This window comes from Aedes aegypti, chromosome 1 (assembly GCF_002204515.2).
Source record: "Aedes aegypti strain LVP_AGWG chromosome 1, AaegL5.0 Primary Assembly, whole genome shotgun sequence".
NCBI classification, from domain to species: domain Eukaryota; kingdom Metazoa; phylum Arthropoda; class Insecta; order Diptera; family Culicidae; genus Aedes; species Aedes aegypti.
The window spans coordinates 267965872-268033537 of NC_035107.1; the positions used below are offsets into that span (position 1 = coordinate 267965872).

Below are 67666 nucleotides of genomic sequence, written 5' to 3' on the forward strand. Positions count from 1 at the left end.
CTTGCTGCCCAGAGCATTGAAAAGGCAAATAGGCAGCTATGAAAGTATATTTTCCAAACTGTGTTTCAACAGAAACACCTAAAGTTTCAAAAACTTTAGTTTCAAATGATGAAAACAGTTGATGTTTTATACGCCTATGAATGATGATTGCAACTCCCCCACATGCCCCATCAAGTCGATCATTACGATAAACAAAAAAGTTAGGATCTCTTTTGAGTTTAGATCCAGGTTTTAAATACGTTTCGGTAATAACTGCTATATGCACGTTATTAATCGTAAGAAAATTGAACAGCTCGTCCTCTTTACCATTCAGAGAACGAGCATTCCAATTTAAAATATTTAAATTATTATTTGGATCCATTAGAAAAACGTAATCCAATAACAATTTGATTTGTAAATTTTACACCTACTTGGACTGCTTCAGTCATAGTGGTGGCTTTGAACATTGCATCAATCATTAGATTCAATTGTTCAGTTAGAAAATTAAAATCAGAGGCATTCATGTCATGTGATTTCCCATTGGAATTTCCGGTAGACGAAGAAGCGGAGTTACCTGTGGCGGTAGGGTTTTTTTTCCATTTGATTTGAAACAAGTAGAATGGGTACTCATGGAACGAATAGGGGAAGAGTTCAAATTACCTGCTACGATATCGGCAAAGGATTTACCGTGGGTAGATACATTCGAAATTGAAAGATTCGAACGGCTACCCGACGTATTAAAATTAGTTCGTGAATGAGCATGATTATGATCTTCCTGATGGGTATGATTCATGATCAAGCGATCGTTAACTGAAAAATGAGCATTGTTCGATACTCTACCAGGCAAATTCCGGAAACGAACGTTATCGTAACGGATACTATCTTTCATCTGCTTGGCACGAGCCTCAATGACCCTTTTGTGTGAAGGACAATTCCAAAAATTTGACTTATGGTTAGCCCCGCAATTACAGCATATGAATTTGGTGGTATCTTCCTTCACTGGACAGACGTCTTTGGCGTGAGAAGAACCTCCGCAAATCATGCATTTAGCATCCATGCGACAATTTTTTGTACCATGACCCCACTTTTGGCACCGACGGCACTGAGTGGGGTTCTGGTAATTTCCTCCCAGGTTTCTGGAAATGTTCCCATGTCACACGGACATCAAACAAAAGTTTTGCTTTTTCTAAAGCTTTAATATTATTTAGTTCTTTTTTGTTAAAGTGAACTAAATAAAATTCTTGAGAAAGCCCTTTCCGAACAATGCCAGATTGGGTTCTCTTTTTCATAATGATTACTTGGACTGGGGAAAATCCAAGTATATCATTTATTCCATTTTTGATCTCTTCAGGTGATTTATAGTCACTTGAGAGACCTTTCAAGACAACTTTGAACAAACGTTCAGTTTTGTCGTCATAAGTAAAAAATTTGTGCTTCTTCTCTTCAAGATGTTTGAGAAGAAGTTCACGATCTTTAAGAGTTTCCGGCAAAACGCGACAGTCTCCTTTCTTTGCGATTTGGAAGGAAACCTTGATTCCCCTAATGGAGTTCAAGATCTCCTGCCTAAATCCCGCAAATTCGGAACAACTGACCACGATAGGCGGCACTCTTTGCTTCCTCACTTGAATCAAAGAGCCTGGGCTAGAGGCTGCTTCGATTTGGTGTTCGGAAAATTTGTCTAGAGCATCGAACTGATTGCTCATTTCGATACAATTATTCATTTCACCCTTGGAAGAAACTTCGCATTCCGGTGAAGCGTCCTTTCTTCCATTCTTGCCACGTGTAGTGACAGTTTTAAAACCCACTTTTTTGGAAGGAAGTAGTTAATTCAGAGATTCACCCTTCTTTTTGTTTGTTGTTGATACCATGTTTAGTTAATAAACGAAAGAAGACGTGACCTTCGAGAGGTTTTTTCCCTAGACGGTGTCCAAGAAGGATTACCACCACTAGCTTTCGCCAACGGGTCCAACGAAAAATCGAAGGCACGGGTCCAAACAAGGATCGTAAAGGGATCAATAGTAGAAAAAATAGTACTGAAAAGTACTGTTTTAGTAGCACTGAAAAGTACCGTTTTTAATTTTAGCACTGAAAAGTACTGTTTTTGTAGCACTGAGAAGTACTGTTTTATTGCTTTAGGTAGTTTTTAAGAAAACTTCCAAGAGCAGAGAGAATTCGTGTACGCACAGCACGAAGGTACGATGCGCACTGAACGTAAGCAGTTAAATCATCCTATACCGAGGTGAGGAAGAGGACATTCAGTGTGCGTGACTCCTTGTACGGTGCAAAATGTTTCACTACTACAAGCGAGCGAGCTCCCATAAGAGGCCATGTAAATTAGTGACGTAGTTATTTTTGTTTACGTGTTTTCTCTTTACTAATACATACCCTTTGCTTCTTCTTCCACACCTTAGTATATATTATCATTGCCTACACTGAAACAAGCGTTGCAGTAATGAGAACCATGAACGTGTTTTTAAATTTACTATTCCAACCACGATTGAGCTAGCACGAACGCTTTTTATTTGCGTTTTGTTCCCTCTCAATCCAACCGCGTCGATAGCCGAGCGGCTAGCCAGATCCTCGGTTCGATTGTGGTCTGCTGCAAGTTTTTAACCATGATATAGTAATTTTTACTATACAAATGGTGTTATGGTAAGATTGAATGCACAAAATATTCTAAATAAATGCGAATTTAATCTGCACAAATCAAGTGGCGTTGTGTATTTATTTTAACCCTCTGATATAGTATTTTCAACCGCAACGCTGTTCTCAGTGTATTAAGGGAGTTCTTATATTCATATATGGGGAGAATTATAAAGCAATGCATTGGCGTTGCTTGGATTTTTTTCTGGAGGGGGCAAATGCAAATGCTTGGTTTACCAAACACTCAAATGTTTGGTTTACCAAACACTCAACAAATGGACTATCGATAAACATAGGAACCCCTTATGAAAATTCGCCACAAGAAATCGGATTGAAATTCATAAATTTTGCCTTATGAAACCAGAATTTGAAAACGAAAAATGTTTTCGTGGCAACCTGGAATCGAACCAAGAACCTTGCGATCGATAGGCCCGAGCGTACGCCACGCGCCTATCGACGCTTTGATGTGGAGTGATGCTAAAACGATACATAACGCGTTCGTATTGCAATAATCGTTCCACCTTCCATAAGGCAACATGTATGAAATTCGATAGTTCAGTTCGCTGCGTGAAGTAATGTCACTCGCAATAATCATGATTTTCACAAATTTCGTAGTTTGCATAAATTTGCGTTGGTTTTATCTGTTTGTGATTTTGTCTGTGCAGAGATATCTGCATATCATTTATATTTGTAAATTTTCTTTGTCTAATCCAGTGAAAAATACTTCATGAATTCTTCCAAAAAACTCACGAGGAATATCCCTTTGCAATTCTTGAACGAACTTTTCAGGTATTGGGGACTGTTTCCGCACTTTTCTGGTGCAATCTCTAAGAACGTCTTTACCAGTTTCAGGAACTCAGTGCTGAGACTTCCAAGGAATATCATTCCCGGGATTAGTAATTACTAAATAACAGTTTTTTGCTGGATTTTTTAGGCTTTCTTATCTGATCATAAAAATTTTCGAGGAAACTGTATCAAATTGCTCAAAAGAATCTCTTGAAGACTTCCGAACTTGGAACCTACTTGAAGGTTCGCACTTATTACACATAAATTTGAATTTTCAGTTGAAAATATCATCCGGTTGTTCATTAATAATCCGTTGAAGATTTTCCGGATTTATTGAGGATTTCTGCAAGAAATAGTACAAGAAATACTAATAAAATTGTCTTCAATATCACCAAAAATGGATTCTTTCCACAAATTATTCAGAGTGCACTAACAGTTTTTCCAACTTGGCCTTTGAGGTTCTTCCTCCAGATTCCTTCAATTAATCTTTCAGAAATTCTTAAATGCTTTTTGTAAATAATTCCTGTATAATCCGGCGATTTGAAGTAGAGTTTGCAGAAAAAAGAGAATTTGTGACGCAATTTACGATGTATTTTAATAATATTTTTAAAGGACTTGTGATGAACTTCGCGAAAAAAATTTTATTATGTATTCGGTAGAAATCAAGACCAACATTTATTTATAATTATTGTTTTCTCGGGCCCCGTGCGTCGCAGCTAATATGTGAATAGTGCGCTGTGTTCATAAAAATCGTAAGAATGCAGCGCCACACTAAAAAACTGATTTCAAAATCGCGCGAGTTGAGGCGCGTCGCGAGTCTCACTGGCGCGATCCGGTTTGGTGGCGGTGCGACAATAATAACTTTTTTGGAAAACTATATGAATGAATTTGACAGAATCAATGGTTTTTAGAAAAAATGCTAAGGCAAATTTTGAACTTTTTAAAAGTAGAGTCATTTTTAGTGAAATCCGAGAACACATTTCGGGATCAACTTCTAAGAAATTTATTGCAAAAGGTATACTGAAAACCGAAATTCTTGAGACTGTAGAACATTTTGTAGGTGAAACGTAGTTTAGAGTTTAAACAAAATGTTGATTCATACAAAATTATTGAAAAATGAAACTAAATAAAAAGTTGGTGGAATAAAAAACTACACACTTATATTAAATTACTGGGGTGGGTAAAATTTTACTGGGTTTACTGGGAACTACCGAAAAAGCCAGTAAAATGAAAACTGTCGCCACGCGTAATCAAAAAGCAAATTTCACCATGTTTTATTTTTTATCGATATATGATATAAAAAGAAAGCTCTCTGCAAAATATCAGTAAAAAATCTCTGTTTTTTCGATGTCTGACATTTTTTATCCGGAGTGAAAAAAAAATCGCTACTCCGGATAATCGAGTCCGACCTGTAAAAGATTAGACGATATCGCATCGAAGAACGATCACGGAGAAATATTTTTACCTAATTTTTGAGTTTACTTTACCCAAAATTAAGTATATCGATTATAGTTTCAACCCAAAATCTCTCGGTTTTCTCTTTCTCCCACACGAATGTTGTCAAAAATAGAGAGAGCTGCATCTACTCAATGGGGGTACTTTGTCCCAATAAGCCAAATTTGGGTAAATGCATCTTTTCTTATGTTTGGGTCGAAAGAACTCAATTTTGCGTTAAATCAACCCAAAATTGAGTATATTTTTCTAATGGAATTAAAGCCAAACTACCTAGTGGGGACCTTGGAAATTTAGCCAAAATTGAGTTATTGGGCTCAACTACGGAATTGCGTTGAAACAACCGAAAATTGAGTTGAATTCCGTCTCCGTGATGACTCGGGCACTCATTCACTCACCAGAACTCAATTCCAGCGTTTTCGAGCGGTTGTTGTCCAACCGGCTTCCGAGTTCGCATCAGTGCTTTGTTTGCTCGCAAAGTGTTTTGTTCAATCAGTGTTCTATCCAAACCGCGTTTTATCGTTATTTTTTGGTGAATAAACAGTGAACGAATAATTCCGAGATGAGTTTCCACCAGGGTCGTGGCGGTAATCGGCGCGGTGGCAATTTCCACAAGGGTGGAGCCAGTGGCGGTCGTCACGGTGGTGGTGGCGGAAGACGCGGCGGTGGAAAAGATTCGGATGTACCGGTCGACGAGAACAATCCGGTTGTGCAGTGCTTCCGGGAGTACGCCCGGGAACTGGACGCCAAGCACGATCGGTACGAGCGCATCGTCAAGTGCAGCCGGGACATCACCATCGAGAGCAAGCGGATCATCTTCCTGCTGCACACGGTCGATTCCAAGTGGGTGTTTCTTTGTTTTCTGTGTTTATATTGTACGTGGGATATGTGTCGAATTGGTCAAAACATTTGCTTGTTTCACGGTAGGGATGTCCAGTTTGTCAGGAATCCTGGGGGCTGAAAATCTCTTGGATATTTGGGATATATGTGGATAATTTTTTTTATTCTTATAAATTTTTTCGATAGTTTGTAAAAATTTACGGAATTTTCCTAAGTGAAACTCCCAAAAAAAATATTTGAAGGCCTTTTGGAAATTATCTCGAGAGGCACAACTGACAGTTTCCTGGATTCATTCTTACAAGAATCTTTCCAAGACGTTGGAAAGAAACCGGTTAGGGAATTATTGTAGATATTATTTCAATTATTGCTAAACGAATGCTTGAAAGAATATTTTAAAAATATCTACAACTCTTGAAGATATTTTTTTCAAATTCAAAAGAAGTCATTTGTCACATAATGTGGTGCTAACTATTTCTCCAGTTTTGTGTCTTTGAAAACGTGAGTAGGGACGCAAGTCGGCCTCTGTGACGACCATCTTTGGATTCCGAGATAATTCACCTTAAGGAGACCTTCAATAAATTCCTGAACTAATCAAATTAGTATTTTTTACGGAATTTGAACAAAGAAGAAGAAATCCACTCCTAGTGAAACTCATGGAACAATTCAAAAAGTAATACTTGATGGAATCCAAGTGATTCTTCCTTAAGCCTGATTCGCTGCTGACAAGTAATTTCTTGGCCTATCTAGATGCATGGGAAATTCATGTAATGAATCGATCAAGGAAGCGTTTCTGCAAGGAGTCTGCGAGCAAATTCTTTAGCGATTCCTGTTCAGCAACAAATCAGGGGGCATTCACAAATTACGTAACGCTCTAGGGGGAGGGGGGGGAGTAGGCTCAAGCGTTACGGCTCATACAAAAATTTAAAAAAATTCATACAAAAAGCGTTACGGAGGGGGGGGGGGGAGTTGGTCAAATTTCAAATTTTAGCGTTACGTAATAAATGGACGCCGCCTCAGGCTGTAAAGCGAAGTATGCACTTCAACAGAAAAGTAATCGCCTATCTCGATGCGTGGGAAATTTCTTTCAGGAAATGCTCAAGAAAAGCATTTTTCCTTGATCGCAGTACGCAGTTGAATAGAAATGTCAATTCAAATGGAGCTCACTGAGGGAAATTTCTTGACCATTTCTTGGGAAGAAATTTTTATTTTTCTTGAGCAGAACAGCATACCTAGCTTAAGAGAGAGAATTTATGTAAGGAGTTGAGGTTCTGGTTTAGTTTTCAGAGGCAATGTTAAAAAGTCTTGGAGTAACTCTACAAAAACATTCTAGAGAAATGCCAATAGAATACATAGCTTAGAACATGCCTGCTCAACCTTTTTGTATTTTTTTCGACATAACATAAATTGTCGGTAAAAATATCGAGAAAATATGTAAAAAATCTCTGTAAATTCCACGACAAAAATTTACTAGAAAACTTTGAAGAATACCTAGAGGATTTCCTAACAGGGTACCAAAACATTTGTTAAAATTAATTAATTAATGATACGATAGAACGTATTTTTGCTACTACTTTGACAAATTTTCCCACTTAAATAACAGCTTTACCCCATTTAAACTTTAACTTAAAGACAATTTACACCGTCTTCACCCATAGGCTGCACAGAGTGAACATAACTAACATTAGACAACGGACACACGGAACGACCAATGGACCAGTGAAGAATTTTTCGTTTGACGAATAGTTTTCTCCGACTGGGGCGGGAATCGAACCCACACTCCGTAGCACAATACGCCTAAACGACTGACGCTGGTAACCGCACGGCTACGAAGCCCACCCATTTAAAAATGGGTCCACGATGGCTTAGTCGACGCAGACGCCACAGGGTTACTTACTGCCTTCTTAACACTGGGAACAACCCCTATCTGATATCTGAGTTTAAACTAGACGAAAAACATTCAAAAATTGAGAAATTATTTGTTTCTGGTCTAAATTTAGGCGTTTGGAACAGAGCATTAGGGCCCTATTGCCCGAAAAGTTCAGAAGAGAATGCCCGGTAAAATAAAATACTGGAGGTGTCATTGTACCATTACTCGACGAGGAGAGCGCTTCGAAGTAGGACAAATCTACAAGTACAACCATTTTTCGTACCCGGAGAGCAAGCCTCAAGCGTTAAGTCGACTACAGATTACCTATCGATAAGAAGATAGATTCTGATCCCGATTCAAACGCTTAAGTGTAGGACAGAAATACATGTTTACTCAATTATTAAATGATTTTCATTTTTTACAAAAGATAGCATGATGATATGTTCAGCAAAAATACGGGTTTATTCATGACAAAAAATGTCAAAAGTCGTGCAAAAAAGTTATGATGAAAAATATGATTTTTAGGGGCCATTCACATACAACGGCATATATCTAAAAAAGTATAAGGGATAGAAAAATCATGTCTTCGACAAAGTTGTTTCAAATTGCGAATTCTACAACTTTGCCGAAGACACCATATGTTTATCTAAATGTTTTGAAAAAATAATTTTTCTATCTCACTGCTAGGTGGATTCATCACAATCACAATTTTTCATCAGAAGATGCGCTTTAATATACCAAGAAACTTATATCGCTAAAATCAACGGTTTGGGCGCTATTCAAAAAGCGCATGAAATCGACGAAATAAAACATAATGTAGAGGTTTCTGATGAGGATGAGGCGTTGGTTCTAGGAGCGTATGGAAAAATTGTAATAGTGATTTTAGAGAAGTTTCCACCGAACCTAGGCCTCGACCATATGTTCAATGGTGTACGAGGCGTGTACATAGAAGTTGAAAAAGACGTTCCTCCAACGGTGAACGTTCTTCATTGGAAACGGAAGATATTCTATGAGGAGCTGAAAAATAAATGGAGATATGTGAAGCGGAGAGAAAAAGTCGGCAAGAGAAATATAATCAGGATCTGTCTCAGCATCATCGAACACTTCCGGTTTAAAATCAACTGCAATCTCCACCCAAGAAGAATGATCAAAAACAATAATTTTTAATTATCATAAATTTATTTTATTTGTATGATCATTTTGATTTCGGCTCCGTAATACCTTAGGGCGCTTGAGCCTTTAAATAACCGAATAAGTAAAAAAAGCAATGGACATTTACAGTCAGTATATGCTATGCTTCGCGTTTCACGAACAATAGACCTGGATACAATTGATCCTGAGTGCATCGCTCGCCTTCACGGGAGCAAGCATCACAATCAAATGACACATCACTACTACGAGTAGACCTTTGCTTCTTCACGATCGTCTTAGGAGAGATATATTGTGAGTGATGGGATCGCACATATAGAAGATTTCAACATGTTTGTCTCGGCAAAGATCCAAGCGTTCACGTCTAATGGAGATTTCTTTCACATTAATACAGCACGATGTACCTAGTTCGGCCAAAAATATATAATTCATTCTTCCATCATTTTTGCTTAGCTCTCACAATCACTTGCTTGATTTGCCTAATGTTTCGTAAATATGGTTGTGTGTGTTCACGGATTAGTGAGTGCAGTAAAACCTGTTTGCTAGTGTTTGCTTCTTTGAAGGGTAATTACTACTACGACAATGATTCCTTATTGTTAGATGTTGTATTGTTTAAGCAGCCAAAACGTCCCACAAATGTTCATGCAACGAGATAATACCTTTTATATCACTATCAATTATTTAGGAATAGGGCAAGGAAAAGAAGTCAGGGTTAGGATAAACTCAGTATGTTCTGTGAAGCAGATAAAGGAAAATTCCTCTAGCACTCGTTAGGGCCACTAGTTATCTAAATAAAATAAGAGCAATAATAACAAATTCAATTAATGCGACTTCTTGAATACAAGAACGTATTTTTGGTGATGTATTTTTGCTGTTCATACTAGTTATAATCAAACGTTTTGGAAACAAGTGGTAAACAAATAGGTAAAAATATTACAAATAATTTACGAGTTATTATAATTAAGCTAAATATGAAAAATATGTTACTGCTCATAAAACGAATTTTAAAACAGAATCACAATGGTTTCGACGAAGCGATACTCAAATCGAAAGCGGTCGAACGATGGAAAGCACTGACAGCCCAGACAAAAACCGAATGTTAGCTGCTGCAGAAGAGAGTTGAGTATACGAGTCTGTGGTTCTCCTCCTCTAAGCCGTCACACTTCGTCCGGCATCATTCATCACTATGTCCATCGTGGTGTCGGAGCCGTAGCTCAAATGCGATGGGCTGTCCGATACCATCCTTCGATTTATCAGCACATCTGCTACGTACACTGGCGCCGGTCCCTCGGTTTCCACGATGCTCAACGGTTTGGTGGTGCACTTTTTGATCGGGGACATGAACGTGAACATGACCAACGTCACGCACAGAGCCAACACCAAAATCAGTGCTCGCATCTCCAAGGCTCCGGATCGGACCCACGCCAAAGCGGCCATTATCGACAACAAGAGCACCACGGAAACCTTGGTCATCGTAACCGCCGTGCTGTGGATCTTTCCTCCACTGCCCTGACTGATCATGTTCGACGGCGCGAATGCGAAAAACAGATTGTGTTTGTCCACAAAATGCTTCAGCATGATGTAGACCATGGCGAAAGGCATGATCAGCGGACAAGCCAGACTGTAGACAGTGCTCATCGTGAACACCATCACCATCCAGGCGTAGTGAATTCCGAACGGGAATGTGATCAGGATGGACTTTCTGATGTACGGGGTTTCAGCGCGGGACTTGGATGTGGCCAGTTTCCAGATGTAACAGATCAGATCCGGGAATCGGATCAACTCCAAAGCGGTACCGATGAAGGCCGCAGTTATAATGTAGTTTACAAAGAACGCACCTTTGTCCGGTAGGAATATACATTCCCATCGGTAAGTTTCGTTGTAGTGGATGGTCCACTGAAGAAACGCTTCGGCACTGGTTAGTCCCAGGGACGGTAGAATCAAGATCATGAATAATAAGTACCCGAACGTTTTGGTCATGATGACGTAGTTTTGTCGAGATCGGGTCCAATGCGACAACCACGTATCCGAGTAAGCCACAATTACGGGCATCAACGCCGACATGGACCACAGAAGCAACGTTGGCAAGAACTCCGAAATCAACGGGCTGATCTTGCTTATTTGCGAAGTTGTGTTCTTGGTCAACGATAACGTGTCCAGTTGGTTGACAATGATAACCGGCGTCGTCAGGAAGAACAGAAACAGGAACAGCACCAAGTTGACCGCGATCCATTTGAAGTACCATTGGGCGGTATCGATGTTCAGGTTTTCCCAGAAAATATCCGATGGGGCCGGGGCGTACGCCAGATCCCAGTTCCGGTACGTGCCCGGCTTGAAGTGGAGAATAACGTGCTGAGCTTCTTGAGCTGAATTCAACGTGACGAAGGCGATCCCAAGCGGTTCGTTCAAAGCGGACGCCCGCAGCCGAGAAACTTGACCTACAAAGTAGAAGAAGGTTATACTGGTCTATGTGATGTTTGGAAAGGAAACCTACCTGCCAGTCGAGCCTCCTCCTCCTTATAATACTCCAAAGCATCCACCGTTTGGCAGGTACAACACTTAATCCTAGCCTGGATCGGTTCCCGATCCCTACCCCTATGCACCTCGCAATAGATTCTGGCGTCCGCTATCCTCTCGTACTCTTCGGCGGCCTTGATCAAACTGCTTATATTATAAGCCATCTGAACGTCTTCGATGCCCACGTCCGGAAACAGCTGCTGAAGATACGTCCGGATCACACCCTTTTCACAATCGGACGGGGCGATGTTCATCACCATCACCGTTCTGGTGGGCGCCGTTTTGAAAGCATTCCTTCCGGATGCCCTTCTCATGATCAGCACCACCATCGGGACGTACGCGATCGCGAACAGGACGTGAGCCCACATCGACCCCGAATTGGGATCCAGGTTGGATATGGTCGTGTGTCCGAACGAGTTCTTATCGCCACTGAGCGTTCCGGAAAAGTTGATCGGCAGAATGATCGTGATCGAGATGAACGTGATGATGGCCATTACCGTCATCAGATGTCGCTGAAAGGACAGATAGTGGATCGCATCCGGTCCGCTGTGCGTTAGGATTTGCTCTCTGGTTAGCCTCCAGGTGGCGATGATCCACGAGAAGAACCCGCGATCCATGTTTATACTGGCATCGCTGGTTTCCACTCCACCGGGACCGCCGACGTTCCCGTGAGCGTAGAACAGCTGCGTCCACCGTTTGTTCTCCCCATGGCTATTGACCAGCGCTAGGCGCCCATAGTCCCATGCTTGCTGTCGCAGGAGCGTGAACAGCAGGATGAGGAAAACCCACGCAATGACATTGAGCAGGAGCGTCTCCGGGATGCCTTCGTACAGATTTAGCAGAATTTTGGTTTTGTTCAATACTAGACAGGAATTCCGGTCCGGACCGTAGTACGGGAAATACGTTTCGTTGGTTTCCATGGCTTTTTAAAAGTGCGTTTTCCTGCGATGGTTTGAGATCATGTGGGTGTGGGGTGCCCTGAAAAAGAAAGAAAATAGTATTGTTTAAGCATTGAATAATGAATCTTTGGACTTGATAATGGACGGGTGGGGTGGACACAAACTTTTAAGAGCAAATTCATAAATTCAACAGAGAAAATCGTCAAAGTTAGTAGAGTTTTTTTTATTTTTTTTTTTTAATACATACGAGCTTTCTGATGTTCTTAAGCTAAGGGATGAAAAATCATGCCTAATAAGTTTGAATCACCATGAAACATCGTTCTTAATTTGGTTAAGAATAGATTATATAAGAAAAAGTTGTGTGCTTTGGTTTTGTATGATACCTTTTGCCGTCTGATTATCATAACTCAGTTTCCAAGATGAGACATTTCATGACTTGATATCGACATTAGACTTGATACTAGACTGCATTGCCTATCCATAAAAGGTGGGTTCGACCTTCGCATGTTCGAGGACCCTTTTGCATGGGCTATTTGCTCGACTTTCTTATCATGTTTTAGGATTGGTGCTTAACATACAATACGCATATCCATGCAATGGCAGGGCAAAACACACTATCAGCTACTATCTATAAAATGTTCATATAAATACTTAGTTGAATGGACAGGCCAAGTTCCAGTTGAATCATAATGCCATCATCGTTTTACAAATTTTCCAAACCAGTTTTTTTGCTCAAATTTGAAGCAATGTTCATGAAAATCTATCATTGCATTAAACGTACTAAACATAACGCAATGATAGATTTTCATGAGGATTTCTTAAAAATTGAACGAAAAAACTGGTTTTTCATTTTTGTTGATTGCCGATGATTGAATGATAGATTCTTGTTGAGAAATGTTTTATGTTTTCATGGAAGGAGCGCTTGAAGCAATTCTGAAGTAATTTCTTGCTATCTTGAGAGAATTCTTCAAAATATCTACCAATTTCGCTTACCGTAAGGAAATGTATGGTTGATTTCAGACTGCTTACTAATAACCGATCGAGAACATTCCAAATCGTCTGAATCTGTTACCCAGTCGACAAATTGAACTTTGTCGCGTTTTTCAAAAAGGCAGGATAGTGGTCAACTTTTTTAGCGTCCCGTCTCATACAAACATTTAGAAAAATTGTTCTAAGGAGGTGTGGAGGGTGTCAGAATAGGTCAATTTTGCGAAAAATAATTTCTGTGGTCGATGGGAAACCTAACTACGACCTTGCTCATATTCACAGCATTTTGCTTCTATTCCTCCAGTAGCTGTTCTGTTTCCCAGATTATGTCTAGCAGTCGATGCTGCAAATGATCACATGGATGGTCTCCGAGCCCATCTTGATGTGTTCAGCTCAGATGTTGAATAACACCCCTAACCCATCTTTGCTGAACTGCCACTGCTGAAATTCTCAACGCCATTCATGTGTTCTTCGAGGTGCTGTTTTCACCTTTCCATAACCTCACGTTAATCCGTCAAGAAGCTTCCATCCTCATTCATGCACATATCGGCTCATGGCCGAAGCCTTTGCGGTGAGACCGGTACAGTTGATCATCGTACTCCGCGTTCTCTTGACGGTGTTTATTTCTCTTAAAATCGACAGGTCTGATGTTTCTGTTTCTTTATATAACGTAACGTTACTCGTTCTGTCAAGTTCATCCTCTTCCGGTAATGCTACAATTGGTAGATGACTAATTAATGCAAACCTTAGGATTGAAATTGATTAAAGTGACACGGGAGACCTTGTTATTATCCATATCTTTTGTCTCACTCTAACAATCATCATCAAAACTTTGCAGAAGCAAATCTCGAGTTTTAATGAACCGATTAAGCAGAAAATTTAATGGGTTGTGCACTACATTATAGAATTACTTATAGTATAGAATTAATTATAGTATAGTGATAAATTTTTCGCATCTATATATGGAGTGATACTTGAGATTTCCTTCTTCAATTGGATAGGATGATTATGATGACTTCCCGTGCGACCTTAATTGCCGATTATCACCAAGACAAAAAAAAAAAACTAGAATAATCTCTGGAGAAATTTCCGATAGAATCCTTAAATAAATATCTGAAGTTAGTTTTGAAGATACCCTTGAAGAAATTGCTCAGGCATTCTCTGTAGGAATCTCTGTAATGATAATTGGTAGTTGACTTAATTAATACAAACCTTAGGATTGAATGTGACTGAGTAAATTTGACTAAAATCGATTAATTGCCGATTATCACCGAGACAAAAAAAAATCTAGAATAACCTCTGGAGAAATTTCGGAAAGAATTCTTAAATAAATAACTGAAGATAGTTTTGAAGATACCCTTGAAGGAACTAATGGTTGAGTTCTTGGAGATTTCCGAATTCATTGGAAAATATGGGATAGTGTTTGAAAAATCGTTAAAATCCTAAAAAATCTTATTGAAATTCATAGAAAAATCTCTGGATAAGGAGGTCTGAGGACTTACAGTTATGTTCAGAATAATAGTAGTAAGAGCCGATTTTCATACAAAATGCTTAACTTTGACATGCTGTAACTTTGTTTCCCTATGAGCAATCAGTATGAAATTTTCGCAGAGAACTACAAATATACTATAATTTAATAATATAAATAATAATATAATTTTAATATTACGAAATAATATTTTTTTCACACTACCGTTCAAAAAGTTGAGCACCAGGTGAAATCGCTCAAAATAATAGTTTTCAATTTGTAAATTTTTGTTCAACAACAATTTTGTAAAAAATTGGCTTGTTTATACATTTATAGCTTGAGTGAAAATTGTTGCAACAAAAGTAAAGAATTCGTAAACTTAAAACACACCAGATATTTAAATTATCAAAACTACTATTATTTTGAGCGATTTCACCTGGTGCATAAATTTTTGACCGGTAGTGTGAAAAATTTCATATTTTTTGATAATAAAATTGAGTATATTTGTACTTCGCAGCCAAAATTTCATACCGATTGCTCATAGGGAAACAAAGTTACAGCATGTCAAAGTTGAGCATTTTGTATGAAAATCGCCTTTCCCTACTATTATTCTGAACACAACTGTTCTTATGTTTCTAAAGAAAATCATTTAGTAAAATTTGTTGAAGAATCTCTGGAGAAATTCCTAAAGCATTCTCTGTAGGAATCTGTGGAATGATCTCTGGAAGCATCTTTAGAGGAATTCCTGCATTTTTTAAACCAAAATTCCTAATAAAATTCTAAAACACATCTACTAATTCCTAGAATCGATAGCGGAAGTAGAGTTGGCCGCAGTGTTGAAGAATGAATGAGATATAGGAAACTGGGGCTAGCCCGTCATAAGACTACAGTAGTGGTGGTCAACAATCGCAGATTTGAACAAAGTGTGCTTATCTCGGTAGGTGATTGCTCCATAGAGTCCAAGCGATCCCTTAACCCGTATAGGCCTGAGTGAAAGCGAAAATACTTAAACCCTCACCACTCAGCGAATTCGTAACGGATTCAAATGATTTTTTGTCAGTATACTGGCACACATGTCTAGTTTGTAGAAGTGGCCAGGAGAACGCGGAAATATTGCTGAGGCCGGAGTTATTCCGGTGGGTCACTGGGTCAGGTCGGGTGAAAAGGTCACTATATGACGGAATTTCAAGAAAATTGCGTCAGTATAAACCTTTTGAGAAACGATTGAATTGGATAACTATGAATTTTGCATTTGATTGATCCTACAAATGACCGTTTTTGGGTTCCGGTACGCCTCAAACTTTCAATAAAGTGGCCCATTTGTGTCTGAACATCTGTGCCTTGCTTATGAGAACGCATTTTAGTGCACAATTATGTTTGATTTCTACTTTTCAAGAAACGAAACGGTTTAGTATTCAACAAATCTATAGCCGGTTCTTCCGGACATTACGTCCGAATGGCCACATCCGGTATATTTTAAACGGTGCAAAACTCTTCATTTATAAAGTCAAATATGAGATCTTAATGATTTATGCTAATTAAAATGATTATCATTGCAAATAAGTAAATATAACTTGGTATGTCCTAAAAAATAGCCCTTTTTTACCTGACTTGACCCACCGGAATAACTCCGTCCTCAGCAATATTTCCGCGTTCCCCTGGCCACTTCTAGAAACTAGACATGTGTGCCAGTAAACTGACAAAGAATCATTTGAATCCGGTAAGAATTCGCTGAGCGGTGAGGGTTTTAGTATTTTTGCGTCCACTCAGGCCTATACTGCCCATAAACGCATGTCAGTCCCATGTTTGCTGGATTTCCTATTCACATGGGACAATTATGCGTTTATGGGCAGTATACGGGTTAAGCAACTCGAAGTAATGATCTATGATAAACTCAGAGGTCCATTAACCATAACGTAGTTTATGGACAATCCCATATGGCAAATACGCCTTCTTGTTTTGTTGGCCGTACGTGCCAATTGGAACAGAGCCTGCTTCTCAGTTAAGTCGACACTTCCTTCATAAGGGCTTAACTGACCTGGGCTACTTCTCTTCATCGATCCTCACTTTCGTGAATAACATCGCCAAAGTGCAAAAATCCGTGATATTTCTTGTTGATGAAGCAAGATGCAGTGATTCTTCAACCTTCAGCACGAAAACATGTTAGGAAAAGTGATTTAATTTTCAGATATAATGAAAGAGAGCAATGAGGAAGAGAAATCGATCAATGCAGATAGCCCTTTTCAAGAATCAATGTTGAAAGATTCCCATGAGCACTTCCACAGACACTCGACATGTGAGATTCGAATAGCTGCTATGACTATACAAGCCAAATATGTTTGTTTTAATCAGAATAGATATAACATACTTGACACTAACTTCCAATCACCCTAATGCTCCAGTTCATCAATAAATCAGGACAGTGCCTACACAATAATTACACTCATGTTACCACCGAATTATTCTGTCAAAGAACCACATGTGAGGTATGAGGTCAACGTGCACATCACAATAATGGCACTCAACCCGATTACACTCAATAAATTATTCAGCTTCCTCCCCGCACTCTCCAGGAAAACCTATCGCTATGCTGTTCGCGTAGGTAACTTCTTTTCTGGGAATCTGCATTTGCATCGTTCGTTAGTTGTGTAGTACGTCACTGCCAATCTGTAACCGTAGCATAGGCAGCTGCAGCAGAGTTCATTCATAAATCCACACTTTTACTTGCTTGTAGGTCAAGGTTCCCGAAAAATCACCGCATTATGCCACGCTTCCGTATGCACAAGCCGACGCGAAGAAAATGCCATTCATTACACTCGTTCGATACTGATAACGACAGCATCATACACGACATAGAAAGACACTTGCTGACTACGAAACGATGGAAAAAGATATGTGAGTGTATAGTTACCTATACGCGTTGCTTTGCAGGTGCGATGACTCACAATCTCTTGCAACAATTCAACCCAAAACACACAATTCGGTGTTTGCAACGTTTGTCTCTATCGAACGGAGACACCCATTTGGAGAATCTCATCTAACATGGCCATCGGACAAGTACTGTTCCGTTATCAGAGCTCTGCTCGTCAACGAGTTGCTGTGGTCTAAAGTTGACTTGATTTGATTTATAAATTAAGATGAATTGACTCGCTCGTCTTGGATTGGTCGTACGATCCTTCGCAAGGCGAACGACGAACGAGTAACAAAGGGGGCTGATCCAATTCCGTTGCCGTTGAAGTAAATGTGAAAGGTTAAACAATGATCGCTTCTCCGCGTCTGAGCCCCCCTGTTCCATTTGATCCTTGCGTCCAACTCGCAGAAACAGCTAACAGGCCACAGGGCTGATTGCGACGGAGTGTCTTAAAAATTGTAACTTCAGAGACCTTATGCCTAAAAAGAAACCAAACTCTCCCTCTAGAGACTTGATCACTATCTTAATGCAAGTCTCTATTTTGAATGGATGGTCTCTAAATGGTTATATTTCTGTCTTCAGTGAATCTTGACGCAGAATGCTGAAGACTCCAGAGAAACTCTCAGAACTTACACGACTATTCCAGAATTTCTTCTCAGCCTCCTCGAGGAATAGTTTCAGGAATTCTTTGAGTGATTTTTTCTGGAATACTTTCAGCTTTCAGGTGATCATAGAACGAAGCCTCACATCAAATTTTCAAGAGCACAAGACTTGAGAACCATACAGCGCTCCGCGTTGAAAATTTATCCCATTGGTCACCACCAGCAAGCAAGTAATTTGATTGATTTACAACGCGAACTGTTGTCAGATTCTCTAGCCTTATGCAGTTGAAAGTTCAAAGTTTGCTTCGTATTATAATCACCTTCAGGGAATTCTCCGGACTCCAGAGATCCCATCACTTATACTTCCAGGAAATCATACTGAAATTATTCAAGCGATATTTCAAGGGATTCGTGAAGGTTTTATTTTTTTTCAGAATTTGTTCTAGGAAATTATTGAGGAACTCAACGCTTCTACCTCCATTGATTTCCATAATTTTCTTTTCAAAAATTTTCACAGGAACTATTCCTGGAATTCCTCCAGAGATTGTATCACTAATTCTTTCACCGATTTCTCCAGCTGTCACTCCAGGAGGCCATCCAAAGATTTCTACAAAAGTTGTTCTAATGAAATCCACAAAAAATATTTCAGAGCTTCCAATTAGCTTAAGGATTTGCCCATGAGTTCCAACGTTGATTTTTCCAGTCATTCTTCTAGTCATTTATAAACGGATTTCTCAGGGAGTGTTCCAAAGAATGATTTTGGGATTATTCTAGGATTTTTGACGTAGAAGTACGTCTTTCTTCTCTATACAGGAGTGAAATTGAAATTTCAAAACCGAGAGCGTTACGCTGGCATGAAATATTTTAAACGTTTATAACTTTTCGCTGGCTTAACGAAATTTCTTGATTAGCACCTCAATCGAAAGATAAGACATCAAAGCTTCATGTCGTTTACTTACTGAATCCCACATACCTGTCCAAATAGTTTAATAACTGTTTTAAAATAGAACGTTGATTTCAAGCAAATCTATAAATAGGGGTGGCTAGAGAAAATTTGACGTCATTTGCTTTTCACTCTCCGATTGGCTCGCATCTCAGCAGGCGACAGATCGGCTTGCTCTGACCGGGCGTGCTTTTCAGGCACAGACATCGATAGCGAAGGACGCCCCCGTTTGTCTTGCTTCGCTCAAATCAAACTGTCGAGCGAGCGAGAGAAGATGCCGTCCGAAGCTAAAGCCATCACCGCTGCCGTCGCCTAGAAGAAGAAGAGGAAGCAGTCCACAGGTGAATTTGCGGTCGAACTGTGAACACGGTCGGGCGAGTCATTCTCGCTTTGTGGTTCACTGCTTGTTGCGTTCACCCAGCCATCGTCATCGCCGCCGCAAATTTCATCGGCCGAGGAGCTGTTGACCCGCGCTTCAAAATTTCGACTCGTGATAAAATCATCATTGGTGGTCAAGAAGCAATCCCGTTAGGACCAGAAGCCCCCTGAGTTTTGCTGGTCCGAGCAGTGTTATTTATCCGTAAAAACATCGAAGCTTACAAAGCCATCGGTTCTTTTCAGAGCCATCAAATTTGTGGAAAAGAGTTAAAAGAGAAATATTTCCGACTTTATTTATAACTTCTAATATTCCTAAATCAATTTCACACGGCTTCATATAAAATTTCATTTGTCATGAATAATTTATGACTCAACCATTTGAGATTGTACTCGCGGACGCTGCTGCAGTGCCGTCGGGGTGAGTGCTCAACGATTATAAAATAGAGTGGCTTTTCCAACAGCGCCTTTTATGTTCCATATTTTATGGGAACACTTTGATTAGGAAAATTATCCCATGTAACAAAATTGCGACATGTTTAGAATGCTTTTGAAAAGACATTCTCATTGAACAATTGTAATAATTTTGGCACCCATGAATCAGAAATTTACCGTCATAATAAAGAAAACTATTGATTATCAATAGCTCGTATTGAATATTTAGGGAATGCCAATCATTCCAACAATTCATGTTCGACCAATTTCTCACGTATTAGTATTCTCCACAATTTTCAAGTAATTCCAAGCCCAACACATTATTGGCACATACCCATTTCCCAGACTGGTCGATCAGAAAGAGCACAAAAGGGAGGAGCATCATCTGCTATTCCAAGGTTATAAAACATGCTGCCTTCGTTGGATTCAGTTTCATTCCATTTCCGCTTTTGAGCTGGTAAGAGCTCCTCCGAACTTGCTCACTATTGAGCTACGTTTCCAGATTTCAACTAAATCCCTGTGATCCGCTACCCTGTTGCTGTTGTGCACCCATGAAATATTTAGCTGGTTTGTCGAATAAACTGAGAACTTATTCACATCTTCTTATTCTTCTTCTTCTTTTTCTTCTTGGCATTAACGTCCTCACTGGGACAGAGCCTGCTTCTCAGCTTAGTGTTCTTATGACACTTCCACAGTTATTAATTGAGAGCTTTCTTTGCCAAAGTTTCCATTTTTGCATTCGTATATCGTGTGGCAGGTACGATTATACTCTATGCTCTGGGAATTCAAGAAAATTTCCATTACGAAAAGATCCTGGACCGACCGGGAATCGAATCCAGACATCTTCAGCATGGCTTTGCTTTGTAGCCGCGGACTCTAATTAAACCACTCGGCTAAGGAAGGCCCCAACTTATTCACATGCATTTGCAACTTTTTCGATTTTCCATACAAAATGACCAACTTTGGTAAGTTAAATCTCAGTTATTTATGGAAATATTGTCGAATGAAACATTCACAGAATATCAGATGTAACTTGAGTTTTAACATATATTTTTGAATAATTTTTCCAATTATAAGTTTTTCAGTAATAACGGTTTGACTAAACTGTAATTTTCGACGAAAAATTCAAAACAACAAAATCTACAACTTTGCTGTTTAGTTATGTCAATTATAAAAAATCGTCAAAAATTCACTTTAGTCAAACCGTTACTGCTTTTCAACGTGTGATTGGAAAAATCACTCAAAAATATATGTTAAAATTTAAGTTATTTCTGATATTCTGTGAAAATTTCATTCAAATCGGTTCATAAATAACTGAGATATGGTTTATCAAAGTTGGTTATTTTGCATGAAAAATCAAAAGAGTTGCAGTTTTTTTGACGTTGGATAACGTCCTTCGGCAACATATGGGGGTACAATTTCAAAAAACGAAAAATTGAGCATGTAACGAAAAATGGTCAGGTTTTGACCGCTAAAAACTCAGCAATTTGTCGATAGATTTTCAATATTTATACATCAATCGATCGGAAATTTATCTACGCGTCAATTCAAATTGAGGACAATATTGATTATTGGCAACGAACTATTGAAAAATCGTAAAATGTTGACCCCTTTCTTATTCAACCAATCACGTTCAAGCACAGTTTTGGGTTCCGCTTCCCACTATAAAAGCGCACTGGTCCTGCTTCTTCCCTCAGTCTTCTTTTTGCGATCGAATTGTTTACACGATCGGGCGAGTCATTTTCGCTTTGCGTTTGCTCCCGCCGTCACAGTTCAATTTGTGTCGTCGGAAGAGGAAGACGCAAGATTGATTTTCGGCGGCGATGACGGCGAACTACTGCCGCTCGGAAAAGCGTCCAAGCCGTCGTCATCGCCGCAGCAAATTTATCCGCGCTTGCAGATTTCGACTTTGAATTCAGCATCGGTGGTCAAGAAGCAAGCCCGCTAGGAACGAAATACCACAGGCCCTCTGAGTTGCTGATCCGAGGAGCTGCTTCTAATCGAGCGTCGGACTTGTGAAATCGCTCAAGATTTTAAGAGTGAGCATCGTTTGCAGATTTCGACTTATGCCCGGTAATCAACAACCCGTTGCTCTTGTGCGCCATCCACGTCACGTCATTTAGCTGGTTCGTCGTATAAGCAAATCGGCGCTTTTCAGGGCCATCAAATGTGTTGAAAAGAGTTGAAAGAATAATATTTTCGACCTTACTACATCTTATATTTCTCAATCAATCTCACAGCTTCATACAACAATTAATTTGTCATGAATTTGATACTGTATTCGCGGACGCTGCTGCAGTGCCGTCACAACATTTCACAATGATTGTAAAGTAGAGTGGCATTTCCAACAGCTTCTTAAACTTGCCATATTTTATGAGAACATATGTAACAAAATTGCGACATATTTAGAATGCTTCTGTAAAGAAATTCTCATTGAACAATTTTCATCATTTTGGCACCCATGGATCAGAAATTTTCCTTCATACAAAAGAAAACTATTGATTATCAATAGCTAACCATTGAATATTAGAAATTTTTCTACGAATCGATTCCAATAATTCAAACTATTGATTCTCATGAATAAACTTTTGAAAAATCGATAAATATCAAGGCATGTCTTATTTTCCATAGAAAAGCACATTTTTCTTGTGTATTCCTAGCACAGACATCATTGCTCGATATCTTAGCCACTTTCGTCATGCAAAGGGAAACGCCCCTTTCGGCCTTCTTCTTACTTCTCTTTATTCTATCGTGTTCAATCGAAGCCAACCAAGCTTCAATGAGCCCCGCGCACATCAGTCAATCGTCGACCAGCAACCGGAGAAGGACTCCTATCGGAATAAATTTTACACATTCGTCGCTGCCGCTGCTTCTGCTCTTGTTTATTCCCAACCCAAGCTAAATGCTGCGGGTTCCGTGAAATCGCTCATCATGGCCATGGGCATCCAGCTAGACCATCAAATTCGTGGAGAACTCGTCTAGAAACCTTGAAAATTGCCGTCGGAGGAGTGAGCAAACCAATGAAAACAACGAAGCACAAAATTACCGACCGCATTTCGATTTAATCGTCTTCGGTAATCTTTTGGTGTGTTTCTGTCTAACAATGGATTGACAACCCAGAAGAAGCTAACGTTATCTAACGTCAACTTGGCGGTCGTATCTCTGAAACAACCTCTTACTTTTGACGTTGGATAACGTCTTACGGAAACATACTGGGGTACAATTTCGAAAAACGAAAAATCGCTCGCGTCACGAAAAGTGGTTAAAATTTGCATGTTAATAACTTACTAACGTCCGGATAGATTTTCAAGATTCTTGCACCAATCGATTGGAAATCTTTCTACGAATCTACTCCAACAATGAAAACTATTGATTTTCATGACTAAACTATTGAAAAATTGGGAAATATCAAGGCATGTTTTATTTTCCATAGAAAAGCACATTTTTCTTGTGTATTCCTGACACATACATCATTGCGCGATATCTTAGCCACTTTCGTCATTCAAAGGGAAACGCCCCTTTCGGTCTTCTTCTTACTTCTCTTATTATCTCGTGTTCAGTCGAAGCCAACCAAACTCGCGCATCAGTCAATCGTAGACCAGCAACCGGAGAAGGACTCATATCGGAATAAATTTTACACGTTCGTCGCTGCTGCTGCTGCTGCTGTTTATTCCCAAGCTAAAAGCTGCGGGTTCCGTGTTATCGCTCATCATGGCCCTTGGCATCCAGCTCGCCCATCGAATTTGTTGAGAATGTGTCCAGAAACCTTGATAATTACCGTCGGAGGAGTGAGCATACCATCGAATACAAGGATGGACAAGAAAGCACAAAATTACCGACGGCATTTCAATTTAATCGTCTTCGGTGAGCTTTTTGTGCGTTTCTGTCTAACAATGGAATGAAAACCCAGTTTGATCGACGGTGACTACCAACAACCGTCCTTTTCAGGACGACAATTACATTTTAAAAGAGTTGTGAGAATTTTCCACCGTGAAGAGCGACATTACTGATGATTGGATGTAATTGATTCAGATTTTGGTCAGTCATTTTCACGCAACCACAAATGGGACATGAATTTCCGATTGTGCGCGCGCGGGGCAATCGTCGACAGTGTGTGCATGAGTCGGATAAATTGCGAACGGCACTTGAATGAAGAATCCCTCCCAGTTTGTTTCGCATTTAATGATGATTGCATAATGCCGTTATCGCCGTCGCTACCTACATGATACTAGAGCGATCAATATCAACTCGTCGAACACAGAGCTAAAACTAATCAGCAACAGCTTTGTTGACGTTTCGATATGGTAAGACATTGTCGATCGAATGGAAATACACACACAGAAAAGACTGCGAAAATGCTACCGCCGCCCGACCCGAACGACGGGAATCTATGTTAAACTTTGTTTGCCATTTATCTCCGTTGAAAACTAATCATCCGAAACTATAATTGATAACTAAATAAATTATTTAATCAATTGTGGCCCTGAAAAGGGCAGTTATTTGAAATTGTGCTTCAATGCAATTTCAGCACGTTCGCCACGGATACGACGAGTATCGAAAGGCTTCGGATCCCACTTAAGCAATCAATCTTAGTGGATCATGCGTTGACCTTCAAGCGGAATATTTGTTTGTTGAGCAAAAATTATCGCTCATGCTTCTTCTTCCATCTACCGGTTGAAGAGTTTATCGAACCAACCAAATAATAACACAAAATGTTCATAATAGGTCAGAATTGACATGCAACAAATAGTGCGAAAATTGATTAGAAGAGCACTTATTTTCCTCCTACAAGAATTCTGTGCCAATTTTCGGATTTTCATACAAAGTAGGCCAAAACCGTATCGAAAATCGGTCGAAAGTTAGTGTTGGGTCGAAAATTGGTGCTGTTCTTTCAGAAATCTTTCATAAGTTCGTGACGGTCTCAAGCCAGGAAATAGAAGATGCTAATGTTATCCAACGTCACTTTGGCGGTCGTATCTCGGAAACAATCTCTTACTTTTTAAGTTCCATCACGCCAAAGGCAGCAATTCTCCCAAGAAGGTTGACTTGAGGAATGAGCTGCAGCGCTTAGGCAATCATCGATTAGTGACGCTTTGAGACGAACTGCGTGAAATACTGGATCATAGCGGCCAAGCCTGCATGTTGATAAGTATCAATGTACAGAGCCTAAATGCTCATGCAATGGATATTGCTACAGACCAAAGCACTGGACCGATTCTATCGATTATCACGATCGATGCACCCGAGCTATCAAACATCTAATCTACTGGAGGAGTTTGGCGAACTACAGCTGGAGCCAGAAACCGATCACCCAACCAAGCAATACAAGGAAGCAACGACCAAACAAACAAATTCAATCATCTGACATTATTCCTGGAACACCAAACACTGGTTCTCGGAACCACAGAACGACAAATGGTTCTTTTCAGGACTACCAAAATAAGTCCAAAAAGAGTTAACTTCTGAAAACTTCATCCGATTAATAACAACACAAAACTAGTACACTTTCAAATTCATACACTTGACAAATCAAATTATTAATCATCGTAGTTCTACGTCAACCCCGCGGTAATGTAATAGACATTACCCATCCCAAATTTTTTTTTTCAGAAATGCATCGCGATGTGCTTTTACAAATCATCCATTGCTTCTAAACAATTCTAGAATAATTTCTCAAGAGTTTATCTAGTATTCTAATGTATCACACCAGCAAACACTAAAGTTATTTGTTCGATCTTATCTTCACACGTTTCTACATTGATTCATTGAAAGGAATTCTTTTAGAGAATCCTACAGGGTATTTTCCAGGGATTCAACTTGTTTCTATTTCTACAGTTCACCCATCAATTTATCTAAAAAATCTTCCAAGACTTTCCCAAGAATTCAGGAATTGATTAAGGGAACCTTGAATTTCTGCATTGGGAATTTCTACATATATTCATTAATATCACTATAATCATTACCAGAAATTACTTTACAAAATATCTCTCGAAAACCTGAAGAAAACCCCAAAGCAATTCCTGCATTTCGGTTTCATATTTGGGATGTTTCTATAGTTTGAAATGAGTTCGTCCACCAGATCAATAACTGTCAAATCTTTGGATCTGTGGAGTACATCCCTATACATTACCGACGATACAGCTGTATTACGGTCCAGGACTCTCAGCATCAGGAGGGGGATTTTTTAAGGCGATATCTTTAGTCCGCTGCGGTTTTGCCTGGGCTTGAACCCCCTCAGCAAAGAACTCCACCAATAAAACTATGGCTACCAATTGTAAAGTGAAGAAAGGAGTACAAAAGTAACCCACACCTTCTATATGGACGACCTGATGCTATTTGCGGAATCAGTGCAGAGGCTGCATCAGCTGTTGTAGCTAGTTACAACATTCAGTAATCCATCCGGATGGAGTTTGGGATTGACAAATGCCGGTCAATTCATCTGAGTCGGGGTCAAATTATGGATGACAGTTGTGTCCGCGTCAACGAGCAGGAGGAGATTCGGAATATAATTTAAGGCGAAACGTATAAAAACCTCGGATTCCTGCAACTTAGAGGTATTCGCCACACGATGATCAAGAAGGAGCGGCAGGAAAAGTTCTTGTCTCGTGTCAACTGTATTTTGAAGAGCTTTCTGTCCGCCGGTAACAAGGTGAAGGCAATCAACACGTTTGCTGTGCCATTGTTGACATATTTAGTTTCGGAGTGGTAAAGTGGACCAAGACTGTCTGGGAGGCGATAGAACGAGCAGTATGAATGACGTTCACCAAGCACCGAATGCGCCACCCAAAATCTTCCATTGAGAGAGTCACCCTGCCACGTGTAGCAGGTGAAAGAGGCGTCACCGATATCGAGGCACTACGTGTCTCTCAGATCCAGCAGCTGCGGGCAATGTGTGCGAAGCTGACCACAGTTTCAGCGCCCTGCATCTGGCGCAGGAGGACTAACGGTGCGGCCATAGTAACGCGTCTGCGTGCGCGAACGCGATGCGATCAAAGGATTTCCTATTGTTGATATTCTGCTTTGCGGGCTCGCACACGCGCACGCATCGCAGGACGCGTTTACTATGGCAGCGCCCTAACAGTTGAAATGCGACATAAAACCGTCGATGAGATTATCGCAAAGAGGAAGCACGTATCCCGATGGACTGGAGCTCGAGCACATCGATAAGGTGGCGTCAAACACGTGGCTGGTGCAGGGTTCATAGTTGCATAAAGCTGTACTGGGATCGCGAGATCATTTTGGATGTTCTCATCCGTGCCAACCGCCCCGACATTGTAGTCTACGACAAATGGATGAAACGAGTAACACTCATCGATATCGCTGTGCCGCTGAACCACAATATTCAATCAACTTTCTCCAAGAAGTTAGCAAAATACCATGACTTGGCGGAGGAGATGTAGCACTTAGAGGACGTCCGTATAGTCCCGGTAGTCCTCTCAGCGATCGGAAGTGTCTCAAAATCTCTCTTAAGGTCCCTAGACGAGCTAGAATTGAAGGAGGACATACACAGCTTCCAAAAAGCGGTGATTCTTCGAACCTGTTGTATAGTGAGGCGGTTTTTGAACAACCACAACTGAGAAGCTCATTTAGCCGACTAATTAAAAACTACTAAACGAAATCCACAGAACAGAGCCTAATCCCCTTTGGCATACAGATTGCCCGGGATAGGTGAAAGTTTCCAGCATTTTTTGTTGAGAAGTGCCAAAACTAGATAATAATAGTAATAAAATTCTTATAAAAACTTTCATCTCCTTGCTCCATTCGAAAGATTTTTTTAAGAGTTTTACATGGTTGATAGCGAGTGCCTAATTTTGGTCTGGTTATTAAATAGTCACTATTCGCCACATGAAGTCGCTAAGGTCACTTAAAAAAAATGTCATTCTGGTCACTAGTCTCTATTTTCGGGATCTGTTGATAATAAGCCGATAAGCTGGATTAGCTTCTCATAAGAATAACAGCGAAACAGTAATGTTTTAAAGTTTTTCGTTTTTCTCTAGATAGACTAATATTATTTGTTGTTTCGTCATTTAAATTTTACATGATAGGGCGTCTGTACCAGTGATAGAGGCAATTGTAAAAATCGCCAAACAACAACGGAAGCTCGTTATTCATATCTGCAAACGAAAGTTTTTCTATTCTATTTCATGTAAAAATAATCTTAGAATAATAAAATCTTTCAAAAAAGCACATCGTCCATTACTGGAATATGTTCCAGTGATAGTGGTCTTTGCTAACTTCTGCTCTACATTGATTGACTTATGGTTTTCATTGATTTCTCATTAAGACTCACTACTATAGAAACGTTCCACTATTACTGGTGTAAAGGAGCAAACAAATTTGAATTGATAATTGATCAGTTTTTTGAAAGTTCTTTCAGAGAAATCACTGAAGAAGTTTTAAGTAGGTTCTATAAAAGATCCTTGGCTAAATTTGCTTAATATTTTTAGTAGATTCGTAGAGGTTGGCGAAGAGCCGTGCCAAATCCTGCCGGATCCTGTTCTTGGCAATTTAGATTCACTTCGACAGTGTGGTGTTTTGAAAGCTACAGAGCTCATATTAGGCCACAATATGCGTCGTACTGAAGCGCTTTTTTTGCAGGGTGTCCATCCATCCGGGAAATCTGGGAAAAGCGTGAAAATTTCGGGAATCACAAAGAGCCATACCGGGAAAATATTTATTTCGAACAAAAGAATACCGGTTTGTTTCAATTTCAAGCATTTGAGCGAAACTAGAAAACTGCCTGTCGACTCGCAACTAGTTATTTGTTTTATCAAAATTCTGTAAAAAAAAAAGTTAGCTTCCTAAGGAATTTTGGTTTGGTAGATTATTCCAACAATTCTTAACGATTTCTAGTGAAATGCTTTGTCGATTTATTGCGGAAAGATAATGAACAAATTCAAAGGAGAATTCGTAGAACATCGACATTCTTAGGAGCGTACCAAAGGAATCCTTGCAATTGCTTTTGGTGAGATACTTAATAGATATTTTACATTTAGATTCATGGCAAATTTTAATTAGATCTTCGCAGGAATCGAGGCAATAATTGGCCAGGTTCTTGAAAGTTCTTTGGTAGATCACTAAAAATGTAGTTGATAGATTGCTCATAAGGTTCTTAGAAGATTCTAGAAAAGATCCTTACCTGTTTTTTTTTAATTCTTAGTAGATTCGTGTCGGTTGGCAAAATGCTGAGTCAAAAGCAATGTCAACATTTTTGAGAAGTCTTTCGAAATTTTGAGCAAATTTATTAATTTCGTATGATGGTTTCTGGAGTTACCGATGATACTGATTCTTGATGAAGCCTTGTCTATAATATGACAGAGTTGTCATGAGGCCCCTTACAAGATTTTGTATGGATTTCTGCAAATTTGCTGTGAATTCTTTCAATCATTGTCGACAAGTTGGAAAGATGTTTAATGGATAAACAAATAGCGAGGTCGTTTAGGTGTTCTTGGGCACATGCTTGTTGAGTTCTTGACAAGATTCTTGGCCAAATGTTTGATATATAACATGAGTTTCACAAGAAGAATTTCTTCAGAAGGCAGTCTCGTCTAACACATAATTACCAAGGCATTCTTAAGAGTTGACTGGTTGGCTTTTCAACTTTTCCGTTTTGTGAAAATATATTGTAAATTAAGAAACACAGAGCAAAAGTTGTTCATATAATTCTAAGATCTTTCTTAGGTATTTCAACAAATTGTTTGAATATTATTGTCTTAAACTCTTTCGAAATTCAAACCGTTTTGAGCTCACAGTATTTTATGAATTTACTCAAAAATAATTTATAAATAAGTTAAGTCAAGTCCTCAAAATTTGACCATGTTGTATGAAAAAGAAAAGTCAAGTCTCAGGATAATTTTGTCATCCGTTTTCAATTGTTTGGGCATCTGCGAAAAATCCAGAAATTCGAAAAATGATTTTGAATGAACATCCTGTTAGACAATTCGGCCGAGAAATACTCCCTATGCCAAAGTGAATCATGAAAGTGCCCAAGTGATTCTGCACCCTACTGATATCCTGTACAGATTCATTAAGAATTTCGTTTGCAAGATTTGTGGGTTTAATGATAATACTGATTTTTCGTGAATCCTTGTTTGGATTACTAGTTGGACTCCTTAATCATACAACGAATTCTTCCAATCATATTCCAACATATTACTTGTAAGATTTTTCATGAATTCATGGCAAGATCTTTGATGGATAAATAAATGGCGAGATCCTTTAGGTATTTTTGTCTTCTTTTGTTAAGTTCTAGACGAGATTCTAGGCCAAATCTTAGATAGAATGCTTGAGAGATGCAATCTTGGATCTACTTCAAAAGTGTTACTCAGTTTCATAGGAGAACAATAAAATGTATTTGAAGACAACATTATTCTGTTAAAAACATCTCTGCTTGGATTCAACGTGAGTTTCACAAATCAAGAATTTCTGAAGAAAGCAGCCATGGGCTATGTCTAACGTAAAATTACGAAGGCATTCTTAGAAGGTAATGGATTGGCTCTTTTGTGGGAATTTAGATACACGGATCAGAAATTTGTTTATATACTTCCAACATCTCTGAACTTCGTATGAATTCTAGTGGGTAGATGGTCTTTGAGATATTTCAATATAAAGTTTATATCTCTTTGTTAAATTTTTTCTGAAGTTTAAACCGCTTAAAGCTTACAGTATTTAACAAATTTATTTAAAAATAGTTCAACTTCTCCAAATTTGCCATCAGTATTTCTTAATGTTTTGGGCAACCGGGAAAATCCGGGAATTGAAAAATTGATTTTCAATCAACACCCTATTTTCAACTAAAAAGTGTTCTAAAAGCACTTCCACAGTTATTGACTGAGAGTTTTCTTTGCCGAAATTACCATTTCCACATTCGTATATCGTGTGATGGGTATGAATTCTATTTAATTATAATAAATTTACATTGCGGAAAGATTAGGAATCGACCGTGAATCGAACCTGTTCGTGATTAGAAAAAGAGACTATAGTCTTATAAGTACCTTCCATTACAAAACATACAGTAAACAATCCTTTATAACTCGATATTGAAGAGACCATCGAGTTAGGGAGATTCCGAGTCGTAGAACACAAATCAGCGCAAATGCGATCCAAGGGACCATCGAGGTAGGCATGAAAACCAAATTTTACTATGGTTCTTTAACTCGATATCGCGATGTGAAATATCGAGTTAGGGAGAGTTGACTGTATGAGCTTTGTATATATTGCGTTAAAATAGTTACCAAGTCTCCTAAATGAGACAACCAGTAGCAATACAAAGACAAGACAGTGATACTGACCTATCAGCCCTGTGGCCAGTATCACTGTCAATCATAAGTTGCGAGTTTGTTTGCGTTCTCATTAAGCAGAAGACGGCCGTTTCGCCTATAGGCAAAACGAACGAAGCCTTTCAAGTGATAAGAAACAACCCGAATGTGTACGCTTGTGGCTTTGCGATTGCGGTGCACGACATTGATCAAAATGTGCAGCACAATTTGGGACTTTTTCTCTCAAGACCGAAAAGGTAATCATCATCACCACTATACCGTGTGGCTTACCTCATCGCGCTTAGCTGGCTACCACCTTAGTCGCGAGGATTGGATAAGTCATATATAGAAGCAAAAGCACAACGACCACCACGGCGCAGTTTGCAAGCCAACAGCAGCAGCGAGATGTAATCGCGAATTGCGGCGCTTTGCCCCTTCCTTTCTCTTGGCAATTTCTGCACACTATGCCTGGTTCGATGCTTTTCTTTTCGTTTAAAGACTATAATGCTTCGTTACATGCCTATATGGGTTATTGAAAGATATTGATCGATTCATAGGCTTTCAAGCCTTGTCTACATCTTCTCTTTGGATGGTGATCAGATAACTGAACTTTGACTTTCTCAACACCCTTACATGAAATGGTTGTCCCACATTTTCTAATTGTCCATCTAAACATTTTTTCCCCGTGGCAAATTCGTCATCGTTTCCTTCTTCTGGTGCATCGCACCCTCTGCCCCGATACCCCTTACCCTACTCACTCGCAACACCCATTATGCTACGAAGGGAAACTGATTCGTGTCACGAACAAATACCTGAGCCCTAAGTCATCACTTACCCCCCTGTAAAGCAGGAGCGCACTCTAATGGGCCAGTTCTTGCTGCCCTTAAATCCCGTCCAGTCTGGTCCACCCGATAATCCCAAAAGACTTTCGCCACCTGTACACCAGGATTCAGTATCACTTTGTATTCGCCGTCTAAATATATCGGAGCACTTCCGATTTCTCCAAATTTCTGTCGTCTCGTCGCACTACCACACCGCGTACCGTATCCAACAAACGAACGAACGAATTTGATTGTGTTTTATTGCGCGACCAGCAGCTACTGCTGCTTCTTTAGACGTTCCGTTCCGTTCCGATGGAGTGATTCCGATGTTTTGTTATGGAGGTGCAAGTTGCCTTCTCTAGCTCGGTTCGATTGTGTTGGATGACTGACTGATGACAAACCCCCCTTTTGCGACGAAACAAAAAGACGATTGAGAACTGTCAGAAAAATGTGGCTGTGTGCGTGAGAACGCGACCACCCACCCACCAGCTGATGATGATGACGATGATTGAAAATGAAAACAAAAGCGACATCCATGAAACAGTGCGGCCAGACTTACCAACTGCCGATCTCGATCGGTTTCTTTGAATTTCAATCCGACATTGATTTCGGGTTTTTTGAAAGCAGTTTTTTCGTTTAAGATCAAAAAAGTTTACATGAAAATATGTTTCCTGTATTCTTTTCTCCAAACAAAACAGTGAACACATTTTCAATGAATAATTTTCAGTTTTGAACAGAAAAACTTGCCTTTGAAGTTTTAATGATGATGATGCGAAGACAGATTCTTGGACGTTAAATACGTCGAGAAGCTCATACAGTTAATTCTCGCTAACACGATATTCAAGGACGGAATACATCTTTTTCAATTATTGAACTGCTCAATATTTTGACACATTAGCCTACGAGAACCTTTTTGAGCAAACTTTTAACAAACATATTACATTTCATTTGCCTTAGCAGTTAAGAATTTTCACAGGTGAGTTGATTTTACCTGATTATAAGAGAAGTTGAGTTCATTTAATTAACTTAACCTAATTTAACCTAGATATATAACGCATTTATCGTGGCAATAGAAGATTGCAATGATTTTTGTCAAAAATTTTCCAAAATTTTATTCGACCAATGTTTCAACATTGGATATTCTGTGTAACTCATTAGTACTACCAGGGAGGGACCCAAGTAACCACAAGCATTATACCATTGCATTGATTTGGTCGAAAGTCAACATTTTTTGCATTAATAATGTTATCATGCTTTTATTCAATAACTGTCAAGCAATGATGCATTTGATTAACATCCCGCATAGAAAAATACAATTTGCCTAAGTTTCCAAACAATATGTTACATGTAATTGAAATGGTTAAAATATCAAAAACAGTTACCATAATGTCGAACATTATGAAACCTCAAACTCTCAACAATAAAAAACGTTTTGGTTGCGCAATTGCGAATAGTTACAATACGGGAATATGTCCTTACATTGTTGAATGGTATGAAGTAAAAACTCGGAGAAATAGTATCAACATAAATTCACCGTCTGTGGAATGGTAATAGCTTATATTCATGCAACACATACACAGATGAATATTTTACAATATACTACTTTTATTTAACAATTTGGGAAACAGTTGAATGACTGGTGTAGGTATAAGCGATACACGCTAGAAAATTTACACCGTGATGAAATTCCCAGTATATTTGTAGAACTTACATATTTCAAAACAAAACAAAAAAAAATCTCCACAGATTCGATTAAAATACTGAAACAACGCTTCTACTCCTATATAAAAATGTAAATTAAAAAAAAATAATTGCCATGTAAAATTTGTAACATACGCTCTGTTCAATTTTTCATGCGTTTTTGTTGTCACGCTGTCTGAAAAAATAGAAAAATAAACAAACAAAAAAAAAACTCGCGAGCTTATGCTTTTTGCTCCTACTAGTTTGCATTCGTTTTTTATTTTCAACCAACGTAATGTTAGAACCGAATCCGGAACTGCTGGTAAGTAAGATGATCCCAAGTTTGATTTTTTGAATTAGCATGTAAAGTGCAACTGCTTTTTTTTCTCCAGAAATGATGTGCGATGGAATCATCCAAGCAGGAACGAGTATAAGGGATGGTACACAAATTATGTCACGCTAAATTTCGACTTTTTCGACCAACTCCCCCCCCTTTGTCACGTTTTTTGTATGAACCCTTTAAAAATGTTGTAAGGCTTGTCACGCTTGGCTTGACCGCCTCCCCCCCCCCTTGGAGCGTGACGTAATTTGTGCATGACCCCTAAATCAATGAACCGGGACGGAATGATGGTCAACCGTGCCGATCAAGCTCGCTGTCGCTGCTTCATATTGCACCTAATCCACCCAGAGTCTAGTGTTCCTAATTACGGTCATAATTACAGACGTGAAAATTCCAGTGATTACATACAAAAATTGTGTACAAATGTTTGGGAAGGATTTAGTGATGAAAAATAATCATTTTTATAAAAAACAATTCTACTTCATTATTTTTTTTTATAACAAATAATGAAACAAGTAGAACATGTGGACTGAATTCATTTCAAACAAGAAAAATGATTATGTATGTTTAATTGAAATGAGTTTTTCCATACGTACCTACTTGTTTCATTGCCTCTTCTTAGAAATATCCCCGTACATTGGTTAATTGTCTAAATGTAATACAACAGTTCGGCATACAGTTTTTTTTTAACTAGTTCGTTTATTTGGGGCTCAAATGCGTGTAACGCTTTACGGAGCCGAAGTTCATTTTTGTACTATTTACAATTTATTTACTTTTTCAGTACCAAAGTTAGTATGGGATGGAGCCAGGGTACTCGTGGCAACTCGAGGTTAATGGTCACAATTTTGAAAGGGAAGGACATGGTAAGGATTGGGTTTAGGGTTCTCTGCAGCTCATCCGGGAGGTATAGCGTGATAGCTCTATTATCGTGACATGGCGTTGGTACCAATTTCTTGCCGATATTCGTCTGCCGGATGGCTAGGATCCTCAATCCAACACAAAAGGGACAACACAGAGAAAAAAAAACTGGAGAAGAGAACACAAGAGAATTAAACTTTTATACAAGACAAGCGAAGGAAATCGTAAATTGCGACCATATAAATGAAATCGCGGGTGCCCAACACATCTCTAACTGGAACATAGGGTTGTCTACCTCGGGCCGCAAGGGTATCCAAAAGTTGCGCTCTGGAGGCGTCCATATCCGGGCACTGCCAAACTACGTGATCGATGTCATCATAACCGGAACCACACCTATTACAAATATTGCTCAGCGCGAGGTTAATCCTGTGTAGATGTGCATCTAGCGAGTAATGGTTGGACATAAGTCTTGACATCACGCGAATGAAATCTCGACTTACGTCCAAACCTTTCCACCAGGCTCGCAAGGAAACTCTAGGAATTATGGAATGTAACCACCGTCCCAGTTGGCCATTTAGCCAATCGCTTTGCCAACCGTGAAGAGAACTTTGACGTACTAAATGAAAAAATTCATCGTGTGAAATTCGTCTATCATAAATCTCACCTTCCTCAGCGCCCACCTTTGCGAGAGAGTCCGCCTTCTCATTGCCATAAATTAAGCAATGTGAGGGGACCCATACAAAGGTAATCTTATATGATCTTTCGACCAGTGCACACATCTGCTCTCTTATTTTTGTAAGAAAGTAAGATGCATGCTTTACAGGTTTCATCGATCGGAGTGCCTCAATAGAACTGAGACTATCCGAGAAGATGAAGAAGTGGTCTGCGGGCATGTTAGAGATCATCCCCAAAGCGAAGTTGATTGCTGCCAGCTCAGCAACATAAACCGTGCAAGGTTCCTGAAGTTTTCGGAAGGCGGAAGAGTTTTCATTGAAGACACCGAAGCCAGTGGATCCATTTATACGGGACCCGTCAGTGAAATATCTCCTGTAGGAATCGACATTCTGGTACTTTGCGTTAAAAATACGTGGGATAGTAATACATCGAAGTTGATCTGGAATTCCATGAATAGCTTGTTTCATGGACAGATCATATTCAACAGAGGAACTGTCATTGGTGAAGCGTACACGTGGAGGGTTATAACATGGAAGGCTAATGTCAGATGACATGTAGTAGAGATAAACTCTCATGAATTTTGACTGAGCATTCAGTTTGAGCAATTCTTCGAAGTTTTCGATAACGAGTGTGTTGCTCACTCCACACTTAATAAGTATTCTTAGCGAGAGCTCCCAGTATCGGTTCTGTAGCGGTAAAACCCCTGCCAGAACCTCTAGGCTCGCATTATGTGTTGAGTGCATACACCCTAAGGCGATACGCAAACAACGATATTGAATTCGTTCCAATTTAAGGTTGGTTTGACTTTATTAACGAGATTTTTAGCCCTAGGCTAGTTCATCTCGGGACCAACGGCTTTACTTCCCTTCCGAAGGAAGTCGTCACTATAACTTTTTACGTCATAAGTGACTATGTCGGGGATGGGATTCGATCCCAGGTCCTCGGCGTGAGAGGCGAGTGTTCTAACCACTACACCAGGTCCGTCCCCCATTCCAATTTAATCAGGTGGCAGTTTGCTGCTGAGAGAAAACAGAAAGAGCCATACTCTAGAACAGATAAAATAGTTGTTTTATAGAGTTTAATGAGGTCTTCCGGGTGAGCACCCCACCATGTTCCGGTAATTGTTCGTAGAAAATTGATCCTTTGTTGGCACTTTTCCGTTAAATGCCTAATATGAGTTCGCCAAGTGCCTTTTGAATCAAACCAGACCCCAAGGTATTTTGAAGTCAAAGACTGGTCGATGTCTGTTCCCAAAAGCTTAAGCTTTAGTTGGGCAGGATTCCGCTTCCTAGAAAATACAACCAGTTGAGTTTTTTGCGGAGCAAACTCGATCCCTAAGTTTCTAGCCCAAGTGGATAGATTATCCAGGGAATTTTGCAATGGTCTTTGCAGGATTTCTGCTCGTGGGCCCTTCATAGAGACCACAGCATCATCTGCAAGTTGTCTAAGCGTGCATGGTTCTTCTAAACAGTTGTCAATATCTTTAACATAAAAGTTATAAAGCAAGGGACTTAGACAGGAGCCTTGGGGAAGACCCATATAGCTAATTCTGGAAGTTGTCAGTTGACCGAGAGTGAAGCTCATGTGTTTTTCTGACAACAAATTGTACAAGAAATTATTCAAAATTCCAGGTAGACCACTATTGTGCAGGCTTTCTGACAATATTTCTATGGAAACTGAATCAAAAGCGCCCTTAATGTCCAAGAAAACCGAAGCCAATTGCTCCTTGTCAGCAAAGGCTAGTTGAATATCTGATGAAAGCAACGCTAGACAATCGTTTGTTCCTTTGCCCTTGCGAAAGCCAAATTGTGTACTGGAAAGCATGTTGTTTGATTCGACCCAGTGATCGAGTCGGGATAGGATCATTTTTTCTAACAATTTCCTTAAACATGATAACATAGCGATCGGGCGGTACGAATTATGATCAGACGCTGGTTTCCCAGGCTTTTGAATAGCTATTACTTTGACCTGTCTCCATTCAGATGGAACAATGTTGTGCTCCATGAATGAGTTGAACAGCTCAAGCAACCGTCTTTTAGCGATATCGGGAAGATTTTTAAGAAGATTGAACTTAATCATATCGCGTCCCGGAGAGGAGTTGTTTGATGAAAGAAGAGCCATAGAAAATTCCAGCATAGTGAGTGGTCTGTCCAAAGAATCGTCTCTTGGAGTTTCCCAAAAAGGCGGATGAGCTGGAACTGAGTCTGGACAGACCTTTTTTGCGAAGTTGAATATCCAACGATTGGAGTATTCGTCACTCTCATTTGAGGATGAGCGGTTTCGCATGTTGCGAGCCACTCTCCAAAGCGTCGTCATTGAAGTTTCTCGTGAGAGGCCATCGATGAAACGTCGCCAATAGCTACGCTTCTTCGCTTTAATAAGATTCTTCAGTCTTTTTTCGAGCTTCGAGTACTCTAAATAAAGTTCTGAGGTACCGTATCTACGAAAAGCTTTAAAGGCATTAGATTTTTCTCGATACAACTGAGTGCATTCATCATCCCAACCAGGTGTGGCTGGTCGTCTTTTGAAGGATGCACTTGGAACTCGTTGCTTTTGGGATTCTAATGCACTTTTATAAATCAATTCTGTTAGGAATCGATACTCATCCAACGGTGGGAGAGTGTTGAATGATTCGATACCAAAAGTTACCGCTGATGCAAATTTTTGCCAATCGATATTCCTAGTGAGGTCAAAAGGAACCTGAATTGACTGTTCTGACCTTTCACAATTAGTTCTGATAGAGGTTATTATGGGCAAGTGATCACTACCATGGGGATCATCGATAACCTTCCACATGCAATCGAATGATAGTGAACTTGATCCTAAAGACAGCCCAAGCAACCAAAAGTTCGGATAAAAGGGCATGTTTTGGCTTAATCAGCTCACTTTTTAAGTAATTAACCGAACTTTAAAGTTTACATAAAGTTCGTTTGGGTTGCTAGGAGAATTATATTTACCTTCAAGTAGGAAAGAAGTTCAATACAAACTTGTTCTGAACTTTCTAGTTGTTGACAGGTTCACGAGTTACTCTTTCGAGAATCAAGTTCCGTAGTGTACCCTTAATCAGCGAAAAAGTTTCACTGAAACTAGATTTATACCAAAAGTGATCTTCGGAGTTCACTGCTTAAGTACTATCCGAACTATTGGTTGCTTGGGAGGTCAAGACGGCTTTCTTTGCCGTCGGATGAAATACGTGTCACTTCACCTGTGTTCAAAATGTTCAAGTTGAAATCGTCGCATAAGTCATAGAAAATAGCCGCTCTATAATCGTCATAAGATTCGCCCCATCCAGTACCATGTGAGTTCATATCACCCAGTATTAAAACTGGAGATGAGAGCATGGAGACTGCATTCCAAAGATGACGGCGGTTTATTGAAACTCTTGGAGGAATATAAACAGAAGCTACGCAAAGATCTTTACCCTTTACGTTTATTTGGCAAGCAACGATTTCTATGCCTGGATGAGTCGGGATGGGGATTCTGTAGAATGAATGGCACTTTTTGATCCCTAAAAGCACACCCCCGTAATTATCATCTCGATCCTGGCGTATAATGTTAAAATCGTAGAAGTTAAGATCATCTTCAGAAGAAAGCCATGTTTCACAAAGTGCAAATATATCACAATCGGAATTGTGAAGCAAAAACTTAAATGTGTCTAATTTAGGTTTTAGACTATGACAGTTCCACTGTAGCACAGTGATCATATCTTGTACCTCACTTGATGAATTAGCCATCGAAAGATATGATCGAAGCAAGGAGGGGCCACGAGATAGTCAATTCCCTGAGATATTCTTCTATTGCGGGGAGAAAAAGGTCGAGTATGCCTCTGAATGAGTCTGAAACTCCGAGAGCATTACATATGCGATCCACAAGGGCCGTAAAAGTTATCAGTCCTCGCTTAGCCCGGGGGGTTTTCGAGGAAGAGCGAGGGACTTCAGTAGCATTTCTTTTGCTTTCTTGTCTAGAGCTTCTTTTTGAAGTGTATTTTATCTGTGGAGACGTGGGCGGCAGATCTTTGCTGCAACACGGAACGGAAGCATCAAAGACCTGTTTCTTCGGGATTTTCAAATTTGTCCCACCTCCTTTGGAATTAGGCAAACTTTTGAGGGAAGATTTCAATACCTTACGGCGCAGTCCCGGAGAAGATGGAGACTTTCTTTTACCGGGTGCGTGTACCTCCGAAGAATCTCCCCCATCGGTTTCGTCGTCGTTTGCTTCATCGGAAGACAACTCTTGAAAAGAGTTACCAACTGGGATGGCTGATGAAGACTCTTTTGCAGGCGGATTTAAAGCTTTCACCATTTCCGCATACGTCTTCTTGGAGCGCTTCACAATTGAGCGACTCTCATTTCGAATGCGCCTTTTGTATGCCGGGCATTTCTGCAAGTCATGCAGATCCTTGCTACAGTAGCTGCATTTTTCAGCTTCCTGTGTGCAAGCATCTTCTAAATGAGCTTGGTTGCATTTGCCACAACGGGGCTTGTTGTCGCAAAAGCTAGCACTATGACCAAGCTGTTTGCAGTTGGTACAATTGAATACCTTCGGCACGTAAAGGCGCACTGGGTAAAAAACACTATCAATGCAAACAAATTTCGGGAGAACGGAACCAGGAAAAGTTACACGAAACGAGGCTGACGGCGAAAACACTTTTTTATTTCCTTCCATGGAAGCTGATTGTAATTGTTTACAATCCAGTATAGCCACATCAGGAATGGACCGGTTCTCAAAAACGCCTTTGCCAGTCTTAATGTCTTCGCATGTCAGACTCGCGTCGATAATTTTCCCTTCCACATCGACCTCTCTGGCAGGTATGTAGATAAAATACTCCACAGTAAAAGCCTCATGCTGAGCAATCTCATTCGCTGCTTTGTAACTAGGTGCAGTTACACGCAGCTTGGATTGCTTCACTTGGTGAATAACGGTCCCAGGATATTTACGCGTCAGCTCTCTAGAGATCGAGAGCACATTCAAAATCTTATTTTTGCGCCGGAAATAGACAACCCAAGGCCCAGCCGAAGACGGTTGATAAAACCGCGTTCGTGCAACGAGATCTTTAGGAGGCGTATCGCCTCCATCCGATTCGTCCATGCGGGATAAAAATCAACCACAACCAAATAATAATAAAAAAAACAATAAAGTAAAAAAAAAAAAAACAAAAAAAAATGCTTAAAGTTAACTTATCAGTGGACTATTTTGTACACACCTCCCCTATACAAGCAAAAAAATAAAACTAAAAAAAAAAAAATATATCGAGAAAAAAAACTTAACCGATCAGTGGGCTGTTTTGTACAAGCCTCCCCTATTCGGGCAAAACTTGCACCGGGAGAGAGACAGAAGTGAACCGAAAAACAACCTTGAATTCAACCTTGTTTGTTCGGAGATGCGAAAGCAATTCAAAAGGATGTGGAGTAGGTATACAATTGATACTTATCCGTTCCCGTTCGATGACCGCAGCTGGTCTTCTACACCGTAGGTAGGCCGAAAAAACGTGTCGTCGTTTTCGCTGCTGATGCAAACGGGGGATCCAATCACCGGGGGATGATGGTGACAATATCTTCTTGTGGCACGATACCAGTTGACCCTTGCCAATCTGGTTCGCTTCCTTCGCGATGCGCGGTTTAAAGCACTACGGTACAATATTGCACTGGTAAAAACCACACGGGTGGTGGAAGAAAAAACCAAAAAACTACCGACTGCCAAAAACTGAACTGGCTTGTTCAAGCGCACAGCAAGGAATGACGGCATACAGTTAAAATACTATGAAGTACCATAAACCTATAATTACCCATACATTATTTGCTTTTAATAAATAAATATGGTTTAACAATTTCTTAACTGATTGCCTTACATTGAATTTTTCAAAAAATGGATGGTTTACGTACCTTTTTGCAAACTATCCACGACAAATTTTGTTCGAGAAAATCGTCGTTTTTGAATGGTTACATAACTTAACCGCCTATTCCCCACATTGTTATTTGTCCATTTACCATTCAGCAAACTGTCGAAACAGTCCACGGTAGTGTAGCTTTATTGTTATTTTTGATGTTATAGGAAACTGGCTAGATATTGTCGTTCATGGTTGTGGATGGTTTGGGGAATAGTGCGAGTACGGTTCTGGTTTATGCGGGATTGTAAATGCTTTGTAGCATTATTTTAATATAGCATTATGCTAAGCGTTTAGAGTGAATATACAGTTATGCTGTCATACAAGATTACATAACCTCATTAAACGCACTCGAATCTGTACTAAATAAGTAAGACGATCGAGCACGTTCGCACTCGCTCATTACGTTTTGTGGGATATGGAAGAATAATGAAATGACTTTCTTTCATCTCGAACCCCCATTTCATGATTTAAGGATATATGTATTCATTCAAAATTGTTGTATTTTATCTATGAGACTCTTTTACTCATAAGGAGCGAGAGGAAATGTCGATCAATTTCTCTCCCCTGAAATCTGTTTAATGCGCCAGGGCTTTTTTTGTGGGTTAAGTTCTGTTATTTCCTCTACGAGAAAGAATGGTGATAAAATTGTTTCTATTGATGTTTCATTTGGTGAGGAAAGGAAATCAATCGCCGAGGAGAATTCTTTCTATTCGTAATAACTGGGCGAATAGTAATGTTAACACACACAGTGGCTTCGTTTATAAGGAACTTTTATCCTACCTCATTACATCAGCAACTTTAGCACAGGACACCAACGCGCCAGGCATCCAGCACACCATCATCCTAGTTGTGGGTTCGAATCCTGATTCTAACAAAAAAATCATTAAAGTAGTAAAGAACACCATTGAAAGGTAGTCAATGGATTCATTGTTTTGTTTATTTTTAACGCAAGCCCTAAACATACATTATTTTAAGCTAATATACATCATGAACCCTAAATATAAAAACATAAATGCTTTAGCAGGGCTTGTGCATTAAAACTGCTTTACCAAGTATTGCATTAATTTGGTTGTTGTGGGGCCCTTTCCCACTTTAATTATGCTTTATAAAGCTCTTAAAGGTTATGTCACCTTAAAACAAAATCTGATAGCATCTTCTTCTTCTTTCTGGCATTACGTCCCCACTGGGACAGAGCCTGCTTCTCAGCTTAGTGTTTTTTATGAGCACTTCCACAGTTATTAACTGAGAGCTTACTATGCCAATGACCATTTTTGCAAGCGTATATCGTGTGGCAGGTACGATGATACTCTATGCCCTGGGAAGTCGAGAAAATTTCCAACCCGAAAAGTTCCTCGACCGGTGGGATTCGAACACACGACCCTCAGCTTGGTCTTGCTGAATAGCTGCACGTTTACCGCTACGGCTATCTGGGCCCTAAATACATAGCATACTATAGAGCAAACATAAAGTATTCATATATAGCTTCGTGGTTACTTGGGTAGTTTCAGAATCATTTTCAAAACTTTATTTTGAATCCTTTACAAAGCTTTCTTCCTGGTATTACAACAGCTAGTCTATGTTGGTACAGCATACAACATGGCTAGCCTGAAAATTTGTTTAAAGATCAAAATCTTGTTCTTAAGACAGAGTTTAAATTTTCTGTTATTAAGTAAATAAAAACATATATATTTGTGACATTTGGCTCGAATGCCCACAATGTGATTTTCAAAAGTTACATTTTTATCTAGCATGAGCCCTAGATACTCAACTTCATCTGACAAATTTATTGGAACCCCTCTCATCGTGACAACATGTCTACTTGAAGGTTTCAAATAAAGAGCTTTTGGTTTATGTGAGAATATTATAAGTTGAGTTTTAAAAACATTAGAAGAAATTTTCCATTTTGCAAGTATGAAGAAAAAATATCCAAACTTTTTTGCAATCTGCTACAGAAGACACGCAGAATTCGTCCTTTGGCGGAGAGGCCTGTGTCATCCGCAAAGATTTTTGACATCCCTGAGGTAACTCAGGTAGATCCGATGTACAAATATTGTTTAATATTGACCCCAAAATGCTGCCTTTAAGAACACCAGCTTTTACAGGAAGTCTTTTAGACCATGAGTTCTGATAATTAACCTGAAGTGTACGATTTGACAGATAACTTTGGGTTATTCTAAATGCTTTTTAGAATACAATAGCCTTCAGATTTCTTGGAACAAATCAAATTTGTTACTCGTAAAAGTTGATGGGTGCTCGAATGTCCTGTCGGAAGCCGAATTGTTAATTGGCAAAAATTGAATTTTCATTGATGTGGACCATCATTCTATTCTAAACGACCTTTTCAAAAAGTTTACTTATTAGGAAAACAAGCTGAATACATTTTTTCATCTTCCTCAGGAAAAACAACCAATCGAAAGTGTGCGCGGAGGCCAAGAATCGTCTGCAGCAGCTGTGCCGCACCCACTTTGCAACGATTGCCAAGGAGCTGCACGGCCAAGACCCGTACCAATTTCTGCGCGCCTACACGGCCGGTTTGCAGGAGTTCATCGAGGCGTATACCTTCTTCGAGTACGTCAGCGCCTCGAACATTTCCCACTGGAACGCGATCCAGGACCAGCTGAGGTACAAGGTCAAGCCGCACGAGGACAACGACAAGAAACCGGCCAAAGAAGAACAAGAGGAGGCCGAACCGGAGGAAATCGACATGATCTGTCCCTTGCCACCGATGGAATTTGCTCTGGGGGTGGGCGATCTAGCCGGAGAAGTGATGCGGAAATGCATTAATTCGCTTGGTTCGGGTGACGTGGAAAGCTGCTTCGACCATTGTCGGTTCCTGCAGGAACTGTACAGGGGATTCATCTCGGTCGTCAATGCCAAGAATCGGGAATTTTCGCAGAAACTTTCAACATTGCGCCAAAGTTTGCTGAAGAGCGAGACCGTTTGCTACAATGTGAAGGTTCGGGGTGGCGAGGCAGCCAAATGGGGCAGCACCGACGATGCCGGATTCATCGGCATGGCCAAGGACCACGCCGATGAGGACGAAGGAGTTTTCTTTTAATACAGGTAAATACGAGTTGATTGCATTTGAACACCTTTTTTTGTCTTTTACGGCGTCATACATGAATTGGAATAAATTCCGTGAAATTAACACGATTATTAAACGAAAAATTGCACACGCGAACCTTGAAGTCGATGCACTTATCATGTGTCCTCCGTCTTCGGTGGACGGGCGAAGGAATTACGTTTGATTGATTCCACCAGCCATTTGATGCCTTCGTCGACCCCCTCTCTGGAATGGTAAGAGCAAATGATTCAATAGAAAAATGAGAAATGCCTTGAACAATTCTAAGGACTGTATCGGAAATAAGTTGAAAACATTTAGGGCGCTTCAACTGCAAACTGTATGAATCTTTTTGTTTCGTTTTTCTTCCCAATTGTATGAAGTTCAAGTGCAATAATAATTTCCGATTAGGATTAATCAAAATGTACCCACCCTCCCTATGGGGAGGACAGCATTGCTCTGAGCACGATATGCGCATCGAGCAGCTTTGAGCTACTCACTTTTGCTCAGAAATCGGCAAATCCAAGTAATCAATTTCATACATTTCCTATTATCAAATATGCTTCGACGTTGCATCTGATTTCAACAAATGTCGGGCAGAGATGTTTTTTTTTGTCATTTGATAAACACTGCTCATATCGATTATTGTTTCGATTAAAGCGCTATCCCGTTCTATCGTATTGTTAAATGCTTCGAAAGATACAAGATCATTAGTTCTAAAATAACTTGTATATTTGTCCCATTTTTTCTCAATTGTATAAACTAATCTGCTGCATTTATTTCGATTGATACTTTGATGAACGTTGAATTCAAGGAAAGTGCTTCAATGGCGTAATCATCACGACGTTTGAACACAATCGTAGCACACGGTGCTCCAATTACCGTTATTATCAAATAAAATATACCATTCAAACGGTAGTCAGCAGTTGATTCCTGACGTTGTTCTGCACCTCTGGGCCGATTTTTAAAAAAATCCTTAGGCAGAATTTTGAGTTACGCCCTTTTGAAGTTTATATGATAGAAATCACACGAAATATGCCACTTTAACTTGTTTAAACAAAAAGATTATAATAAAATTTTGTAATTTTAATTTTTTATATGGTTTTAGACATTGAAAAATACATTTTTCTCAATTTTTTCTCGACCGACATTTGAAAAGGGCCAATTCTTTGTTTTATTATTACTAATAAGCCAATACACGAAAAATTATATCTACCAAATTAACGCCTGTTAGTGATTTTAGGAAATTGTCCAAAGCATTCAAATTTGTATGAAAAATTCTTGGACATGATATGCAGATACGCCCTTTTGAAATGTATGGAAAGAGTATGGAATATGGGATATGGTGGATTCTGCTCCATCTGTAATCAACGGTTAGCTAGGTGCATACATAATCATTACACTTTTGCGGTTGTTTTTATTTCATTCAATTTAGCAAGTTGCATAGAAGGAATGATTTAAATTGTTTTCAAATGTAACGCAGAATTTTCCAATTTGAGACCCCCTTTCCTCCCCCACGTTACAGCTTTTGTATGGAAAATGTATGAACCGTAACACTACCGAACCTTCTCGTTACGTAACATTTGAACGATTCCAAATTTACACGTACACATGTTGTCTATACTGACATTGAAAAAGGACAAAAGTATAATTGAAATATACACATTTCAATATAGCTGAACAATGACTGTATCAAAGTTGACCGGAACACTCGAACATCACTTATCTTTATCTATATTATATATTCATACATACATACTTCTATTCTAATCTGTTCTATTCTATTCAATTATACTCTACTTAAATTTATTCTACTCTGATCAACCCTACTTGTTCTTATACATATTTTTACAAATAGACACTGTAAAAATTACCAACTGCGCGCAAAAGATTTGAACGGTACTCTTTCGATATTTGGTCGGCTTTTTAGCGCTCCCAGCTCTGTAAAAAAATGCTATGCACAGATTCTGACTCCTACTGCGTGCTTCTCATATGATCCATAAAAATTAAGATTTAAATTATTATTTCACAGTAAGTCCAAATAAGGGTTTCAACTTATATATGATAGTTTTTATGTATTTTAAGGAATTTAAGCTTTTTGTATTAAATGCTTTTCATTTGAGCTGGATCCTCGTTTTAAAGGTAATATGAACAAGTTTATCGAGAGCTGGGAAGAGCAGAGTCTGACAAAATCTTCGAAATATCATATCACCATGTTTAATGTAAAAGACTTCTGCAATGCAACTGGTCGAGGACTAGGCTGACATAATGAGCAGGCGTCGGATAACGCTGTGCATACAGCTGTTTCACAGACCTATCTGCGCTATAAAGTCGAACAAACATCGAAAGTGTATCGTTCAATTCTTTTGCGCGCAGTTTCTGATTACAACATTGGCATTTGTAAAAATATGTATAAGAACAAGTAGGGTGGATCAGAATAGAATAAATTTAAGTAGAGTAGAACAGATTAGAATAGAAAAGAATTAAATAGAATTGAATAGAATATAGAATATAGAATTATGTAGATACAGATATGTAATGTTCGAATGTTGCGATCAACTTTGATGTTCAGCTACATTGATGTGTATATATTTCAATTATACTTTGGCCCTTTTATAATGTCAATCTAGACAATATGTGTACGTGTAAATTTTGTGCAACTTGCTAAATTGAATGAAATAAGAACAATCGCAGAGGTGTAATGATTATGTATGCACCTAACCGTTGATTATAGATGAAACGGAATTCACCATGTAATATTCTTTCCATACACTTCAAAAGGGCGTATCTGCATATCCTGTCCAAGAATTATTCATTCATATTTGAATGCTTTGGACAATTTCCTAAAATCACTATCAGGCGTTAGATTGTTAGATATAATTGTTCGTGTATTGGTTGATAAGTAATAACTTATCATAGCATTGGCCCTTTCCAAATGTCGGTCTAGATTTTTTTTTTAAGAAAATGTTTTTCAATATATAAAACCAGATAAAATATCAAAACTACATTTTTTGTATAATCTCTTTGTTTAAACAAGTAAAAATGGCATATTTTCAGTGATTTCTATCATATAAACTTCAAAAAGGCGTAACTCAAAATTCTGCCTAAGGATTTTTTTCAAAATCGGGCCAAAGGTGCAGAACAACGTTAGGAATCAACTGCTGACTGCCGTTTGAATGGTATATTTTATTTGATAATAACGGTAATTGGAGCACCGTGGTAGCAGAGAAAAACTTCTGTTTGGGAGAACCCTAATTAAAATAATTAGAGTTGAAGCTACGTGAGCTCTACTAACACTAGTCCAAATGCATGTTCTAGTACTAGTTCAGTTGTTTTTGAACAATGCTGGAAGAAATTCAAATATCTCACTCAGCTAAAGACCTTTGACAAGGATTGCCAACTGCATACGATACGACGCGAAAAATTTTCAGTACAAAACAAACAACCCCACGCTTATGGTTGCTATGCTTACATGCATCCGAGCAAATCGAGTTACTCAGAGTTGCTCAAAAGCAACTCGTGATCTAATTCAAGATCAGTAGGCTGTCCCACCAAAGACGCATTAAAGACCTCCATGTCCCTTGCAGTTGCCCAAAATTTTACGGCTCATAAGGTAATCTAGAATGCCGTGCAAAGTGTACTGCGATCTGTCAAACTTGGGTACCTTTTGCATTACCGAGGGACCAAATGCAGTACTAGAAGTGGTACCCAATCTGAGCCCGAGTGGGACGGACCTGGTCCCACCCCTTGCACCCTCCAAAAAAATATAACTTTTGTGCATCATTTTTCCAATTTCCGGATTTTTCCCAGATATCATCAGTGCACCAGTATCGGCTCACTAGTATAAAAATTGATTGTTCGTGTCAAAAACCAATATTTTTCGCAAGGATATATCCTAGAGAAATATTAACTACATTCGAATGATGTCGTCTGACATTATTTTCATTTGATAAAATATTTCCTAATATTGAAAACACACTACCTCGTGAGCGGTTATTGGAACACTATGTATTTTTGAGTGTTCCAATAACACCGCTCATGCCAAAAAATAAACAAAATTTTAAATAAATGTTGATTTTAGCACAGACAAGCAGACGTCACACTCTCATCATTGTCTTTTAGCCCGTCGGCCAAACACACCGTTTTTAGCATTGGGCGTACATGTCCTCGTGACTATGATTTTGATCGAGATTTGTTCTAAGTGTTACGTCTGTTTGTCTGTGATTTTAGTATACAGCCTTCTTTATTGCAGTAGTAGCTATGGTGCGACCATAAAAAATATCAGTATAAATAATGAAAATCGAAATAATGCATTTTTAGTAAGTTCGTCACGGAATCAGTTTACCGTGAGCGGAAATAGGAACACTTAGATGCAGTAACAAATGCAATTACCTATTTTTTTTATAAAAGTTTTTCAAATTCTTTTTATTTTGCCGCTGATTACTTATACTTGGAGCCGCATAGTGGCATAAAAATAGTATTGATCGACACAATAGTTATTTTATAATATACATTTGAACTCATAACTTCCCTTAAATGAGCGGAATCTGGTGCACTGATAGGATTGTACCTAAAAACTGAAAACCGTGTGACATCCAAACACTACGACTTGGTATATCCAGACGTTTGATGGAATGATATGACTTTCAAAATAATGGATTTTGAAGCGGTATCACCAAATACAAAAGCTCGCATATCTTATGATCTTGCCCTACAAGCTATTGATAACCGAGTGTGTAGCTCGTTGTTTTTATGCAAATGAACGGACCAAGATAAAAACTATCACAACTGGGAGACAGGGGTGGATCCTCTCTTCATCGTAGCAATAACGTGTAAATCCATTCGTTTGCTTTACCAAGCTTTACCAATGACCTTTAGGGCGAGATCATAAATTGAGCGAGAATTGTGTTTAAAAATGCTCATAGACATCCATATTAGTGTTGGAAGCTTGAAAAAAGAGACTGAATTGGAATCAAAAACAAACCGAAAGGAAAGCAAAATCATTAAAAGAGGGAGAAAGAGGATAAGTCAAGAGCAAGGAAGAAACCGAATCTGGATTACTAGTTTGACTAGTCTTAGATCTATGTCGAAGTTCTTATGAGGTTCCTGACGAGATTTTGTATGAATTTCTGCAGATTTACAGCAAATTCTTCCAGTCTTTCAAATCATTTTCTTGTAAGATTATTCATAAATTTATGTCAAAGATGTTTGATGAATAAATAAAAAGCGTGGTCTTTTAGATATTCTTGGGAAGTTTATTGTTAAGTTCTTAACGAAATTCTTGGCAAGATCTTGGATAAACTGCTTTTTTGGATTTATGTTACTTAAGAGGTAAATAACCATCATCGTTTTACAAATTTTCAAAACCAGTTTTTTGCCCAAACTTTAAGCAATGTTAAGGCCGCACGGGACGTCATCATAATCACCCTATCCATTCCAAGAAGCAAATCCCAAGAACCACTCCATATATCGATGCGAAAAATGTATCACTATGATTCTATATATGTAGTGCACAACCCAATACATTTTCAGCTTTCAGCTTTCACTAAAACTCGAGATTTGCTTTCACAAAGTTTTGATGATAATTGCTAGAGTGAGACGAAAGATATGGAAAATAATACGTTCTCCCGTGTCACCTTAAAGAAAATCTATCATTGCACTATACTTGCTATCTGGATTGCGATGATAGATTTTTATGGGGACACGGGAGACCGTGTTATTTTCCCTATCTTTCGTCTCACTCTAACAATAATCATCAAAACATTGTGGAAGCAAATCTCGAGTTTTAGTGAACCAATGAAGCTGAAAATGTATTGGGTTGTGCACTACATATATAGAATCATAGTGATACATTTTTCGCATCGATATATGGAGTGGTTCTTGGGAGTTGCTTCTTGGAATGGATAGGGTGATTATGATGACGTCCCGTGCGGCCTTAACATTGCTTAAAGTTTGGGCAGAAAACTGGTTTTGAAAATTTGTAAAACGATGATGGTTATTTACCTCTTAAGTAACATAAATCCAAAAAAAAGCATATTCCAAGCAGTTTATCAAAGATCTTGCCAAGAATTTCGTTAAGAACCTAACAATAAACTTCCCAAGAATATCTAAAAGACCACGATTTTTATTTATTCATCAAACATCTTGAATTTGAACAAAAAACTGTTTTTTTCATTTTGGATGATTGCTGATGATTGAATGATGGATTCTTGAGCCTTAACAAAACACAATAAAACTGTTTTAAACGAAATATCGTTCCTGTTGAAAAGATGATCTCACAAATTTCTCCAGGAATCAGCCATCCAGGGGGTGGGTAATCTTTTTGATATTTCAACAAATACTAGAGAAAATGTACCAGTTATAGCCATAATGGTTCCCTATTTGGCCATAGATGAAATTCCGATAACTTTAACATTTTTAATATTTTCAAATGTTTTAAAATCAAGATATATCCTATATCTTACTGCTAAAACAAACAAAACTTTTCAAAATGTCGAGACATTCAATTTATCACATATGACGAAATAGGGAACCACTATGGCCATAACTGGTACACCTAATCTAGTTAATATCTTTTTGTTCAAAACTTTCCGAAATTCAAACTGCTCACTGTATTCTATAAATTTATCAAAAATAATTCATAAATAATTTAGATCCAATTCTTCAAATTTAACCATTACCTATATGTAAAAAAACGAAAATGTCAAATCGCCCGATCTTTTTGTAATGTTTTATTTAGGCATCCGTGAGAAATCCAAATGGGATCTCACCTCAATCGAGTCGAGTATTGTCAGCTCATTATACGGACCGAGAAGTCGAGTCAAGTTTGACAGGTACTGGCACCGTTGTTTTCAGATTTCTCGTAGGAGGGAAAGAGAGCGATTTTCTGATGACGTCACCGTGCAATGGGCAATATACCTGGACATCTAAAATTCCATTTTTAATATGGGGCTCTGCACTGTTTTGATTTTGGATAGGAATTTGACTTTTAGTTGACTTGTTGTGTACAATATTTGTGAAGGAGTAAAAGAGAAAGAATGAGTTTTGTGCAGGTCCCTATAGAGACTTTTTAAAGATTGACATTTAAACAGAAACAAAATTTCTAAAATGGGGCCTGCTTCATAACACGTCACAATCATGAAATTACTTTTAAGACTGGCCCAAACTTTTGTGAGGCCATTAAATATGTTTCCAACTTATTTCCGATACAGTCCTAAATCTCGCATAATCTGGGATAACGTCCTAAAAGCCATTGGTAACCAGGTGTGTAGCTCGTTGTTTCTGAGCAAATGAAAGAATAAGCATCCAAACCATCACCACTGGCAGGTAGATAAAGATCCTTTCTTCACCATAGCGCTGTTTAAAAACGTGTAACTCCATTAAAATGCTTAGGAACAACGAGTTACACACATGGTTACCAATGGCTTTTAGGGCGAGATCATAAGTCATGCGAGAAATCGATCCAATCAACTCACCCGGTCAACGCCGAAACGGGCATCACCAGACAATCCCTCCTGCCGATCAAGTGTCCCGCTTCCTGGAACACCGGCTTAATTTCCCGTACGCCCATACAGTCCGGCAGGTCCTGCTTATTGGCCAGCACAAGCAGCGGCACACTGGACAGGTACTCGTTGGCTATCATCCTATCGAAGACCTCTTTCGATTCGTGCATCCGGTCGCGATCGTTTGAGTCCACAACGTAGATAACGGCATGCGACTCGGAGTAATACTTGTCCCACAGGGATTGCAGCTCCTGTTGCCCTCCCAGGTCCCAAAAGCTCATCCGAATGCCCTGAATGTCGATCTGTCCGATGTTCAATCCGACGGTGGTGGTAATTTTACTGGGATTCATGCCACGGTAGTTTTTGGTGAATTTGGTCTTCGCTGCCTCCAGATAGGTCTGCAATGGGAAGGTGGAAGATGTACTCCCAAAGTGCCACGCAAATCACCTTACAGAATCCATACCGTTTTGCCAGCATTGTCCAGTCCCAGGATCAGTATGCAATATTCATCCTTTTGTGTGAGGTATTTATAGAATCCACTTAGAAGCGTGTACATGCTGGAGTGTTTTGCACAAACAATTTACATACAATTTAATTACAGAAACAGTTTGGACTAAATATTTTCGAGAGAAACTATTTACTTTGTAAGTGAAATAATGATTGTTTTCCTTTGGTCGTCATTGATAGCACATCACGGTTTCAATGACTGTTCTCAAACAGCTGTCTGTCAAACGAAGTTCTCATTTTTTTGGATGACGAGCTTTATTCAGTGTAAGGGGAATGAGGGCTGTATGAACTGGTACAGCGAGGATTCGCTTTTTTTTTTTTAAATTTCTTTATTAGTATCATTCCAAACATTACATTCATTTCTTATATCTAGGTGTTCTGTGTTATTAGACAACACTATCATCCTAATTTGGTAAAACAAATTTAAGATTTTATTAGGGGGAGATCCCCCAGTACCGGACACTTGAGCCACTAAATTCATAATTCGAAAAATATTGATTTTATGGGCTCGTGTTACTCATTTATGATATATATTATCATTTTTATAGTGTGCAAAAATAAATTTGAAAATATAAAAATGAATTTTGACATTACATTTTGATGATATATTTCAGTACCAAATTGATCGATCTCGAAAGGTGGCACCCAATACCGGACACGATCTGGAAATGCCTCGAATTCTGCAAATTTGAACATCATTGAATGTGTACACTATAGGTATAGTTTATAATTACCAATTCAAGACTAACAATTCAAAAGGCCTCATCTCCAAAAAGTAAACAATGAGAAAAATGCAATCTTGTTATGTCAAACAATAAATCAAATTTAAATTATGAATTTGAGCATTTTATGTTATTTTATCGTCCAGAAAGTCGATGGATAAACTGATTTATAGCTATGAATATTCATTACTATCATTTTAGCAAAAAATCCTGCTAAAAAAACGAGTCAAAGGAAATAAGGCTTTTATTTCACCAAAAGCTATGCAGCCCTTTTCATTTGTGCCCATAGATGCCGGCCGACGCTGATGAGGCCTGTGAGTTGACGCCTTTGTTTACTCTAAAATGTGTTGAGGCCTTCTACACTGATAAAAATCCACACGCTCGATCTGTGTGTTTAAAATTATGGATCGATTCATGAACGTCCATAAGGATTTGCTATGATTTTCTTGCAAACTTCGTGTGTGTTACACATTAAATTCCTGTGTTTTGCTTCATGGATTGATTCATCAACTGACAACAGGGATTCCATATTTTTTCCACATAAGTTCCCTGAGCTTTCTCTTCAGATTCGTATGTGTCAACCTATGGACGCATAGATCATCACTCCAACACGGATTCAGTGTGTTTTGCTTATGGTTATCTTGTGTCATAATCATCATGTTCAAGTTGGTCGATTCATTGATTTGCGCAATGAGATTGTTATGATGAAATCCATGAGCTATGCTATCGATTTCCATGTTCAAAGCTTCTAAATTATTTGTGATCAACCCATGGGATGCATAGTGAACTGAATTGCGGTTGGACCTCGTGTCGAACGACAGTCATCATCATGATTCCAAAGAGAAGAAGCACATTTTGAAGCTGAAAGTGTTAGATGAAAATTTGTGAATTCGATTTTTCTTTTATTAGTGAAGTTGACCGATATACGAGAGTTCTACCTTTCTATAAGAAAACATTGATTATAATGTATAGTTTAGTAGAAAAATCGGATTCCACAAACATATTTTCCTGGCTTTCAGTTTCGAAAAAAATGGAATATGCTTATCCCTGGCTTCCCAAATTATGGATTTGCGGCGCCCCGCTTGTTGCTGGCTCACGGGTTTGAAAAAAAATCAAGAGAGCTTGCAACAAGCAGAGGAGCCTCGGATCCATATTTTGGAGAGCAAAAGTTTTTCTACCAAATTTCTTCTTTCAGTCCCTTGACATTTATGTTCTATCTCACATGACTATCTAAAGCTACTACATTTTGAATTCAATAAGCAAATCAGTTGGTTTTCATGATTTAATATTTGGAAATTCATGTTTGTTTCACATGACAACCTAATATTGATACACATGTTATTATACCGTGAAATCAATGATGAAATCCATATGGCTACCACACTCAAATCATGTGGTTTTTCTCATTGCGCAAATCTATAAGTAAAACACACGACCTTGACGTGTAGATTTTTCTCAGTGTAGTTGTGGCTTGTTTTTTCATCATCTTCAGATGTGGCCTTTTGAAAATCATTCAATATTCATGATAAAATACGATAATTGAAGTGTAGAAGAGTGTTACGTGGTAAAGCAAGGTACATGGGATCTCTGCAGCAAGAGGAGATTCGTGCGGTCGATTAAGTATGTGATTTATTCAATCATCGTCATCGATAAACATAATGGATGTGCTAAGTGTGAGTGTCGTCGAGCAATTATATGGAAATATTTGTTCAATTGAAGTAATATTTCAATTGAACGTTATGTTTCATGTAATAGTAACGAAATCGTGTTGTTATCAATAAGTCGTGAAGTACAGACATGCTGACACAGGTATTATTAGGTAGTATGATACACAATACATCACTCCACTGGAACCCGACGAAAAATTTGATTATGTTTGCTGTTGAGACTATCGCTGTGTAAAATAATACATGGAGCGGAGCGGCTGAAGTATAACTTGTATCTGCTTAGTAAATTTAAAACATTTTTTCGTAATTTTAGTTGCAATTTTGATGTTTGTTTAATAGGCCTCAACTCGGTTTCAAGTAAATATAGAAATGGGGCCTTTTTGGGAAAAGGCCGCATTTGCGATTAATATCCTAATTATCGGGAAATGAGATGGGGCCTTTTAGAAAAATGATATTTTTTCAACTTTCATGCATATTTTTGCATGACTATTGTATGATACAGTAAGAATAGGCTCTTATACACTTAAATCAGCAGAAACCCGATTTGTTTACATTTTGGACTTGAGCCTTTTCAATTGTTGGTCTTGAATTAAATGCTTTCGCAACATTTACAAGAATAATTTGAGTTTTTCTTAGTTTGCAAGATGCCTATCAAAAAACTCTTCCATATATGATGAAAATAGCACATTTTACGATGTTGTTCTGAATGTCCATTTTTCTTAACTTTATTGCATGTTTGATACCATGAGCGACGGAACCCATGAAAAATTAAAGTATTTTGAGACACTGACGCAAAAATTACAAAGATATCATATAACAAATCAAGCTGTCCGAAACTGAGGGACAGGAGGTGATTAACGAAAATTGTAGTATGTCCATATTGAGTACAATTATGGTACAAAATACATTAATACCATCAAATTAGGATTATGTTCGATCATGCTTGCGGGATCCAAAGTATTTTTTCATATTCAAAATAATTACTAAATAGGCTCAAAATTAAGGAAATACATCAGTTTTTTAAAGATTTTCAAACTTTTCTACTATTTAAAAGGCATGCATATTTCAAGGATGTGTTATTCTACGCAAACATTAGTCTACATAATAGCTTTCTTTTCTACTAATACACCATCTTTATTGGATCATGGTTTGTCAATGTTTCGATTTTGTCCGGTATTGGGTGCTGTCCGGCTCTGGGGGATCTCCCCCTAACATTTTGTTAACAACATATCTAGCGTAACATTTGAAAAGGGCCTATCTGCAAAACGTAAACATTGAGAAATTCTCAATTGAAGATTCCGTACCATATTTATAATTCCTATTTTAAACCCATTCGCATTTTTACTAGTTTCATACCTGTGTTCGACACCCATTAAAGTCTGTTGCGTGGCCCATTATGTTTCTAATCTCAAATAACACAACAACTCGTGAAAATTGTTGAATTCAAACATCATCGGCAGATAGGCCCTTTTATGAATCTTCAAACCAGTTAGGCCCTTTCAGTTAGGCCCTTTGATTGAACATGGTTTCAGTTAGGCCCTTTTATAATTTGCTAATTTTATTGATTTTTGAATTGGTTTGCATAAATCTTGAACAAAATTTAGCGATTATGTGAAAAAAACACTATATAATAGCTATATATTGGAAATTTTCGGTTGAAGATTCAGTACCATATTGATTATTCCTATTTCAAACCCATTCGCTTTTTACTAGTTTCATACTTGGGGAAGATCCAAAAATAACGTCTATCGTTTTTCGGGATTTCTAGAACCCTTCTACCCCCTCTGTCACGCTTTTTCTAATATCCAATCCATGCACTGTCACATTTTCGTACATCCCCCCATTGGAGGAGGCCCCAATTGATGGACGTCATTTTCGGATAACCCCTTGTGTCCGACACTTATAATGGTCTATTACGTGGCTCACAACGATTTGAATTTGAAATAGCACAACAACTTGTAAAAATAGTTCAATTCAAACATCATCCGCAGATAGGCCCTTTTACGGATTTTCAAACCAGTTAGGCCCTTTTTGAATTTGCTAATTTTATTGATTATTGAAGTGATTTGCATAATTGTTCGACAACATTTAATGATTATGTGAGAAAACAACACAATATCATACAAGCTACATATTGGAAACTATTCTATACAAAATCAGCAACATATTGATTATTGATATTTCAAACCCATTTACTTTTTTTACTAGTTTTAAACTTGTGTTAGACACTCATTATGGTTTATTACGTGGCCCAGAACGTTAGTAATCTCAAATAGCATAATAGCGACTCGTGAAAATGGTTGCATTCAAATATCATCAGCAGTTAGGCCCTTCAATGAATCTTCAAACCAGTTAGGCCCTTTCAGTTAGGCCCTTCGATTGAACATGGTTTCAGTTAGGCCCTTTTATTAAACATAGTTTCAGTTGGGCCCTTTTGGAATTTATTGATTTTTTTGCTTATTGAAGTGATTTTCATAGTTTTTAAATAAAATAAAGCGAGAGAAAAACAATGTAATAGCTAAATGTTGGATATTCTCGGTTGAAGGTTCAGTACCTTATTGATTATATCTATTTCAAACCCATTCACTTTTTTACTTGTTTTATACTTGAGGGCCTTCCTTAGCAGAGCAGTTTAAGCCCGCGGCTACAAAGCAAAGCCATTCTGAAGGTATCTGAGTTCCATTCCCGGTCGGTCCAGGTTTTTTCGTAGTGGAAATTTCCTTTACTTTCCTGAATATAGAGTACCTTCGTACTTGTCACACGATATACGAATGCGAAAATGGCAACTTGTCAAAAAAAAAGCTCTCAGTTTATAACTGAGGAAGTACTCATTGAACACAAAGCTTAGAAGCAGGCTCTGTCCCAGTGAGGACGTAATGCCAAGAAGAAGTATAAGAAGAATTCTTGCAGGGCTGTTACAAAAACAAACGAATTTGTTTTTGTGAAAATCGCGTTTTTTGGAACTCGATCCACAACTAGAGGCAACAAATAAAAATTATTCAACATTTTTAATGTAATTGATTTTTTTTCAGAATAAAAAATCAGTTTTTCAACTAACTTCGCATTAAGATTATGATAAAACTAGTAAAAAAGAGAATGGGCTTGAAATAGGAATCAATATAGTACTGAATCTTCAATAAAGAATTTTTAATATTCAAAGTTGATTTTCTCACATACCTAAATTTTGATCTAAAACTTTGAAAATCACTTCAATAATCAATAAAATTAACAAATTTCAAAAGGGCCTAACTGAAACTAAGTTTAATAAAAGGGCCTAACTGGAGGGGCCTAACTGAAACCATGTTCAATCAGAGGGCCTAACTGAAAGGGCCTAACTGGTTTGCAGACTCGTAGAAGGGCCTATCTGCCGATGATGTTTGAATTCAACCATTTTCACGAGTTGTTTTGTTATTTAAGATTTTAAACGTTATGGGCCACCTAGTAGACTATTATGAGTGTCGAACACAAGTATAAAACTAGTAAATAGGAGAAAGGGTTTGAAATATGAATAATCAATATAGTACTGAATCTTCAATAAAGAAGTTTCAATATTCAATGTTGATTATCTCACATAATCGATTGATTTTGTTCTAAAACTTTGAAAATCTATTCAATAATCAATAAAATTAACTAATTCCAAAAGGGCCTAACTGGAACTATGTTAAATAAAAGGGCCTAACTGGAGGGGCCTAACTGAAACCATGTTCAATTAAAGGGCCTAATTGAAAGGGCCTAACTGGTTTGAAGGCTCGTAAAAGGGCCTATCTGCCGATGATGTTTGAATTCAACATTTTTTACTAGTTTTTATGTTATGTTAGATTTAAAACGTTACGTGGCCCATTAATAGACTATGAGTGTCGAACAAAAGTTTAAAACTATTAGATAGCAATGAGTTCAAAATAGTAACAATCAATATGTTACAGAATCTTCAATCGAGCATTTCTCAATTTTGAAGTTATGCTGATAGACCCTTTTCAAATATTTCACTAGGTTCCATTATGTGAGAAAAACACTAAACAATGGCTAAATATTGAAAAATATGGAGGAAAATTAAAAATGCACGGAAGGGCCAATCTGATTTTGATGGAAATTTTCAGTTAGGCCCTTTTATGACCAGTTAGGCCCTCTTAGTTTTATCATTTTCAGATAGGCCCTTTTAAATTTGAATAAAATTACCATTAATAATGCATTTTGCATGCCCGTAAGAGTATGTAGGAGTAATTTACGTAAAAAATGATACGAATAATGAATAATCAAGTTTGTTTACATTTTGCAGTTAGGCCCTTTTCAAATGTTACGCTAGATATAACATTTCATTTGCCGTAGCAGTTCAGATTTTTTACAGGTGAGTTGATTTCACCTGCTTATAAGAGAAATAAAAACGCTTTAAATATACTTTTTGCAATTGCGTTGCAAATCAATCAACTTTTCATTGAGAAGTTGAACAACATAACGGCCTACTTTTCCTACCGAAAGAAACAGTGCTGAAAAGTGCTACTTTTCAGCACACTTTTCGGTGGTGAAACGCAGCACTTTTCAGTACTGTTTTGGTAAGCGTCAATCTAATAACCCTTCATGTCATGCTTATTCTGCGCTGCGTGTGAGTCGAGATGAGCCACCTCGAGTGACGTGAGGCGACTAATGTTAATCAAATTGAAGCGAGTCGACACCTCACCGACTCGTCTTGCCACGCCGCATAGAATAAGCACAATTGTATCTGATCCTTGGGGTCACCGGTCGTAAAATTGTCGTGAGGTAAGAATTGTCGGTATCGAATAGCGAGGTGACAATTCTCGATTCGAGTGAAGTGACTGTCCATTTGGTTTACACGGCGATTCACTTTACTAGAGTCTAAGCCCGTTGTGCGATCTGGTTCCGACACAGGTTGGCGATTTTGATGTGGGATCGGATCGTCCAGCATTTGTAGTCAGCTACTGTCCTCGATGTCTTACCTGTTCATTCATCCAATGGATCAATGCACGAGTTCACTAATTTGACGTTTGAGCAGTGCCGAATTCACTAGTTTCCATGGTGACATAAATAACACGGCACCGCTAAAACGTCAAATAGTGAACCCGTGCATAGGTCCATAGGAAGTATAGCTCTGCATGTTACCGATGGGAGTGAGAAAATTTGAGACATTCATGAGTACTACTATATCACAGCCAACGTGATTGAAAAATACTGAATTGAAACTACGCATGGCTGTATGCCCATGTGGGTTCTCTTGAAATGTTTGTTTGTGCTTAGAGTTCATCCAGTTCAATGGACCGATGCACGAGTTCATTATTTGACGTTTGAGCGGTGCCGTGTTATTTACGTGACCTTGGCAACGAGTGAATTCGGCACCGCTAAAACGTCAAATTAGTGAACTCGTGCATGGGTCCATAGCATTTTTCGAAATAGCAAAAAATGTGTGCAACTCGTTGCAAAACTCGATTTTTTCAGCACTCGTTGTATTTATCCAACTCGGCGAGCCTCGTTGGATAAACGTACAACTCGTGCTGAAAAAATCATCATTTTGCAACTTGTTGCATAAATAACTATAACCTAACTTAACCTAAACATATAACGCATTAATCGTGGCAATAGAAGATTGTAACGATTTTTGCCTGAAATTATTTATTATTTTATTTGACATTTGTTCCAATGTTTCTACATTGGATATTCTATGTAACTCATTGGTACTATACCAGGGAGAAAGCCTCAGAATCATTTTCAAAATTTTATTTTAATTCTCTGCAGAGCTTTCTTCCTGGTATTACAACAGCTAGTCCATATTGGTACAGCATACAACATGGCTGGCCTGAAAATTTGTTTGAATATTAAAAGCTTGTTCTTAAGACAAAGTTTTGATTTTCTATTAATAAGGGGATAAAGACATTTTACATATTTATTACATTTGGCTTGAATGCCCTCAATGTGATTTTTGAAAGTTAAATTCTTATCAAGCATGAGCCCTAGATACTTAACTTCATCTGACCAATTTATTGGAATCCCTCTCATCGTGACAACATGTCTACTTGAAGGTTTCAAATAAAGAGCTTTTGGTTTATGTGGGAATATTATTAGTTGAGTTTTGGAAGCATTAGGAGAAATCTTCCATTTTTGCAAGTATGAAGAAAAAATATCCAAACTTTTTTGCAATCGACTACAGATGTTATATAATATGTATTTTTGTTTTTATTTTTAATATCATTGGGACTATATATAGTCTGTTGATGTAAACCTAAATAAATAAATAAATAAATGACACGCAGGCTTCGACCTTTGGCGGAGAGGCCTGTGTCATCCGCAAACAAAGATTTTTGACATCCCTGAGGTAACTCAGGTAAGTCAGATGTGAAAATATTGTATAATATTTTATTTTATTTATTTTATTTTATTTTATTGGTGTACAAGGGGGTCAGGGGCCAAGTCTCAAGCATAAGTTTGAAAACTCACACCGTCCATAATACACCGAGGGGGTTTTGGAGTTTGGGAAGTAGGCAACGCAACATCTTTGACCAGAAGGTTCTTTAAGTTTTGCTTCTACTCTTGACTTCCAATACACGTATGAATGATGCAAGGTCAAAAGAACATGAATCAGTCATACATATAGCGGTAGTGAAGTGTTTTGCCTAAGGATATGGGAAAGGAGGGATTTTGGGTGGTGTTTTGTAAATAGCTGTGGAACAAGTTTGTTATTAGTTAAAAATTTAGTTAATCTGATTCACCTTGCAATCAGTAATAAGAATATTTACAAAAATATGATACTTATCTTTTCTCGGTCAATACGCTGCCATGTCTTTTCTCTCCAATGGATGTTTCCTCGTTGTAATGGCGGGTTAGATATGAAAACAAGGATAAAAAGAGAATAAATGTTAGTGATTGTTACATGCTTTATTGCTGCATTGGCCTACAATGAAATCATAGAAAATTCGCTCTTTGGATTCCCATGATAACAATCCCCATGCAGCTTACGAAAAACTCCATGGCAATGATCACTGTACGCCATGTGCGGCATTCAGGACATCTCAACAATACTGAGGACGAACAACAAAAAATGAATCCAAAAGAGCGAAAACCTCAATGCTTCAATGTAGTACAATTCAGCTTTAATGCATGTGAGAAGTTCTTGGTGATATTCTCACAACGGCCATTCAGAATGGTTCGACGGATGTAGATAAAAGATCATTATGATAAAATTAACGCGACGACATGTTAGTGAGCTCAGAACGATTATTGTATTTGCAACTGTTAATTTCGATAATTAAACTTAGGGTAGGTTATTGTATATAACTTTTAAGATAAGCAGGAATAAAGCACGAACGCGAAGTAATGACCTTCCATCCCATCTTCAAGTGCTCCCCACAAGTACAACACTTCATTCTGGCACTTTAGAACGTCCATGTTGTAACTTGTTCACACAAGAAATCTGCCTCGACCGAGTTGGCAGAACGCGCCCATACCCCTTTCTGAACCAAAGGACAGGGAAGTCAGATGTGAAAATATTGTATAATATTGGTCCCAAAATGCTGCCTTGAGGAACATCAGCTCTTACAGAAAGTCTTTCAGATCTGGAGTTCTGATAATCAACCTGAAGTGTACGATTTGACAGATAACTTTGAAATATTCTAACAATGTATGTTGGAAAATTAAAGTTTTTTAATTTTACAATCAAACCTTCATGCCAAACACTGTCGAATGCTTTTTCTATGTCTAGAAGAGCAAGACCAGTAGAGTAGCCTTCAGATTTGTTGGAACGGATCAAATTTGTTACACGTAAAAGTTGATGAGTGGTCGAATGTCCATGGCGGAATCCAAACTGTTCATTGGCAAAAATTTAATTTTCGTTGATGTGGGCCATCATTCTGTTCAAAATAACCTTTTCAAAAAGTTTACTGATGGAGGAAAGCAAACAGATTGGACGATAGCTAGAAGCTTCTGCAGGATTTTTGTCTGGTTTTAAAATTGGAACAACCTTAGCATTTTTCCATTTGTCAGGAAAATATGCTAATTGAAAACATTTGTTAAATATATCAACTAGAAATGATAAGCTACTTTCTGGAAGATTCTTGATGAGGATGTAGAAAATTCCATCATCGCCAGGAGCTTTCATATTTTTGATTTTTTTAATAATAGTTCTCACTTCTTCCAAATCAGTCTCCCAGGAATTTTCGAAAACGTTCTCTTGATTGAGAATATTTTCGAACTCCTGAGTAGCTTGATTTTCAATTGGACTAGTAAGTCCTAAATTAAAATTGTGCGCACTTTCAAACTGCATAGCAAGTTTTTGAGCTTTTTCGCAATTAGTTAGTAATAATTTGTTTTCCTCTTTCAATTCCGGTATTGGCTTCTGAGGTTTTTTCAAGATTTTAGATAATTTCCAAAAGGGCTTAGAGCCAGGGTCCAATTGAGAAATTTTATTTTCAAAATTTTTGTTTCTTATTGACCATTGCACGAATTTTTAGATTCTAATGCAATTGTTCATTTGCTAGATACAATTTACACACTCACTAAAACCAGTAGGCGTGTGCTTAAAGAGCTATGACGTTTCAAACCTGATCAAAGTAATAAGATAGATTTTATCAAAACTTGTTTATTTTCGCGGACATTTTCACTTTAGCATGTTTTTTTTTGGAAATGTATTAAGCTCATATTTAATCGCAATGTGATTCGTATTGAGATTGGTTAATGCTGGGCATGGCGTACCATTGGTACCTCGCGTATTTGCAGGAATTAAATATACCCCTTCATGTGGTCCTTAGTCTTATGCCCTGCAGCTCGTATCCTGACCTCCGCACGATAATGGCCGGGCTACGAGCAACCTTAGGGAAGATCTGGTAGTCAACTCCGGTGGGAACTTTAGTCGTATGTTCACAGGGATGGGGGAAGACTTTGCATCTCCAATCTGGAGCGTCTGACCACCATGTTAGGAGAGGCTCAAAAAAGCGTATGCATTCTCCCGGCGGCGTTTCTGGCTAAGTTCATTTTGCATTCCGAATCTTGACGATGATGACTAAAACAAAATATGAGAGTAAGAAATCACTCAAAACACATCGAATTGCAAACGAAACACTTACCACTATAGCGATCATCAACCCAATAAAAAAAAAACAAAACAAAGACGGAAAACGTTGGTATCTTAGCAGCTGTCAACTGTTATGCAGGTGTATGTGTGAGGTGTGAAAATATTCACTGTGCAAAAATTTTCTGCACAGTAGTCTAATAAGGTGCAAAATGCTCAATAATTGAGCAAAACGTTTCTTGATTTCTTTCTGCAAATCCTGCCATATAATTTTCATAGCAGGATCGCGAGTGCGTTGAAATTGCCTTCTCCTCACGTTTTTAAGACGGATCAAGAGTTTAAGATCATCGTCTATAATCACGGATTCAAATTTTACTTCACATTTTGGAATTGCAATGCTCCTGGCTTCAACAATGGAATTTGTTAAAGTTTCAAGAGCATTGTCAATATCAAGTTTAGTTTCTAAAGAAATGTTAACATCAAGATTAGAGTCAACATACGTTTTATATATATTCCAGTCGGCTCGTAAATAATTGAAAGTGGAGCTGATAGGATTGAGAATCGCTTCTTGGGATATTTGAAATGTAACAGGGACATGATCAGAATCAAAATCAGCATGAGTAACTAATTGGCTACAAAGATGACTAGAGTCGGTTAAGACCAAGTCAATCGTAGATGGATTTCTAGAAGAGGAAAAACATGTAGGGCTATCAGGGTATTGAATTGAGAAATATCCTGAAGAGCACTCATCAAATATAATTCTGCCGTTGGAATTACTTTGAGAATTATTCCATGACCGATGTTTGGCTTTAAAGTCACCAATGACAAAAAATTTTGACTTATTGCGAGTCAATTTTCGAAGGTCAGTTTGGAGCAAATTAACTTGCTGTCCAGAGCATTGAAAAGGCAAATAGGCAGCTATGAAAGTATATTTACCAAACTGTGTTTCAACAGAAACACCTAAAGTTTCAAAAACTTTAGTTGCAAATGATGAAAACAGTTGATGTTTTATACGCCTATGAATGATGATTGCAACTCCCCCACATGCCCCATCAAGTCGATCATTACCATAAACAAAAAAGTTAGGATCTCTTTTGAGTTTAGATCCAGGTTTTAAATACGTTTCGTTAATAACTGCTATATGCACGTTATTAGCTGTAAGAAAATTAAACTGCTCGTCCTCTTTACCATTCAGAGAACGAGCATTCCACTTTAAAATATTTAAATTATTTTTTGGATCCATTAGAAAAACGTAATCCAATAACAATTTGATTTGTCATGTGATTTCCCATTAGAATTTCCGGTAGACGAAGAAACGGAATTACCTGTGGCGGTAGGGTTTTTTCCATTTGATTAGAAACAAGTAGAATGGGTACCCATGGATCGAACAGGGGAGGAGTTCAAATTTCCTGCTACGATATCGGCAAAGGATTTACCGTGGGTAGATACATTCGAAATTGAAAGATTCGAACGGCTACCCGACGGATTAAAATTAGTTTGTGAATGAGCATGATTATGATCTTCCTGATGGGTATGATTCATGATCAAGCGATCGTTAACTGAAAAATGAGCATTGTTCGATACTCTACCAGGCAAATTGCGGAAACGACCGTTATCGTAACGGATATTATCTTTCATCTGCCTGGCACGAGCCTCAATGACCCTTTTGCGTGAAGGGCATTCCCAAAAGTTAGCTTTATGAGGGCCCTTGCAATTGGCGCATTCAAACTTTCTGGTATCTTCTTTCACAGGACAGACGTCCTTAGCGTGAGAAGAACCTCCGCAAATCATGCATTTAGCATCCATGCGACAATATTTTGTACCATGACCCCACTTTTGGCACCGACGGCACTGAGTGGGGTTCTGGTAATTTCCTCCAGGTTTCTGGAAATGTTCCCATGTCACACGAACATCAAACATAAGTTTTGCTTTTTCTAAAGCTTTAATATTATTTAGTTCTTTTTTGTTAAAGTGAACTAAATAATATTCTTGAGAAAGCCCTTTCCGAACAATGCCAGATTGGATTCTCTTTTTCATAATGATTACTTGGACTGAGGAAAATCCAAGTAAATCATTTATTCCATTTTTGATCTCTTCAGGTGACTTATGTTCCCATGTCACACGGACATCAAACATAAGTTTTGCTTTTTCTAAAGCTTTAATATTATTTAGTTCTTTTTTGTTAAAGTGAACTAAATAATATTCTTGAGAAAGCCCTTTCCGAACAATGCCAGATTGGATTCTCTTTTTCATAATGATTACTTGGACTGAGGAAAATCCAAGTAAATCATTTATTCCATTTTTGATCTCTTCAGGTGACTTATAGTCACTTGAGAGACTGTTCAAGACGACTTTGAACAAACGTTCAGTTTTGTCGTCATAAGTAAACAATTTGTGCTTCTTCTCTTCAAGATGTATGAGAAGAAGTTCACGATCTTTAAGAGTTTCCGGCAAAACGCGACAGTCTCCTTTCTTTGCGATTTGGAAGGAAACCTTGATTCCCCTAATGGAGTTCAAGATCTCCTGCCTAAATCCCACAAATTCGGAACAACTGACCACGATAGGCGGCACCTGGGAGGGAGGCACCGATACTACACACGAAAAATGAAGCAAAACTTTTCCAAACTGCTAGATAACTCCAGCTCCCTACCGACAATCAAGGCAGGCTTGGGGAAAATCGCTAGTTTTCATTTGTTGTGCACCTACGATGTTTCTGGACAAACATGGGAAAAGGGCCATAGTTTTCTGTGCTTTTAATTTTCATTTTAATTTGTAAAGAGTAAAAAGATGCGTGTTTCAATACTTACGCTCTATCAAAATGAAAGATGCTATCGTGACATTGCTTTTAGACTTGCAGAAATTGAATTTCAACCGATTGTTGTCAACTTGGTTAAAATGCAAAAATATGTTTTGATAAATTACGCGCTTTTTCATATTTGTCCACTCTTTAAGATCCGAGCTCACAATGACAGTTCGTGACAGCAGAAATCTCGGCTCACCTTGACGTACAGAAATTTTGTATCGGTTTCTCCCTCCCAGGGCGGCACTCTTTGCTTCCTCACTTGAATCAAAGAGCCTGGGCTAGAGGCTGCTTCGATTTGGTGTTCGGAAAATTTGTCTAGAGCATCGAACTGTTTGCTCATTTCGATACAATTATTCATTTCACCCTTGGAAGAAAGTTCGCATTCCGGGGAAGCGTCCTTTCTTCCATTCTTGCCACGTGTAGTGACAGTTTTAAAACCCACTTTTTTGGAAGGAAGTAGTGAATTCAGAGATTCACCCTTCCTTTTGTTAGTTGTTGATACCATGTTTAGTTAATAAACGAAAGAAGACGTGACCTTCGAGAGGTTTTTTTTCCCAAGACGGTGTCCAAGAAGGATTACCACCGCTAGCTTTCGCCAACGGGTCCAACGAAAAATCGAAGGCACGGGTCCAAACAAGGATCGTAAAGGGATCAATAGTAGAAAAAATAGTACTGAAAAGTACTGTTTTAGTAGCACTGAAAAAAACCGTTTTTAATTTTAGCATTAGGGGGGTCCGTAGCCTCGAGGTTACGCTTCCGCTTCATAAGCGGAAGGTCATGGATTCAATTCCCAGCCCCTCCAAAAAATAACCCGTCCAGCCACCAGAAGATGCCGCACGGAGGACCGTGCTTAGGAGGGGAGCACATCCATCCTCCGTCAGTTTCAGATGGTGACTGAGACAAACTTGACCCACTTCGCAGGCAGCTAGCCTCAAACGACTCAGGAACACGGCAAAACGAACCACCGCGAGAACAATGGACTATGGCTTATGGAAATCGATTGGACCAACAGCTCTCACTCT

General features: G+C 38.6%; 3 protein-coding genes across 4 annotated transcripts; 1 reads left to right on the top strand and 2 right to left on the bottom strand.

The window, feature by feature from the left end:
- The first annotated feature begins 5279 nt into the window (after positions 1-5279).
- Positions 5280-44540, top strand: LOC5573313 (translin-associated protein X). Its single transcript, XM_001654478.2, has 2 exons — positions 5280-5703; positions 43770-44540. The coding sequence occupies exons 1-2, from the start codon at positions 5423-5425 to the stop codon at positions 44428-44430; spliced, it is 942 nt and encodes a 313-aa protein (XP_001654528.1). The 5' UTR covers positions 5280-5422; the 3' UTR covers positions 44431-44540.
- LOC5573309 (CSC1-like protein 1) lies at positions 9118-32337 on the bottom strand. 2 transcript variants are annotated; one of them, XM_001654479.2, is made up of 3 exons: positions 31947-32337; positions 11211-12211; positions 9118-11154 (listed from the first exon to the last, which is right to left on the bottom strand). In XM_001654479.2, exons 2-3 carry the CDS (start codon positions 12151-12153, stop codon positions 9866-9868), a joined length of 2232 nt encoding a protein of 743 aa, XP_001654529.1. In that variant the 5' UTR covers positions 12154-12211; positions 31947-32337; the 3' UTR covers positions 9118-9865. The 2 variants fall into 2 exon arrangements, with proteins under 2 accessions (XP_001654529.1, XP_021693436.1); XM_021837744.1 differs by lacking the exon at positions 31947-32337 and adding an exon at positions 17499-17629.
- On the bottom strand, positions 44451-52624 carry LOC5573310 (ADP-ribosylation factor-related protein 1). The gene is made up of 3 exons (XM_001654480.2): positions 52399-52624; positions 51909-52333; positions 44451-44661 (listed from the first exon to the last, which is right to left on the bottom strand). The coding sequence occupies exons 1-3, from the start codon at positions 52489-52491 to the stop codon at positions 44574-44576; spliced, it is 606 nt and encodes a 201-aa protein (XP_001654530.1). The 5' UTR covers positions 52492-52624; the 3' UTR covers positions 44451-44573.
- Positions 52625-67666: the final 15042 nt, after the last annotated feature.

Bases quoted from the DNA above. Each gene is read 5' to 3' on its own strand.
- LOC5573313 (XM_001654478.2), top strand. From the start codon at position 5,423: ATGAGTTTCCACCAGGGTCGTGGCGGTAATCGGCGCGGTGGCAATTTC. The intron at 5,704-43,769 runs GTGGGTGTTTCT...CATCTTCCTCAG, and splicing joins CTGCACACGGTCGATTCCAA to GAAAAACAACCAATCGAAAG.
- LOC5573309 (XM_001654479.2), bottom strand. From the start codon at position 12,153: ATGGAAACCAACGAAACGTATTTCCCGTACTACGGTCCGGACCGGAAT. The intron at 11,155-11,210 runs GTAGGTTTCCTT...TCTACTTTGTAG, and splicing joins GGAGGAGGCTCGACTGGCAG to GTCAAGTTTCTCGGCTGCGG.
- LOC5573310 (XM_001654480.2), bottom strand. From the start codon at position 52,491: ATGTACACGCTTCTAAGTGGATTCTATAAATACCTCACACAAAAGGAT. The intron at 52,334-52,398 runs GTATGGATTCTG...TTCCCATTGCAG, and splicing joins TGGACAATGCTGGCAAAACG to ACCTATCTGGAGGCAGCGAA. The intron at 44,662-51,908 runs GTGAGTTGATTG...TTACCATTCCAG, and splicing joins CCCGTTTCGGCGTTGACCGG to AGAGGGGGTCGACGAAGGCA.